Source organism: Halictus rubicundus, chromosome 6 (assembly GCF_050948215.1).
Source record: "Halictus rubicundus isolate RS-2024b chromosome 6, iyHalRubi1_principal, whole genome shotgun sequence".
NCBI classification, from domain to species: domain Eukaryota; kingdom Metazoa; phylum Arthropoda; class Insecta; order Hymenoptera; family Halictidae; genus Halictus; species Halictus rubicundus.
The window spans coordinates 3,139,664-3,211,752 of NC_135154.1; the positions used below are offsets into that span (position 1 = coordinate 3,139,664).

At 45.3% G+C, this 72,089-nt stretch overlaps 4 protein-coding genes and 1 pseudogene across 5 annotated transcripts; 2 read left to right on the top strand and 3 right to left on the bottom strand.

Annotated features, from left to right (window-relative positions):
* Window positions 1-2,062: 2,062 nt before the first annotated feature.
* Window positions 2,063-7,249, bottom strand: LOC143355018 (uncharacterized). Its single transcript, XM_076789456.1, has 2 exons — window positions 2,521-7,249; window positions 2,063-2,421 (listed from the first exon to the last, which is right to left on the bottom strand). The coding sequence occupies exons 1-2, from the start codon at window positions 7,247-7,249 to the stop codon at window positions 2,063-2,065; spliced, it is 5,088 nt and encodes a 1,695-aa protein (XP_076645571.1).
* Window positions 7,250-9,809: 2,560 nt separating this feature from the next.
* Window positions 9,810-10,544, top strand: LOC143354885 (UPAR/Ly6 domain-containing protein crim-like; annotated as a pseudogene). The gene is made up of 2 exons (XR_013082401.1): window positions 9,810-9,861; window positions 9,947-10,544. The product of XR_013082401.1 is annotated as a UPAR/Ly6 domain-containing protein crim-like (transcript).
* Window positions 10,545-20,241: 9,697 nt separating this feature from the next.
* On the bottom strand, window positions 20,242-27,783 carry LOC143355020 (uncharacterized). Its single transcript, XM_076789458.1, has 5 exons — window positions 27,767-27,783; window positions 27,476-27,546; window positions 23,800-24,820; window positions 20,558-23,673; window positions 20,242-20,486 (listed from the first exon to the last, which is right to left on the bottom strand). The coding sequence occupies exons 1-5, from the start codon at window positions 27,781-27,783 to the stop codon at window positions 20,242-20,244; spliced, it is 4,470 nt and encodes a 1,489-aa protein (XP_076645573.1).
* Window positions 27,784-35,682: 7,899 nt separating this feature from the next.
* LOC143355021 (uncharacterized) lies at window positions 35,683-37,047 on the top strand. The gene has a single exon (XM_076789459.1). The coding sequence runs from the start codon at window positions 35,683-35,685 to the stop codon at window positions 37,045-37,047; it is 1,365 nt and encodes a 454-aa protein (XP_076645574.1).
* A 20,425-nt stretch (window positions 37,048-57,472) lies between these two features.
* LOC143355022 (uncharacterized) lies at window positions 57,473-59,641 on the bottom strand. Its single transcript, XM_076789460.1, has one exon. It carries the CDS (start codon window positions 59,639-59,641, stop codon window positions 57,473-57,475), a length of 2,169 nt encoding a protein of 722 aa, XP_076645575.1.
* Window positions 59,642-72,089: the final 12,448 nt, after the last annotated feature.

Below are 72,089 nucleotides of genomic sequence, written 5' to 3' on the forward strand. Positions count from 1 at the left end.
TGTACAGAACCAATGAAATAAACTTTCAAAATAAATAATTAAATTAAATTTATCATTCATTATTGTGGGATGTATGGGTTCCTTGTGCGTGCGGACGACTGGATCATGTTGCGACGGTCCGGCGCCGGTATGTTTGGAAAACTCGAGTGACTGAAGAGGTGTGAATGAAAAGTGTTTAGGACTATGTAGGCGATAGGAGAGTTTGTTTGTTTCTAAGAATGAAAGCGATGGATGCAAGAAACAGAGTGCAAGGGGGTGAAAGAGTATAAAGTGTGGATGCAAATGGTCACGATTTCCTATACCCTATACTTCCATGCTAATTCGTTTCAATACGGTACGCCGCGTATATGAAACTCGCAGTGGGGAGTGGGAGTTGAGAGGTTCGCAGCGCCTTCCGCGACCAGTCGAGCTGCGCGAAACGGTACCATTCTCTCGTGGGGCAGAGTGTACCAAAGAGCATACAATGTAAACGGATGGAGAATCGCGCACGAATGAATGCTTAAACTTTTAGATTGTTCAATATATCCTCATAAAATTGTGACGAGCTAATGGAGGGGATTTTCCTGATGAAAATGAGGTCAAATTCGGGTGTAATCGACCAAGTTTCACTGATACGTAATGTTACGATAAAAATGACTATCTCATTAAAGACAGTCCAAATGATGTCGTGTTTGGACTCATTTTTATCGGGATGAGCTCTACAACTCATTCGTACTAACAATATTGTTCTGATTAAAAACATAAAAGCATAAATTGCCAATAATGTTGGATTCTCCATCTGCTTACATTGTAGGCTGTTGGTCGGTCTTTATAAAAAAATCTTTATTCGTCGAATAAATTCATTACGTGTGGAATAGAGATAACATAATTATTTTTATTTGACGCGTAACAAATCATTTTTTTATCTTTTATTCGCTGTTTGAAATGTCTATTTCAATAAAAATTTGCCCATCTTTGCTCCAACAATTATATGATTTAATATTATATTAATTCATCCACGTGATTCTCTCTCAAACTCTATACTATTCGGAATAGTACGTTAAATAAACGATACTCTGGTTTTCAACATATTTCTGTTCCCACAGATCGATTCTTGGAACAATTATCTGTAAAAAAAGTGTAAGGAAATAATGCTTGTTCATGAAATATTTTTAAATTACAAATTAAGGTATCTCATATGAAATTTGAAGTAGAAATTGATTTTCCTAAAATTATGCTTTAATCATTTCTTACGTAAAATATTTTTACGAATTTTTCGTCTTTGATATTAGTTGTAGTGACTATGGGAAGAGTGGGTCCTCGGTCACTGAAGCATGCGGAGAGCAGAGAGGGCGAAAAGAGGAGAGGTTTTTTAGTGGGTATGGCTTCCTGCCGAGTCCCACACTACCAGACCATCTGGTGTGCGTAACGCATTTTTCCTCTCCTACCAAAAAAAAAAAAAAAAAAAAAAAAAAAGTATTTACATAAACGTAGAAAGTACAACTATTTTTCCAAATACCCGACACAGTTGTATATAGTGTAAATAAGCACCGAACGTAACACAATTGTTTTGGATCTTCGTTGGGTTCCGTAACGTTGGAACCTTTAACTTACGATCGCGAAATGTTTGAGAAATAAAGTCGGAATTTGTGGGAGAGCTAATCGATTTATTCGTGTTATCACTGCGGTTCTCGGAAAAGAGAGCGAGGGCTCGACGGATTGCCGTGTATATTGACGGGGCTCTCTCCCCTCGCCGCGCACCCCGAACTACTCGGTCCGCCCGAAGTGTGCGGGGAGAGAGAGAGACGAACCGCGACGACGGCCGAGTCCTCAATACAAACAAAGTTCGGCAGTCGCTAATTTGCCGTGTGTGCGTGCGGACGCACAGCGGCACCGACCAGCTGATTGCTCGAACATACCGCCCGCCTCGTTGTCGGGTCGGCAACGAAATAGTACAATGGTTTTCGGATGTTATACAGAGAAGTGAACAGAGTGAACAGAGTGAACGAAGTGAGCTACAGATATTTACAATCATTTACAATATGTACAATGTGCGTCTAAACACCGCCCGCCGTGAAGGGAGTCACGTTTCCTCGCCGGTGGAATGCTCGGAGGAAATGAGCGGTACAAGGCGCTGGATGGCTCTGGTGGTAGTACGGGTAGCGGTCTTCACGACAGCCACACGCACTCGTCCGTCGGATCCCCGATGCACCTCGACGACTCGTCCGAGAGGCCATTTCGTAGGCGGCGCGAGATCGTCCTTCAGGAGCACGACCGCACCGACGGCAAGATTCTCCCGTGCCCTTTGCCATTTCGGAAGAGTCTGCAGCTGGCTCAGGTATTCGGTACGCCACCGCTGCCAGAAACCTTCCAGAAGTCTGGATACAAGGTTCCATCTCCGTCGGCCTGCGTCGTACGTGATTTCGTCACCCGGTTCTGGAACTGCGCACAAAGAGCAAGCGTTAACCAGATGGTTTGGCGTGAGGAAGGGAGGATCATTTGGATCGTCGGACAAGGCGGAGAGGGGTCGAGAGTTCATACAAGCTTCCACTTGACACAGCAAGGTGGAAAGCTCCTCGAAGGTGAGCTGTTGTTCCCCTATTGTGCGTCGTAGATGCCTCTTCGCGGATTTCACGGCCGCTTCCCACAGACCGCCGAAATGAGGAGAATACGGCGGTATGAACCTCCATTCCGTTCCGTCGGCGGCCAGCAATTCCGCCGTTTCCTTGTAAAAGGTCGATGCAGCGTTGAACATGCGCTTCAGAAGCTGATCGGCACCTCTGAACGTCGTAGCGTTGTCACTCAGCATCTGGTGACATCTTCCGCGTCTAGCTACGAAGCGTTTGAAAGCTGCGATGAAGGAGGCAGAGGACAAATCGGACACGACATCTAAGTGGACCGCCTTCGTGCACAGGCACACGAAAACGACGACGTATCCCTTGGTGGTCCGCTGTCCCCTTGCTCTCGTCATGAGCATCGGAATCGGACCAGCATAATCGACTCCGCTGACCGAGAATGCCCTTGCTGGTTGCACTCGCTGGGCAGGCAGCATTCCCATTTGCTGGTTGCTGGTGCGCCCTTGGAGCCGAGTGCAGGTAACGCAGCCTTTTACGACCCGTTTCACCAGCGTCTTGTCTCGCGGAATCCAGTGGCGGAGCCTGAGCGTCGCCCGCGTCAAGTTCACTCCCCCATGGAGCGTCCGAAGGTGAGCTGACCGGATCAGCAATGGTGCCAACGGAGACTGTCGGTCGACTATCACAGGATGTCTCTGGTCGAATGAAACTGCTGCGTGGTCCAGTCGTCCTCCCACTCGTAAGACACCTTGACGATCTATAATCGGCCGAAGAGAAACAAGGGTCGAGGTCGATTTGATTATCTTACCCTTCTCCATTTCCGCGAGTTCGTCGCCAAAGTCGTCAGCTTGGCTCATTCGGTGGACGCTCACCCACGCCTCGTCGATCTCAGTGGCTGTCAGGAACCCGTGCTGCGGTGTACCGATGGATCGAGCGTTGTTTGCGAATCGTCGCATATACGCGGTCACTCGGACCAGCCTCAACGCTGACGAGAATCGGAGAGGGTCCCAGGGCGATTCGAAGACGGCTCGCAGACTGGGATGGTCGCCGGACTTCGTCTTCCTTGCCATCGTCGTCGTCACCGTCACTCTGCGCTCCGGAGCCTCGCTCTCGTCGACGTCACATGCGCCAGGCCAATCCTCCTGAGGCCCTGACAACCACGGGGGACCGCTCCACCAGAGGTCATCGTCGACCAGTACCTGCGCTGAAATCCCACGCGTGGCAAGGTCCGCAGGATTTTCGTCTGTCCTCGCGTGTCGCCACTCAACGTCCGGTAGCAGGCGCTGTATCTCGGCCACCCTATGCGCCACGAACGGTTTCCACCTGGAAGCATGAGACCTCACCCAGGCTAGGACGACCGATGCATCGGTCCACGCATGCATAGTCACGCTGTGAGGCCGCATCGAATCTCCTACTGCTCTCAGCAATCGGGCCAGCAGTAGAGCACCGCACAGCTCCAGCCTAGGAATGCTCTGTGGTTTGGTTGGAGCGACCTTGGTCTTCGCCATCAGTAAGTGCGTCTCGGCCCTTGCACCGGTAACTGGCACCCTTATGAAGACGGCTGCGGAGTATGCCCTTTCTGACGCGTCGCTGAATCCGTGCAGCTCTATATTGTCGCTGGTCGCCGCACGATAGCCAATCCATCTCGGAACTGTGATTCGATCGGTCCTCTCCATCTCGAATCGAATTTGCTTCCATCGCTCGGAAAACAGCTCGGACAGCGGCTCGTCCCACAACAATCCGGACAACCAGAGGTCCTGCAGCAGGATCTTCGCAGCAATGCTGATCGGAGACAGCCACCCCAGTGGATCGAAAAGCCTGGCCGTCTCAGACAAAACCGATCGTTTGGTCCATGGTTGACCTGATGTGGCAGTCCTGAGCTTCGGAGCCGCAAGAGACAGAGTGTCGTTCACCGTGCTCCATTTGAGTCCCAGCGCTCCTGCCTCTTGGTGACCCTGCAACAATTGAATGAGACCGGAGCTCGACGACAAATAATTGGTCGCCCACTTATCCAGCGGGAATCCGCCCGCCGTCAGGATGTCCGTGAGTTGACGTCGAGCCTCCTCGGTGTCGTCGATGTCATCTCCTCCGGCCAGAATGTCATCGACATACGAATTCGCTCGGAGAATCGCTGCACCCCGCGGAAATCGAGCCTTCTCGTCGTCGGCAAGTTGATGCAGTACTCTCGAGGCGAGGTACGGAGCCGACGTCGTGCCGTAGGTCACCGTCGTCAAACGGAAGTCCCGTACTTCCTCGCTTGGATCGTTCCTCCAGACGATCCTCTGCCAGTCTCTGTCCTCTGGGTGCACCTTGATCTGGCGAAACATTTTTACAATGTCCGTCGAAAAGGCATGCCGATGGAATCGCCACCTCGTTATTACGGCCCAGAGGTCAGTTTGGAGCTTCGGTCCGGCGGCCAGGTAATCGTTAATGGCACTGCCTCTGCCTGAAACGTAGGAACCATTAAAAACTACTCTTATTTTGTTTCCGGAAGGTTTTTCCCGCCACACGGCGTGATGCGGAAGGTAATTCTCCCCCCCGCCAGTCGAGTGCCGCGAGACGAACTCCATGTGCCCGAGCCGTTCGTACTCCTCCAGAAATTCGGAGTATTTCTGTCGGAGCGTCTCGTCCCTTTCTCGTCTCCTTTCGGACGATAAGAGCAAGCGCACTGCAGCCGATCGCGGAACTCCGACATCGGTGCCTGGGGTGGCAACGAACGGTAAGCGCACAACGTAGCGTCCATCCTGATCTCTGCGGTGCGTATCCTTGAAGTACTTTTCGCATGCTTCGTCCTGAGGCGTGCTTATTGCACTAGTTGGTACTTCTTCCAGCTCCCAGAACCTCTGCCAATCGTCTCGGAGGTCTCGTGCAGGCTGAACCAGCAAGGATCGCACCCGAGGTCCAGCGCTGTGGTCCGTTGTGGATGAGGTTGTGCCCATCGGCGCCCAGCCGAAGGGCGTTCGAACAATTGGAGGAGTGCCCATTGGTCCGATTCGATTCTCGAGGAGGAGGTGACCACACGCATCTGCCCCGAGAAGTAATTCCACCCTGTTCGGAGAGCGGAAGTCCTCGTCGGCTAACGGAAGTCCGTGGAGGTGAGTCCACTTCTCGTCGTTAATTTCTACCGCTGGAGTCGGAGCGGTAATTTTTCGCGTCACCAGCGCGTTTAACGCGAGTCGGAACTTGGAGTCGCGACTAGACGCGAGTAACACGGACACTTCGTGACGTACCGTGCCCACGTTTATCTCCTGGTATCCGGTCAAATGAACCTCCACGTTCCGGCGCGGAAGACGTAACGCTTGCACGACATCGTCCGTCACGAATGACATTTCGGACCCGGGGTCGAGTAACGCGCGAGCGGAGACACTGCGACCGTTCGGGGACTTCAACTGGACGCGCGCGGTGGCCAGTAAAACAACGCGATTCGACCTGAACGTGTTCACCGAACTTGTGCTTGGCTGCGCGGGAGCTTCGCTCTTCCGGAACGCCTCGTGAAGCGAGGTGTGGTGATGACCGCCGCACACCATACACCGGTAGGAAGACGTGCACGCCGCGAGCAAGTGGGTTCCCGAGAAACACGAAACGCACAGTTTATTTCGGTACACAAATTCCTTGCGTTCCGACGCGCTAAAGGTTTTGAACTGACCGCAGTGCCCTAGCTGGTGATTGTCCGAACACAGCGGGCACTTCCGAACGTTGCTGGCCTTCGCGGATGGCCCTTTGGTCATTTGCACGGTCATGGCCGTCCTTTGCTCGGGTTTTCGCGTCTCCTCTCGCTTGGTCGGTGTTGACGAACACATCGGCTCTTGGGTCGAGGCCAAGGCATGGATGCGTGATTCGAGGAAATCTCGAATCTCCACGAAGGACGGCATGATCGTCGGGTCCGGGAACATCTTCTCCCAGTCCAGGCGCGTCGTCGAGTCCAGCTTCCTGACGAGGAGTGTCACGAACCAGTCGTCCCATGTGTCGACTGGTTTTTTAAGCGCGGCCAGAGCATCTCGAGCTTGGCAGAACTCGTCGAGGACTCTGGTCAATTCCTCCGTCGAAGCTCGTTTCACTGCCGGGCAGTCCAAAAGTCTTCCGAGGTGAGCGGTGGTCAGAACACGGATGCCTCCATAACGACGTTCGAGTGCCGCCCACGCCGTCGAATAGTTCGCATCCGTCAGGGATGTACGCGCGATAACCTTCGCAGCCGCACCGGTGAGGCTCGCCTTCAAATATTGTAGGCGTTGGACGTCCTGCAATCGTTTCGAATTGTGGATCGTAGCGCGAAACGAATCGCGAAACTCCTCCCACCGTAGGAGATCGCCCGAAAATTTCTCGATGGTCAGAGTCGGCAATCTGGGTCCGGCGTTGCACTCGTGAGACTCGGCTTCAGCCGGAATTGCTGAGGCGACGGGCTTCAGATTTTCTAGCCTCTCCACCAATTCAGAGGAGTTCTGGATGTAGGCTTCCTCGACTTCGTCGTATAGGCCTCTCTTCCTGTAGTTACTGGCGGCGTAATCTGGCATCGGTCTCATAGCGTTATGATTTGCGGTGAAGTTGCGCCAGTAACTCTCCAGCAACTCGATTCTTTTCTGCAATACGACCGCGGAGAGTTTCGCTGCCCCCAATTTGTCGGTATTGATGATGCAGTTCTTGATGCGGCCAGCGATCTCCTCCTGAGCGACCACTACATCGCTGAACGTTTGCGGCATTGTTTCGGCAGTTAAAATTCAAAACGAAACGTGAAAACAAACTGATCGAGACGCGAAAGACAAAGGACTTTACGCGTATCGCGGTAAACACCTTGCCTCGGTCGGTTCGAGAGCGGTTGGTGTCCCGGTGGAAGGTCACGGAATTTTCGAATCCGTAACGGTTCGCCACGCGGTCTAAGTACCGTTTTTCGAGAACGGTCTCACGAATTCTGTTCGAAGAATTCACTTGCTCCTTTCCTTTCAGGTGCTTCCTGATTGTCTGCGACGGAGCCTCGGAAGATGCTCGATGTACTCGCGGATCACTCGAGGAGACAACGGAAGCGCACAACAGAACTCGCGGTGATGCACAGAATTCTTCGTAATTCTGCGGTGGATCGAGTGGAATAGAGAAATCGGCACACTCTATTCCCGGGTTTCGGCACCAAATGTTTTGGATCTTCGTTGGGTTCCGTAACGTTGGAACCTTTAACTTACGATCGCGAAATGTTTGAGAAATAAAGTCGGAATTTGTGGGAGAGCTAATCGATTTATTCGTGTTATCACTGCGGTTCTCGGAAAAGAGAGCGAGGGCTCGACGGATTGCCGTGTATATTGACGGGGCTCTCTCCCCTCGCCGCGCACCCCGAACTACTCGGTCCGCCCGAAGTGTGCGGGGAGAGAGAGAGACGAACCGCGACGACGGCCGAGTCCTCAATACAAACAAAGTTCGGCAGTCGCTAATTTGCCGTGTGTGCGTGCGGACGCACAGCGGCACCGACCAGCTGATTGCTCGAACAACAATTTTACTGCACAAAACCAGAAGCTAATCAACGATATTACTGCGCGTAAAAACCATTTTATTTGTTACTCAATAGTCTGACATTCGTATAGTACATGTTGGTTGCCAGCAGAATAAGAATAAGCTGATATTTGTAGTTTGAATTTAGCGGTAATTCCGTCCAAAAATATCTGTTGTGACAACATTACAAAAAATAATACTATTTTTATACGAATACTTTTAGTCTCTAAATGTAAATAAGTATAACTAGGGTGGCTCTTATTTACTCTCGAAGAAAAGTTTCTTGCGGCAACCCCTAGGGTACACTTCACTTTTCAAATTTCAGAAAGAATTTTTTGTTTTTATTCTGATGTTTATCTCCATTTCTTTCGAAAACCGATTGTTTTACGAGAAAAAGTAACAGGACATAAAAAACGCAGCCTGTCCAGATCTTCAGGTTTTGTCTAACCAATTTTTCGATACAGTCAATAATTTAGAAGATATTTGAGAATAACGATTTTATTGTACAGATCTTTTTTTGATTAATTGGAACAATCCTAGGGGTTTGTATTATGTAAACTGTATTATGCATAAAAATGATTATTATATGATTATTATTAACAATTTCCATCCTAATACGTATGTTTTGCAAAAGAAATGTATTTCAATCGTGATATACACGAATATTGAACTTTTCCAGTAAATTCCCCACTGTAACTGTGGCGAACAAATGGCAAAATTTTTTACAACCAAATTTGTTTACAAATGTATACTTATTGTTAATTATTCACAGAAAATGAAATTTAACAATATAACTAATACATTTAAAAAAAAAATAACAAATTTTCCACAATAGATCCTAAAGGAAAGGTATGGACACTTCTTAAAAAGTTTATAAAATTGAGAGTCGCAAAAAGTAGCTGACAAAACTATGAAATTCTTAAACTATAATAAAAGTAATGTATCCGAATATGCATGAATCTCAGGATATATTTTGCCATTTTTGTTTTATGTTAATTTTAAATTTTATATGCAATTAACAAATAAAACCACCGTTGAAAATTTGTACAAAAAATAAATCTACTTTATTAAATGTATAAAGAATGCATATTCCTTGGTAAGCACTTTCCATTACACAGAATTATTATTGCACACTCATTTACAGTTAATATAATATTTTTCGATTTTTGGCACTTTAGAGAGTGCCTCCATGGCCAAATTTTTCTAAAAAAATCTAAATTTGGTTACTAATGCATATGTAATGGTAATTAGTCACAAAAAATTAAATGTAACAATAAAATTAATAAGTTGAAAAAAAAATTATTTTTATGCATAAAAAAAATTGTTAAATGATTTTTAAATGAATAATAATATGAATTTCCTGCTAATATGCAGTTCTGCCAAAGGAAATTTTCGTGCATCGTCAAATAAAAATGTAGTGAGATGTGCCGACTTCTCCGCACTGTGCGTCGGTAAGGCAGTCGACTAATTGTCCGATCCTCTCGTATCCTCTCTAGTATGTACAAGGGTATATAGTATACATTGTGGTATATACGAATATTACAATATATCGAAATGCTGTAACAGTGGGAAATATTAATTAAAATATGCCCATAGGATAACTACGTCTATATAGGAGTGAATTTCCACTCTCCTCGAAATGTAATTGCTCGACTCGCAATTTGTCCAGAGTAGAGCGAATCAGAATCGTGACAATAAGGTGACATCGATACTAGCGTTCACCTCGCATCATCCCGTCATTTATGTGATTTGATGTGAAGTTACCGTTACTTTTAAGGAAAAATGTACAAAACAATTTGTGTTATCGTCTTCTTAAGTTTACTTATTAACGAAGGTATAACAACGAATTAAATGTCCGTTGTCTGCAGGGCGTGGTTAATTCCCTGCAGCTTTCGTTACAATTTAAATAATACTTACAGGGGACAGTTTATACTGCTACAGATGCAACAGTAATCATCCTGGGTGTGGCACACCTTTCAATTGGTGGTGATATTGGGGTGAAACTTGTCCAGAATATGATGACAAATGTGTAAAGATAATCGAAAAAAAGGAGGTATGTAATTTCGCTCATATTTGTATATATACATATATATTCCGCATTATTGCATACATTTCAGCTGAGACAATTATAACAAGGGAATGTTTGAGCTCCGTACGTAGCTTCAGAAAAGATATACCAGCCGATCGCTACGAAGGTTGTCGACCCGCTGCTAAAGATGTTCATTTGGGACATTACGTAAACAATTCCATTCATCAATTGGACATTCATAGAGACTATTACGACCAAGTAACATGGTGTTTCTGTTACTTCGATCACCGATGCAACGACGCCACTACCATTGCTTTACCAACATTTTTACTGTTATTGATTATCGCCATGCAACAGTTTGCCACATGAAATGGTTACGTGTCGCGCGATGCCTAAGGTAATCTTGTAAGTTTGTGCAGATTTAGCTTTTACAATCTTAATTGTGAATAATCAAATTTGACTCGTCTCGATTGAATTAGTGTTTACATAAACGTGAAAGGCAAGAACAGGAGTGGAAACAGACGCAAGCGGGTGACCCTGAGAAATGCGAAGAGCGGGTCCTCGGTCACTGAAAACATGGTGCCGCACCTAATGGAAAACGGAATATATTACAAGATTCAAGATATCTTCCGTCCGCTGATAGCTCACGCTGAAAGTTTGTTATATAATAGCAATAACAACTCAGTGGAGAGCTTCAATTCGATTATTGCGAAATATACTGGCGGCAAAAGGATAAATTGGAGTCAGAGGAGATCGTATACCGCGAGATGTGCCGCTGCTGTTATACAGTATAACACAAAAGAGGTATTGTCCCGCATAATGCGATCCAAGCGAAAGGAGCCGCCGAAATTTTTGGAAGCCATGGAGAAACGAAGAAAAGAAGAGAATAAAAACAGAAACAAAAAGCGGAAGTGCTTACCGAAGAAAGCGCGAAAGCCGTTTTCACAGACGACGAGAGACAATGATTACGGACCCAGCGCAGAAAAACCGGACATGGAGGAACATGTGTTCAACCTAGAGAAGAAAAGACACATGGAAATTCTGCAGGGTTGGCAGAATAATAGAAAAAACATTGAAAAGGAAACTAGAGAGTAAGTCAAGAGCCAAAAATGGCAAATGTATAGATCCAAATTACTCACGGCATCGAACTTCGGGCAAGTGTGCCGACGTTTGAAAAAAACGCCGTGTGGTAATTTGGTAAGGACGCTGCTATATCCAAAAGTTTTGGACCTGCCTTTCATTGAGCATGGGCGACAGTGCGAACATATTGCCCGGGAAAAACTCTCGCGGAAAGAAGGCATCACAATAAGAAAATGTGGCCTCTTCATCGATGCCTCAATCCCATTTTTGGGAGCTCCTCCGGACGGCGTGATCGATGATGACGACGGTATCGTCGAAATAAAATGCCCGAAAACGGCAGAAAATATATCGCCAGAAGAAGCAATAAAAACAGTACATGCAGTACGCAAAATATTTGTGGATGATGCGGGTACTGTTATGAACAAAAACCATTACTACTTTTATCAAGTACAAGGGCAGCTGCACATAACGCAAAAAATGTATTGCCTGTTTTGTGTTTGGACACGCAAAGGCTTGATATCGCTAAAGATACATAGAGACGACAAATTTTGGCAGCAATAAATGCAGTCGAAATTGTCCCGATTTTACATACATTGCATGCTGCCGGAAATAGTGGACAGTCGACACAATAGGAGTATGGCCATTCGAGAGCCCTCCGATACAGAGCGAAGAAAGACTATCATCATCAGCTCGCGAATCATTAGAATCGCTGGAGCTTCCTGACGCGATGTCGTCGGGCCGCACACTTTGAAACAGTCTGCGGAACCGCTGATTATTTCAGCGGTTAGAATTTATTTATTTTTGCAGATTCGTCTTCCCTGATAGATTCCAGAGTGCTGCCAATGGATCCCAAACCATCCGACTGCGCATCTCAGACCCGGTAAGTATACACAATTATACGAATTTATCTATTATATGTTTCAATACTTTATTCGTTTTTACTTATGTCATTGAGGCGTCCGGAATGTCGTCAGTCCGCCTGCCGGACTTCGCGGGTTCGTAACTCCCGTTTCGCGTGCTCGCGAACGATGTTCGGGGTCATGGCGCAGTTACGGGGTAACCACGTCTATTTAGAAGGGACTCGACGTTGCAATGAGACACGTACGTCTCGTTGCCGAGTTTCCGACCAGGCCCGCGCCAATCAGCGACGAGGACCAGCCGCGCGCCAATCCGCGAATTCGGCCCGGGCACGGACCAATCGACGACCACCGAAGATTCGCGAACGAGCACACGAGGTCCGCGCTCGGGCTATAAAGATCGCGACGAAAGCCGACGAGAGCGGTCATCATTCGGACATCATTCGGACATTCATTCAGGTTCGAGACACGGTCGAGGACAGACCTGCCTTTCTCAGTCCGCCCTCTTTGAACACGGTCATTTTCGCACGTGCCTAACGCGCTCGACGCGCCGCATGTACAGTTGACGCCTCGGTTGTTCTCTCAAGTTTCGGAAAAAACAAGTGTCAACATCAGCAGACACCACGACCCAACGCAACAGAGGATCTAACACCAAGGAACCTCCCACATACACGACCTGGAAAAAAGGAACAACAGGGACCCCCTGGATCCTCCACCAAATCCAGGGCAATGGACCCTCCCAGCAGGGAAAAACAACAGGAAATCAAGAAAAGACGCTGATCCCTACACAATCAAGGTGAAACAAAGATCTTTATCATTAACCAATTCAAACCCACCAACAATAATTTCCAACAACTGTAAGGATCTGCCGAAATGAGCTTAAACAAGGTTTTGCACAAAGTATGTTTATTTCACAAGTATCTTAAGTCGTTCGCGCTATTCGTACAACAACCGCATCCTTCCTTCTTCTGCTCGTTATATCGTTTTTCGACGTGGGCGGTCGCTTTTTCGGAGACCAATCGCGAGAGGCTTTGAGCCTCATATACGCCCTCGAAAAGGCGGCGAGGTAAGGGTAAGTGGCTACTTCTATTGCACCCTCTTCGTCGTCTACGTAGGACCCTTAACGGTCCGCGTTTGGTTCGCAGATGTTTTATGGTACGTCACGGCTATTGAGACCTTTAGCATAAACATAAACTGCGTCCCTGACTGGTCTACGGTACTCAGCTGCGGTCCTCATGGGCCGCAGTCCCTCGAATCCCTTACAACTCGGCCAGCCTGACAATTTAGCCGCCCCGGCTAAACATGTACATTCTTGTGGTAGTCGTCTTCCTCCGGGATTTCCATTTCCGTGTAGGTGACCTGTCTCTTGGGTACCCGCGTGACGTTTTTCTTGGGACAGTTTGGTAGCAGGTGGCCCATTTCTCCGCAGCCGAAACAGCTACCCTTTTCCCTCGCAGGTAGTCGGCAGTCCGCTGCACGATGCCCTACTCGGTTGCAGTTATAACAACGGCTACCTGACGGCGATCCCCTGGTTGTATTTGGGCCTTGCTGATTCTTCTCGGCCGTTGACCTGGTATAGTTCCTCGATCCATTGGGAAGCGAAATTCTTCTGAGAGCTTTCAGCATGTGCGAGGATGTTTCGAATTCGCACATCCTCGCCTGATTTTGTATACCGTTGTCAGGTATACCATCTATTAAATACTCCACTAGTTCGTCCTCTGGTACGGGCACTTTGTTAGCTAGCACTATTTTCTCATGATAGTAGTGCTCGAATGGCTCAGTGTTTCTCCACTTTCTACTCTCGAATTTCTTTTTTAGCTCCACTTTGGTTTCCCGGTTCCCAAACATACTCTCCATTCTACATAGGAGCATGTCTGTGGGGAGTTCTAAATGCTCACTCCTTGAGTGGAACCAATTCAGGGCTCTCCCTTTCAATTTTTGTCCCAATAATAGCCTGGTCGCATTTTCGTCCAATTCGTAGGTGGTGGAGAGTATTTCAAGCTGTTTCGACCAGTTCTTGAAATTCTGTTCTTCCCCGCTGAAGTCGCTGATCAGCTCCCCGATTGACCTGATGTTCGTATTTGTTGTTGAACTGGCCGTCGAGCTGGGCGAGTTCCTGAGGAGCTCGTTTTCCCTTCGCAATAGCTCGATCTCCCTTGCCATCAGCTCCCTTTCTCGCTCCAACAGCTCCGTCACCTTTCTTGACATCTCGTCTAGGTGCCACGACGGTGCATCTACACGCAGAATGCTGTTGTTAAGTGGTGTGTTGTCTTCTTCGACATTGCCTTCTTGCTCTGTCTCTCCAGCCGACGTTTCATTTTCCCAAGCCCTGTTCGGGAAATTTTCGTCCAGCCTCTGGATCAGCTCTGCCTTGTTTCCCGATGTAGGGAGACCATGACGACGTAATATTTCCTTTAACTGAGGAACGAGGATCTCACGCTGCACCTTTCCTGATAGTTGAGACATTTTCCCCCTTTTTTTTTTTTTTTTTTTTTTCACAAGAGGGTCACTTTGAAAGTTACCAAATAACCTACACACGCAGGATTGTCACACAAAATTGTCACACAGAATTGTCACAGAGAATTTCACATAGGTTTCACTCAGAATGTCTTGGTTGTCGTTAGCCGAACGTAAATTTGAATCACTAAGAATATTTCTGTTCACAATCCCACTTCTGAATTTGTAAGGATCTGCCGAAATGAGCTTAAACAAGGTTTTGCACAAAGTATGTTTATTTCACAAGTATCTTAAGTCGTTCGCGCTATTCGTACAACAACCGCATCCTTCCTTCTTCTGCTCGTTATATCGTTTTTCGACGTGGGCGGTCGCTTTTTCGGAGACCAATCGCGAGAGGCTTTGAGCCTCATATACGCCCTCGAAAAGGCGGCGAGGTAAGGGTAAGTGGCTACTTCTATTGCACCCTCTTCGTCGTCTACGTAGGACCCTTAACGGTCCGCGTTTGGTTCGCAGATGTTTTATGGTACGTCACGGCTATTGAGACCTTTAGCATAAACATAAACTGCGTCCCTGACTGGTCTACGGTACTCAGCTGCGGTCCTCATGGGCCGCAGTCCCTCGAATCCCTTACACAACCAAAACAACATGTCAAACCATAAAAACCTCCTTCCAATCCCACTCCAAAACAGATTCGGAATTTTCTCCGACTGCATGGAAGACTCCCCCTCCCCTAAAACCCAAACCCACACCATCCAAAACGCAGGGTCATCAAAAGATCCTGACCATCAATCCCCAAACTCCAACCAGTCGACCTCCCACCAAAAACCCCCACCCATATACATTCATGGCAACATCAACTTCGTAAAGTTCAATGAAAAACTGCAAGCTAACTTTGGGCAAAATTTCCAAGTCAAAAATTGCAACAACAAGCTCAAAATCAACTTCGAAGCCACGCAAGACTACAATAGATTCCAAAACACCTGCCTTCAGGAAAACATCCAGTTTCATACTTATTCCCTCCACACCGATAAGGTCCTGGCCGTCGTAGCTAAAGGTCTCTTAAAGCTCCAAACAAATAAAATAATTACCTACATTAAAACCCTAAGAGAAAGGGGAGTAAGGGAAGGGCTGGTTGTGAGATGTGAGGAGATGTTGAGGGAGACGAGGAGTAAAGTTAGGGTGGGAGGAGAGGAGACGCACACTACACCTTGGTCACTCCACGGAACGCACGAGTTTACCCTTTGGCATGATACATGGCCTCGGAGTATTCTCGGGTATTGGTCACGGCAGAGTGTCCACGATCGTGCAAGGCCCGATCGTCTCGATTCGGTAGAGACGTACACTAAACCTCGATTATTCCACAGGACCTATAAGTTCACCCTTTGGCACGATACGTGGCCTCGGAGTGATCTCGGACAAAGGTCACGACAGAATACTCGGGATCGTGCGATGCTCTTTCGTACCGATTCGGGGGAGACTCGCACTAAACCTCGGTCGCTCGACGGGACCCAGGAGTCTACCCTTCGGCACGATACGTGGCCTCGGAGCAATCTCTGATAAGGTCACGACATAGTAGCCGCGATCGTACGAAGTACAATCGCCTCGATTCTGGTCGAGACCCACACCAAGACCTCGGTAATTCCACGGGACCCAGAAGTCTACCCTCTGGCACGGTGCGTGGCCTCGGAGTACACTCGATTAAGGTCACGGCAGAAAAACCATGATTGTGTGAAATGAAATAGTCCCGATCCAGACGAGACTCACAGAAAACCTCGGCAGTTCCTCGGAACCCAGGAGTTTACCCTTTGGTACGTTTCGTGGCCTCGGAGTACGCTCTGTCGAGGTTTCGGAAGAACCACCGCGATCATGCGATGATTGACTGTCTCGCTTCGACCCGTATAGTACGTACAGTATCTTTGAAACGATACTTCTACGTACCCTATAATAATATTTAGACTTTGAAAGACGAAGCGAACCTACTGTGTCTGTTCGACGCGATTATCGCACGCTTCGCCACGCGTTTCTATCTCTGCGCGACGCAGTTCTCTAAATTTTACAAAATTGTGTCATGCGGACACACGGCGCTTTCCACTCGCCGTCGCTCCTCGTATTAGCTACTTGCTCGCTGCAAGTGATCTACACTGACAATTGTAACACTTTACTTCGTAATTTATGATTAAAACATTTCCCGATCTTTAAACGAGTGAAAATTCTATGATTTCGTTTGACTACTATGCGGTCACGTCCGAGAGTCACGGAGCTTTATACAAAATGTTGCGACAGTGCTACGGCGCGGTTTGTGCTCGTGACTCCTCGGTTTGAGGCGCGTACGTGTTGAGAGCAGGAAGGACGGTTTGCCTTGCTCTGCCGAGTCGGTTTGACTCCTCTAACGCGTACCGTGTTTCGTCGAACAGACACTATTCCTAAACGCGTGTTTCCCGGACCGCTTCCAGACGTTGAGTGCTGGATCGCTGGCTCGCATCGACCTCCTTCGATCGTTATCGAGTGGGGATCGATGCGTGCGCAACTTGACAAGGATCGCGATATCTCGCGATCCTTCGCTATCTCCGGACTCGCGAACAACGTAGTGGGATATGGTGGTGGGGTCAGTATTGCCGATCGATACGTGCGATATATCGATGTGTAACCGACACGGTTACAGGGTAATCAGGCCCAAGGAAGATACCTGAATGAACAGCGATTGTCATCGACGCTGTCCAATTTGCCTTTTTCATTTGCTCTTAGAATTCTTAGCAACTGTGTTTACTCCAAATTTTTTTTTTGCGCGTCATTCGGTAAACCAATTTTTGTAATTGCTCAAGAAAAGTCATGTCGTTTGGTCCAATTAAAAAAAAAAGGTATGCTGTTTTAAAGGGCGTTCGATTACTTTCGCAAGCCTGTGTACATCATAAATCAGGCCTGTCCAACCCAAAAATGAAATAGTAAATAATCTTATTTGTTTTAAAGCATGCGTGCAACTTTGAAAATATTTTATTCAATGCAATAGATTTTTAAAATAGTTTTTCAAAATAGTAATTCATATGAAGAATATTAAAAATATTTGGATTTCATCGCAGGATAATGGATAGTGTCACCATTTTTGGGGGTCTATCGTTAGGTCCGCCTATGCCCATCTCAGCCGTGCCTGTAGTCCCAGTGTTTTGGCTCCGACGTCACACGCTACATAGTATGTGTGACTGCTGTAGCCAATATTTCGACTGTAGCCGAAAGTACGTGTGAAACGAGGCCTGTCCCTTGCACTCTGATCCAATCGGGCGCGCATTCGTACCTATGCTCTGTCCAACGAGACCGAGGCAGTGAAGCACCCAGCGTGCGTCCTTTGCTAATTATCTTGTAAGGGTAACTTCAACTCTGTCGCACTCGAGCGCCTATGTTTATGTCTACTGTCTCGTCTCATTGGACAAGATATAGATGCGTCATCGCATTCCTGCCAGGGAACCTTGCATCTAATCATTCTAAGGTCATTATGGACAAGAATTTAGAAGTTTCCATATACATTTTTTCGTGTCGTAAGACAAAACGATGCAATTTATGTGGAATTAATTCTTCTTGTTTTCCCTTCCTAATAGATGTGGATATTTCCTTAAAAAAAAACTTTCATCTGAAATAACTGTGGTGCTTTTCCAGGATGGAAGGCAAAGCGATCTCCGCGGATGCTGTCCGGCCGCCGATTGTCTTGATAGCATCCGATCAGAATCCATTTTTGAACTGTAGAAAAGAATATTGTTCATCTGAGTTGTAATGTGAAGAAGTAATGGTTCAAACTATAAGGAACAATAACACTCAGCTTCATAAATTAGTTTTAGCATTGTTAAATTGTATCTTATATCATATAAACGTTTGTAAGTCAAGACTCCGGAGAACAAGTTTAAAATGATTAGAATTCATTGGTTGCAAGGTGTGTTCGAAAGATGGTGGGAATAGTGGAAAATCGGAAAAGTGGGAGTGCACGTGCAACATTTGGTTTGGAGGCATCTACAGTTATAAATCTTAATGCGCTAACGGTGTACGAGGTTCAACATGTGCTGCTTTTAGCAAGCTTGAAAATTACGAAATTAGCACGTACATTCGGAAGGATTTTTGATTTATGACGTCCATGGTCGGTACGTCATCGATAGGGATTTCTATACCTGGCCTTGGTCGCTCGCTTGTCATTTCGTACGTAAGTCAATTTTACTGTTTTTTTTTGCTGTCATGGACCTTGACCGTGGGTGGCGCGCGGAAAATGCTTTAGCTGTAAAGCGCACGGCGTCCTTCGTGGGCAAAACGGCAAATCTGGCGGCCAAATGTTTTATTGCTGTCCGCATGCCGACAGCAATCTACAGTCGGTCAGAAAAGTCTCCGTACACCCTTAACAATTTTCTTGCTGAGAAAATTCCACCCCCATCCATGTCGTTGTAGGGAAGGGGTCACCGAAAATGTATATAACGGGCTGTAGGACAAGATTTCAGCACCACTTTTTTGGCCCATCACCTTACATCCTGATCCGAGTTACCGCGTTATTTCAAGAAGATGGAGCATTCCGACGAGACATCGGTGGTAATAACCATCGCAGCAATTATATTGAGAATTGCACGGTGCTAGCAGGAAGAGCAGGAGCACCAGCGGCAACAAGCAGTTGCACCCAGAAGGAGGCGCCGTTACAGCGTTCACCCACTGTGGCGTAATCGGAGCACCGAGGGAGAGTTCGTTTTAATAACTCAAATGTTCACGGACAACGAGCAGCAATTCTATGGGTACTTTCGAATGAGTCGAAATTGTTTTGAGGCGTTGCTCGAAAAAATAGAGCACCAGCTGGTCCGTCAAGAAACGCGGTTGAAAAAACCAATCACACCGAGGGAACGATTGGCCGTTTGCCTACGGTAAGTGGTGTGGTGTCGCGTCGATCCCGGAATTGGGGAGAATCGGCTCGCGACTGGGTAAGGGTTAACGGCGAATGAGTGTAATTTCAAACTCCGGAGAACTAGTCTTTATTTCTAAATGCAAGACTCGGCTTGCTTCGGTAACTTCTAAACAGCTCGGTGTTTGAAGGAATTCGGTTCTCGATAGTTCTAGACAGCTCGGTGTACTAGACAGTTCGGTGTATCAGACAGTTCTGTTGTTGTTACAATATTTTGGAATAAGGTAGGCTCGGATGTGGGTGTGGTCTTAGGAAGTTATCTATGATTGGTTGAAGGATGTGTTTGGAAGGTGTTGGAAGTGGTGGAAAATTAGGAAGAGTGGGAGTGGAAGGTACATTTGGTTACAGGCGGCTACGGCTATAAAACTATTTTCGGTACGCTAAAAGTTCGCAGGTCAACATGTGGTCGTCAGCTGAGGTTATTCGGATTTTTGACTACGCCAAACTACGGTAGGTTTTTTATCTTTTTTTATTTTTTTTCACGGTTGTACCGACGTCCCTTTGCAGAGGGTTTTTACGACGGAACATGCCGCCCCCCTTGAACGGTCGCGTTCAATGATTCTCACTAAAACTGGTCGGAGGGTGATAACCTAAAGTCGGTTCGGATTATCTAAATCTAAAGTCTAAAACAATATGTACACTCTAGACTTAGTGGCTAAATGACTATTTGTACAAGTCTAACTTACGTTAACAATACGGTTAGAATACGTTACTATGATTACGTGACTATTTATTATATATACAAGATAGTTGACTTGGATAATATCTATATACAGTTGATATGGGTGTTGTTTGTTTGTGACATAGTAATTTAAAGGTCCCTTAATGCATTGTTGTAATGGCAATGGAAAGATATATCGGACGCCTCGCTTATAACAACCACTCGCGGTTTTCACTGTAACTACGCGAGTGACATTGTCTTCGCCAGGGTGAATTTGGATTATGCGTCCTAGCTTCCACTGTAGAGGCGGTAGGTTGTCCTCCTTCAACAGCATCAACGTCCCAGTGCGAAGATGGGCGGTAGGGTTGTTGCGTCATTTGCTCCGAATGTTTAATTCGTTTAGGTACTCCTTGTACCATCGTGTCCAAAAATGTTGCTTCATTTTTTGGATATGCTCCCATACCGATAATCGATTGGTAGCGATATCAGACACATCTCGTTCCGGAATATTAGTTAACGACTCACCTATTAGGAAGTGGGCCGAAGTGAGGGCTGAGAGGTCATTGGGATCCGAGGATAATGGTGTTAGGGGTCGAGAGTTTAAAATTGCTTCAATTTCGAGTATGTACGTATTGAATACCTCGAATGAAAACAGCGTGTCTCCGATCGTGCGATACATATGATGTTTGAAGGTTTTTACAGCTGCCTCCCATAGGCCTCCAAAATGAGGAGTTCTTGGCGGTGAGAAGTGCCATGAAATGCCATTACTATTTAGATAACTATTTATTGGTTTTTTGTGCTGCTCTGACCTTAGAAATGCTTGTATTTCGTCTAGTTTATTCTTTGCTCCGACGAAATTTGTTCCATTATCCGAATAAATTGTACTAGCATACCCGCGTCTCGAGAAGAATCTTCTCAGTGTGGCAATAAAGGCCTCAGTGGATAATTCGCTGACTAGTTCTAGATGAATTGCCTTGGTTACGAAACAAACAAATACGGCTACATAGACCTTAATCTTTTTTGTGTTACGATGCTTCTTTTCCTTAATAAAGAATGGCCCGCACAAATCTACTCCCGTTGTTTGGAATGGTCTTGTGGCCATAACCCTATCTCGAGGTAAATTTCCCATTGGGTAATCTGGTGCGGTCAATGGATTAACCTTGAAGCAACGCATACATTTCCGAACTATATGACGCGTTAAGTTCTTTCCGTCAATAGGCCAATACCTTTGTCTCACTGCGTTTAGAGTGCCTAAAATACCGGTATGCAATTGTCTTTGATGCTCGTATTCAATTATTAATCGCGTAATGTGGTCTGATCGCGGCAGGAGTATGGGGTGTCTTTGGCTATAACGAAGATCGGAATTCTGTAAACGACCTCCTACGCGTATGATTCCCTCATTATCAATAAAAGGCGTTAGGGCCAAGATTTTACTGTCTTTATGGATTGCCGTTCTTTGTGTTAGGTTGGTATATTCCTTTGCAAAATGTCGACCTTGCACGTTTTTAATAACACAATTGTGTGCTCTTTTTAATTCGAAAATCGAAAGTGGCCCTGTATTCCTTTCACAACGTGAAGCGTTTTTGCAAAAACGGACACAGTAGGCTATTGCTCGTTGTAAAACTATCCACGACGAGAATCGGTTTAAAAAATCTGAATTGCTTATCCTTGTTGCTAGACTCACAATAGACCGTTGTTCAGGCACGTCAATATTGGGAATTGTAGTCTTAGGCCAATTCGTCGGTAGTTCAGAAAGCCAGGTAGGACCCTTCTGCCATAAACGGTTCGCTAAGAACTCGCTGGGTAGTTGGCCACGCGAGAGACAATCCGCAGAGTTATCACTGGAGATTATATGCCGCCAATTGTGTTCATTAGTGACTTCTTGAATTTTCGATACCCTGTTTGCCACAAAGGTTTTCAAGGTGTGTGGGGCTGTTCTAATCCAGTGCAACGTTATTGTTGAATCAGACCAGAAATGCACCGAATTGAATTGAAATTTTAGTGATTTAGAAATCGTATTGTATAACTCCGCAAGCACTAAGGCAGCACATAATTCCAGTCTAGGTATGGATATAGTTTTTAGCGGAGCGACTCTTGACTTCGCCGCAATTAAATTGATTTTGACGCGGTTTTTGGCGTCGCTTGATCTTATATAAATACATGCGCCGTAGGCTATCTCACTGGCATCGCAGAACCCGTGTAATTGTACATCTGTATACTCCTTTATTAGTGTTTCCCGCGGGACTGAAAATTCATTTAGAAGAGCTAGTTGTTCTTTGTCGGTTTTCCACAGGTCACGTATATCTGACGGTACTAGATCGTCCCATCCTAATTTAGCCTTCCACAATGCTTGCATTATTATTTTTGCCTTTACTATGACCGGACCTAGTAATCCTAATGGGTCAAAGAGTTGGGCAATCTTGGAAAAAATTAATCTTTTGGTGTTTTGCGTGGAATTATCTATTGTAACCTTATACCCAATTGTATCTTCGCGATGATGCCAGTAGATGCCTAACGTCTTTTTGACTGCCTGCGGATCTAAACACAGGCAGTCGTCGGTAGTTCGCTCTTGTAGTCCCTTTAGCAGTTGTGGTTTGTTAGATGACCATTGTCTTAGATTCATCCCTCCTCTTTGAAAAATGTCAGTCAATTGTTCTATTAACTTCGCGGCTTCATCTGACGAATTCGTGCCAGTTAACAAATCGTCCATGTAAAAATCATTTTTAATTACTTCAACTGCTAAAGGATACGACCGTGCTTCGTCCTCGGCAAGCTGTTGTAAGCAGCGTGCCGCAAGAAACGGAGCGCAAGCCGTACCGTAGGTTACGGTGTTTAAGCGGTATGATTTAACCGCCTCGTTTGGACCTTTGCGCCATAGGATTTTTTGATAGTTCGCGTCCTCTGGGTGAACTAATATTTGCCTGAACATCTTCTCAATATCGGCAGTAATCACGTATTGGTATTTACGGAAGCGAGCAATCAATGAAAAGACGTCGTCCTGAATTGTCGGACCTACCATTAGCGCGTGATTTAGGGACATACCGGTGTCGGTCTTCGCGGACGCGTCGAAAACGACCCTAACCTTGGTTGTAAGGCTGCTAGCCTTTATTAGGGGATGATGCAGTAAATAACAACCCGCATCTTTACAATCCTTGTCTTCTACTTCGGTCATGTGATCTAAGGTTTCATATTCCGTTAGGAATTTGGTATATTGATCGCGTAATTCGGTGTTGGACTGTAGCCTTCTTTCTAGACTATAAAATCTTTTTAGCGCGATATCGTAAGAATTGCCGAGTTGTTGCTTGTTGTCATTGAATGGAAGTCTGACTATGTAGCGACCCCCTTTATCGCGACAAGTGCTTTGTTTAAACAATTCCTTACACAATTGCTCTTGCGGTGAGCATGAATTTGTGACTGAACACTGCGCTACTTGCCAGAATCTTTCTAACTGCGCGTCTAGATCTTGGGTATTTAAATGGGAGTTTATATTTGTCGATACAGAATCATTTATTTCTCCTGACAGCACCCAGCCCAACTCGGTATCTTGAAGAACGACCGTTTCGTTTTGTAATCTAATTCTGTCCTTTCCTAAAAGCTTGTAATATAAATAGTCCCCAAGCAAAAGATCGACCTTTGAAGACCTGTTAAAGGAAGGATAAAGCTACGTTAAAGCTACGTTATTCGGGATTTGTAATATCGTTCGTTCAAATGTGCGCGATGGTAAAGGCCCAGTAATTTCTGGCAGTGTTAAAAATAGTGCACTACACTTAAAATCGGAATGATTTGAGCCGATTTGAGCCTCTACGGCAAATTTTACATGGCTCTCCTGACGCCCTATACCCGACGTCGTTACGTTGTGACGTTTCTTCGGTAAACGCAGGTAAGTCGCTAATCTCTCGGTCATAAAATTGCGCTGCGAACCCGGGTCTAAAAGAACGCGGCATTCATGCTCTCGATTCCTTTGGTCAAGAATTTTAACTCGCGCCGTGGATAGCAATACTTCTTGATCTAATTTACTGTAGGCCGTTAACGCTATGGTAGGCGATGCAGCTTCGTTTAAGGTATTAACTTTCGCAACGTTCGATATGTTTGACTGGTCAATGTGCAATAATGTGTGGTGTTTTCCGCCACATTTTCTACATGTAGATGAGCGACATTGTGAAATGAAATGCGTGGAATTTAGGCAATTGAGACAGCTTTTAAGAGTTTTTACTGTGGTTATTCTGTCGCGAGGAGATTGTTTTAAGAATTCTGTGCATTGGTTAATATAATGAGATTGCTTGCATACCGGGCACGAAATCGCGGGCTTGGTACCGACAAAGGTATTGGTTCTATGTACCGGTTTAAAACTCCTGTCAGACCAGCGTTTTGGGTAATTATTGTCCCGTGTATGCGCTACTAATTTTACGGGTTCCTCGTCCCGTGAATATTTGTTCAAAAAGGCTAATAATTCGTGATAGGTCGGCAGGACCCCATCCTCGATTGTGCGCTCCCAAGAAGTACGTGTCGATTTGTCGAGCTTTGATGAAATGATATAAATAATCATTTCATCCCATTCCACCGGTTGGCCTAATGATTTTAACGCATTTATATGCATTTCTGCGTCTTCTGCTAAAGCGCGCAATGAGGATGGTTTGTCTCGAGATACCTCGGGTAGTTCTAATACAGCACGGATGTGGCGTTGAATGATCTTACGCGGTTGATCGAATCTTTTCCGTAGTAGGTTCCATGCAACAAAATAATTTTCTTCGGAAGCAGATAGAGCGCTAGTAACGTTGGCCGCGTTACCTATTAGATATGATTTTAACAAGTGAAAGGCTATAGCCGGCTTTGGGGGCCAAATCGGCCCAGGAAGGGATTTTATTCCAATTTGCACCATTCGATAGCCTACCAAAAAAGATACCTCTCAGCCAAGTTTTAGCCCTATAGCTCATCTGTAAGGGTAGTTATAGAGGAAAAACGAAAATCCAGTTTTTGGCCCATTTTCCCCATTTAATGACAATTTAAAATTCTGAAAAAAATCTGACACATGTCGGACACCAAACCACATACTTGGAGTCGTTTTCAGATTTTTCCGTTGCAAACTCTGGCTGTAAAAATCGAAAAACACGAAAAAAATCGAAAAAATGCAGATTTCATATGGAAATCTAAGAGCGACTAAAATAAAATCAATTTAGCAATAAGATATTGTCCTAAGTATTATGATCAATTTTTTTCAAATTCCTGCGGTTGGTGCGTCATAGTAGGAAAAAATAAAAACCACTTTTTTCGGCGTTTTTTCCGTGAAAAACTAAGTTATAATTATCGTAAAAATATATTATGTAATATTAAACATCCCTAAGTTCGGAGAAACATCGTGTAGACTTTAAAACTTGCGTAGTACAAAAAACGACATTTATACTATGCAGGGTATATCCCAATATTTTGAAGATACTTTCAACGGCGCCGGTTGGTGCAGTAGCTATGGTCTCCGACTGCGGAACCGCCGAAGACTTTTTGGATCAGGTTCGCATCCCGCCCCGGGCCAAAATTTTTTTTCTCTTTAATCAGATGTTTTTTTCGATTTCTAACCGTATGATTGTTGTTACGCTATTGTAAAAACATTTTTTAACTATGTTTAAACTATTTTTTAATAATTTTCCAGAAAAATATTTTTGGAGTACTTTCAGCCTTTAGTCACCTATGTGGGCTGTATTACTTATCTAATTAACATTTTTTTACATGGAAATAGGGATTGATTATTTTTGTGACAGAAAATATATACATGAAGTATTATGTCGGGGGGCCGGATTTGAAACTACGCCGCCTCTATACGGAGGTGGTGCGGTCTATAGCCCTGTATGGGGCCCCCGTGTGGCACCGCTCGCTCGAGGCCGGCACGCCCAGCCGCAAGCTCTTAGGAAGAGTACGGCGGCGGCTGGCATTGCGGGTCATACGGGGGTACCGCACCATCTCCACCGAGGCGGCGGGACTCCTCGCCGTGATTCCACCCTTCACTGTGGTGGCGACGGAGCGGGCGAAAAAACGGAGGTCCGAGCCCTCCTGCCCATATTTTATATATGGTGCAGGAGGCGGGGAAGGTTGACCTTCCGCCTCACGCAGGTGCTCTCCGGCGTGAGTGTTGCTTCGGAGAGTACCTGCACAGAATGGGGCGGGAGCCGACTGCGCAGTGCCACCACTGCGGCGAAGATGTGGACACGGCGCGGCACACTCTGGAGGAGTGCCCAGCTTGGGCTGAGCCGCGCCGTGTCCTTAGAGCCGCGGTGGAAGGGTGGGACCTCTCGCTGTCGACCGTGGTCGACCACATGGTCGACAGCGTGAGGTCGTGGAAGGCGGTGGCCTCCTTCTGCGATGATGTTATTAAGCAGAAGGAGGCCGCCGAGCGAGCCCGGGAGAGAGACCCGGGCTCGGCGAGGAGTATTTGGGCGCGGGGGTCTCTCCCGCGTCAACGGGTGCCCCCAGTGGTGGGGGCGGAGTGGGGTTGGCGCGGGGTGTTTCCCCGCGCCCTGTTATGCCCCACCATTGGGGGCGGCGAACTTGGGGGCCCGGGGCGTGAGCTGACCCAGGCCCCCGGGGGGAGCATAGCTCCCCCCGTGATAGGCCGACACCCCCCGGGTTAGTTTCCCGGTGTGGGGGGGTGTCGGTCCGTCCCTCCCCGATTGGGGAGGGGGATCCGTGGGGGGTTTGGGGAAAGGAAGGGTCGGGGCGTGCCGGATCGCGCCTCCGACGGCCCTTCCTTCCGGTGGCGGCGTCTTCTTGCCTCGGCCGGGGCTGGTTCCTTCGGGATACCGGCTCCGAGCGGGGCACGAAGACTCCGGGAGCTGTGGGTGGACCGAGCTGGGGTTCGGGAAGCCCAATCCGAAGGCTCCAGGGATGGGGACACCGGGCGGGTCCCTCTGCCCGGGGTCTTATAGCGTAGGCAGTGGGGGAGGTTAACCCCTCAACCGAGGTATGATGATAGCTGGGAGGTGTCCTGTTGAGTACTCGCGTGATCCAGGCACCTCCCCTTTAGCTTAGGTGGCCGTGAGGTTTTAGTGGGTACTCTCCGGGGGTTCGCCCTCCGGGGAGAGTCCCACATAACCCTGGCTTCCCCCAGGGAGTCGGGGTATGTATAAAACATTTCCTCACGATAAAAAAAAAGGCTGATCCAATCAAATGTAGGTGCTCCCTCGGGCTGCTGATGTCCTTTGGAACACTCAGCTACTTCTTCTTCGTTGTTTCGGTAACTCACGATAAAAATCGCGTCAATGCTCAAGGCACAAGCGATATCGTAACTCGCGATAAAGATCGCGATCCGGATCGAAGGACCAAAAAATGTGGTGTCGCGTCGATCCCGGAATTGGGGAGAATCGGCTCGCGACTGGGTAAGGGTTAACGGCGAATGGGTGTAATTTCAAACTCCGGAGAACTAGCCTTTATTTCTAAATGCAAGACTCGGCTTGCCTTCGGTAACTTCTAAACAGCTCGGTGTTTGAAGGAATTCGGTTCTCGACAGTTCTAGACAGTTCGGTGTACTAGACAGTTCGGTGTATCAGACAGTTCTGTTGTTGTTACAATATTTTGGAATAAGGTAGGCTCGGATGTGGGTGTGGTTTTAGGAAGTTATCTATGATTGGTTGAAGGATGTGTTTGGAAGGTGTTGGAAGTGGTGGAAAATTAGGAAGAGTGGGAGTGGAAGGTACATTTGGTTACAGGCGGCTACGGCTATAAAACTATAAATTTCGGTACGCTAACGGTTCGTAGGTCAACATGTGGTCGTCAGCTGAGGTTATTCGGATTTTTGACTACGCCAAACTACGGTAGGTTTTTTATGGCGGTCATGGTCATTATGCCGCGGGTGGTTAGTCTAACTGACCTTCACGGTTGTACCGACGTCCCTTTACAGAGGGGTTTTACGACGGAACAAGTGGTTTTGCAATTAATTGCATTTTATAAACACTTTTTTATTGTGTTTGCTAATATGATATTTATACAGGCAATAAATAGATAAACTTTTATCACTGTTTCAGGTACTTGACTACGGGAGATTCGTACAAAACTATCGCGTACAGTTTCCGTATGGGCCACTCCACAGTCCATGGCATTGTCAGGGAGACGTGCCGAATTATAACAGACACACTGCTGTCGGAGACGATTTTCACGTCCAGCGTGGAGAGGTGGGAAAACATCCGGCAGCAGTTTTGGGAAAAATGCAAATTTCCCAATTGCGTGGGGGCCATCGACGGCAAACACGTCAATATTCAGGCCCCAGCGAACTCTGGATCACTTTACTTTAATTATAAGAGAACATTCTCTGTTGTGTTAATGGCTGTGGCTGATGCCGACTCAAATTTTATTGCGGTCGACGTTGGTGGTTTTGGGAAAAACAGTGATGGTGGTATTTTTGCCCAGAGTAAACTGGGACAAAGGATGAGCAATGGGGCTTACCCGATGTTGCCCGATAGTAATTTGCCGGGCACATCGGTCAGCGCACCTAATGTGATAGTGGGCGATGAGGCGTTTCCTCTCAAGAGGAATCTTTTGAGGCCGTACCCGGGCAGCCGAGCGGAGGGAAATGCCGAAATGACGAACTTCAATACGAGATTATCAATTGCTCGGCGGGTCGTAGAAAATGCGTTCGGGATACTGGCCCAGAAGTTTCGAATATACAACCGGCGAATCCACGCAAAACCTGAAAACGTTGACTATATGATAACGACAACGTGCATATTGCACAACTTCATTCGAGGATATGAGTCACCGGTTGGAGCGACGAGACGAGACGACAACAATATGCAGAGCGGTGACAATTGGCGGAGCCTGAGCCACTACGGCTGCAATTCCACCAGCGAGGCTTTCGGCGTGCGGGAGGCGTTCAAAAATTTCTTGTTCAGCGGGAGGGACGCCACTGAGTGGGAGTTTATATTAAACGAATAAGAAAGTATAGTATAGTATATAGTTATGTATATCTGGAATAAGTAGGTATAAGCGTTAGGTATAAGTAGGTGTAAGTAGGTATAAGTAGGTATAAGCGTTAGGTGTAAGCGTTATTTATAAGAGATAGAAAATAAGGTGGCTGTAAGGTATAAATAAGAGTAGGATAAGTTTATATTAAAATACTAATTTTTGTTACACATACGAATTATAAATATGAAAAATAAAATATTGTTAATCAAACCCACTCTTGCTTAATCTATCCTAGTCTAATTTAATCTAACTTAATCTATCTTAGTCTACTTTAATCTAACTTAATCTAATTAGGAATCGCCTCCCTCTGCCTCGTCCAATTCTTTTTGCTCGTATTCCGCGAGCATCGCCGCAAGTCGCATCTTGAGGAGCGACTGATGCCTTTTCGACAATGCAGCCGCTGCTTCTGCCATCGCCATGAAATTCATATGCAGGGCTGTCTGTTTTGCTGGCGGTGCCTCCGTCCTCCTCTCCGTCCTCTTCTCCGAGATTCCTCGCAATAGTTCTGAGGTGGCAGGTACGACAATAAAATCAACACGGAAACCTAACCACACTCTGTTGTTTCGCGCGAAGTTTATTTCGCAAAGATATTGTTTACAACGGAATATTTACACGGCTATTTATACGTAAGTGTAGAAAAACGTATAACGGTGATCGCGGATCGTAGACAAAAATGACGGAGACCGAACGACTACTCTCGTCAGCGCTAAGCGAAGTAATGAATGCCTCCGACGCCTTCGGAGGTCTATTTATCTGGTCCTTGAAAAGGACAGAGTGTCCCGCGGAAAAGGGATGGACAAAGGCTAGCGGGAAAAACCCGCCAGCCACGAAAATGTGCAACGAGAAAGTCCCTTGGTCGTGCGAGGACAGCCATCAGGTATGTACAAGTACCTGAAGTAGCTGGGCTCGTCACGGACCAAGGACATTTGCTGGCGGGTCGATATCGGCCCGGAAAAGTCTGGCTGCCAGATGAGTCGGGGGACTCATTATGAGGAGGCACGTACCGGGCCCAGGTAAAAATTCCAACAATTACTTTTATAGCCAAGGGATGCCAAATTCCCCGGGACGTGGTAGCGACGACGTCGCTACAGTTCATTGCATTCTGCCAGTGTTTCGTCCAAAAGCAAACTTTGTTGCTGTTTTCGGCTTGGCGAACTCACATCGACCTGCGGCTGCATGTCCCGTTCGCCAGGTCTATCACATTCAATGGGCGTTTCGCCCGTTTCATTACCTTTCGTTTCGGCACTATGTCCACTGCCGTCCTCGAGGTGATTTTCAAAGCTGTAAAATAAAATTTTAAATGTAAAATACAATTTGTAATATTTGTCAAATATTTATGAAATATTTCCCACCTCTGAGAACCCTCAGTGCTGGACAACAGTTGCCTTTCGTTGAAATGCGGAAATAGGAAGTGTAGGGCATCCCAGTGCCTATACTTCCGATGGCCGGTGTCCGCCGCCTGCCCACTTCGCACCGCATTCTCTTTCGCCCGGTACTTCCGGAATAAATCTCGCATGTTCTGCCAGCGTTTCTTACACGCCGCCGCTACAACAAAAATATTTTGCAGTTAACCTTTTGTCAGTGTGCGCCAAGGGGGTCGTACGTACACCACATGTACAGTCAAACGTATTCTTGTAGATAGGGACCTCATAAAAGAAACCGCAGGAAAAATAATTCAGAAACGTCATAAATAGCTATAACAAGGGTGTTATAATGCCAATACCGTTGGCATTCATAGACCGCATAAAAAATGGCATAGAAAAGGACTGCACAAAAATAGGTTTGACTGTTAACTAAGGAGTTATTAAAATACAGTGATTACTAACCTGTCTGATTTAGCTCGTCGCCTATCTCCCTCCATGCCACAGCCTTGTATTTGGCATCCGCGTACTTGGGGTGGCTAAGGTTGTATAGAAACTCCCGATTCCTCACGCATTCGATCAGGCGTTCGTCTTGCATTCTGCTCGACACTCGGTATCTGAATGGTAGGTGGTCGGAACTATAACTGATTTTTCCGACGAATTTCTCGTCACAGGTAACCTCATAACTAACCTTTGAGGGGGGGGGGGGAATACGAAACGAAATTCTATTGGGCTAAAGAACAGTGGACCTACCTGCATCGGGGTGCTCAGCGAGTCTCCAGCGGCCCATCGTGAAATTTTTGCACACGGTCAATCATATAAATTGTTGAAAACGCGTAATCTTAACGAAATTTTTTATCGCTCTTTACGTTTGTTTGTGGAACTAAATTGAGAACTAATATGAGTATACTAGCGAAATAATCCTATTATTCGAGGTCATTCATTTAGTTATTCATTACAGCGAGGGGCAAAACTGATTACACTCTATGTGAAACAGTATAACTTTTTTAAAATTAGACCAAACGACTTTAGCGTTTCTTCAGGCGTGGTGTAAAAAATTTGTGGACAAAATTATGAATTGTTCGGAATCGCGAAAGGAATAGCCGTAGCGACCATCAGCACGTGCAATAAAACAGTTGCCATACAAATGGTCGGGTCGGTTCGTACGACGCGAGCAACAGCGAAACTTCCTGAGAAGGCCGTTTCCAGCGCGTACAGTTAGAATGTTTTAGACATTGCATGTCTCGTCCTTTAGAATCTTCCGTTCCCAGCCTTAATAGCAAATGATGGCATCATAAACCCCCGAGTTTCTGTAAGGTCGTGCCGACCCTTAATCATAAAACCTGCACGGTCACACCTAGCAGTCCCGCAAAGGTGCGCCTCGAGCGCAAGGGATGGTAGGGGTAATCAGGTCCAAGGAAGATACCTGAATGAACAGCGAGTGTCATCGACGCTGTCCAATTTGCCTTTTTCATTTGCTCTTAGAATTCCTAGCAACTGTGTTTACTCCAAATTTTTTTTTGCGCGTCATTCGGTAAACCAATTTTTGTAATTGCTCAAGAAAAGTCATGTCGTTTGGTCCAATTAAAAAAAAAAGGTATGCTGTTTTAAAGGGCGTTCGATTACTTTCGCAAGCCTGTGTACATCATAAATCAGGCCTGTCCACCACAAGAATGAAATAGTAAATAATCTTATTTGTTTTAAAGCATGCGTGCAACTTTGAAACTATTTTATTCAATGCAATAGATTTTTAAAATAGTTTTCAAAATAGTAATTCATATGAAGAATATTAAAAATATTTGGATTTCATCGCAGGATAATGGATAGTGTCACCATTTTTGGGGGGTCTATCGTTAGGTCCGCCTATGCCCATCTCAGCCGTGCCTGTAGTCCCAGTGTTTTGGCTCCGACGTCACACGCTACATAGTATGTGTGGCCGCTGTAGCTAATATTTCGACTGTAGCCGAAAATACGCGTGAAACGAGGCCTGCCCCTTGCACTCTGTTCCAATCGGCCGCGCATTCGTACCTATGCTCTGTCCAACGAGACCGAGGCAGTGAAGCACCCAGCGTGCGTCCTTTGCTAATTGTCTTGTAAGGGTAACTTCAACTCTGTCGCACTCGAGCGCCTATGTTTACGTCTACTGTCTCGTCTCATTGGACAAGATATAGATACGCCATCGCATTCCTGCCAGGGAACCTTCCATCTAACCATGTTTAGGCCATCATGGACAAGAATTTAGGAGTTTTCCATATACATACATTTTTTCGCTAGCGACCCTTACTTCAGAATGTCTAAAGAATATCCAGCAATTTTATGAACCTAAAATAATGAATAGTACAATAAATAGTTTTGCGGCTCCGCGAATTACAAAACGAAATTTCAAAGAGAAAGATGAAGAAACGTAAAATACAGCCATATTTATTCAAATTTTTTCACACTTGAACCAGTGGTAAAATTTGCAAAACAAAGATATTTCTAATATTTTTTAATTAAGAAATGACATTCACCAAGGAAAAAATAAATTATTTGAGAACAGCAGTCTTTTGTGATAACCCGGCTCAACCCCCGCCTCCCATTTTCTCTTGGAACACAATATACTTCAATGTCATCAAAATTCGAGACATAGTCCCCAAAAAATGATCGAATTCACATGGAATCCCTTCCTAATGTGGATATTTCCTTAAAAAAAAAATAACAACTATTCTCGTTTTTACAATATATGTATGTATAATTTACATACAATACAAGGATGTATGATGTTTCACCAAGAGGCAGGAAGGTTTCCTATTTCCATGGTATTGTAAAGGGGATATACCGATAGTTTACCTAAGGAACCGTGAAGGCCCTAAAAACATTTTTTTTGTGCCATGCACAGCAGGGAACTGTCAACGCGCTCCCGAAAGGCCTTCTGGAAATGGTCAAACGCTCGAGATAATGACCCAACCGGGGCGAGCAGAAATATAGTTTGGAACACTGAAGCCCCGTCGACTCAAACCCTACACCCTGGTTTCGAATCTAGCGGCTAAACGTCCCCGGACCCGTCCCGGTCTTGTGTGGGTCGACCTTAAGGCGTCGAACATAACCACAATCTACGCTTGCAGTTTCCTCCAATCCCACTTCGACAGTCCTTCTACTTAGGCGCCACCTGATGAGCTCCAGCTCAACTAAACCTGTCACATTTTTGCTCTATATTATCGATATCATGAATTCTGAGGCTAGAAAGCCATGCATAAAAATGCTTGAATTCCACGGCACGCGCATCGTAAATTTTTGGCCTACTTCTAACGCTTATATTTCTAAATATCTGCATAATCTCGTCAGCTCGTGACCAGCCCGCACTAGATTGAACCTTCCTCTTTCGAATGAGCCCTTTATCAGCGACAATATATTCTTATTTAAGGACGAAAACTTGAGGCACGTAAAACCGTATTTTGTCGGTAAAGTAGTCACTCTACTTTTGGCAGTCCGGGCCCTTAAGGGGGCCGGCAGGGTTTGAAATCCATATGCTTATGCATGGGTCAAAACCTTTTCAAACTATCGCTTCAATATTGCAATGAGCAGTTTAAAAGTGGTCACTTGTGTTTGCTAAAAGTCCAATTTATGTCTGTATAGAGCCCAAATTTCGAATTTCTACCTCATCGCGGAGTAATTAAGAATATTCGGCAGAAAATTCGAATTCTGAAGCAAGTATGACGTCACAAGATGGCTGTCGCTGAGAGATTCTCTTAATTTCGCGAGATTTAGAGTTCGTATCGAAAAAAGGGCTCTATACAGACATAGCGAAGACATGTACAAACACGGTGGTATGCATTTTTAATTGATTACTTACTTATTTAAGACGTAAAATGACTAGAAAAAAAGGCACAATTTTGCGGTTCAGGTTACTAGCGCCACGGTCTCTCCGCGGCAAACACTGTACGTTGCGATAGAATACGGTCGATAATGCAGATCGATAGTACAGTTTTACGTATGTACGATATGTATGCTGCCGAATATTGTAAACTACACCCCGATGAGGTGGAAATTCGAAATTTGGGCTCTGTACAGACATGTATTGAACCTTTGGGAATCACAATTGACCATTTATAAACTGCTCATTGCAATATTGAAGCGATAGTTTGAAAAGGTTTCTGACCCTTGCACTTGCCGCTACGCGGCTCGTAACGTCAGGCTTGTTTCGAAATATCCGTTATATTCCAGTAACTAACTAGAATGAAATATGTTGTTGTCCATGTGGCAGTAGAAGAGGTTTAGCAATAATTTCTTTTTTGCAGCTTGAGGACTATTTTTAGAAATTACAGGCGAAGTTTGCAATTTCTGCCTACATTGTCGATGAACGGGCTTCGCTTGCGAATTATTATCACCGGAACTGTTTCTCCACTTCAGCTACACTTCTTTTTGTTTAATTTGGAAAGGATACGGCTGTTGTAAAATAATGTTTTCGACCATGACAAGTAACTTTATAGTGTAGGAAAGTGTAAACAAATTCTTTTTTTGCGTTTTTTTTCGATGATGAGCCAGTGATTCACATGTTGGAAAAAATGTGGTCACATTCCCTGAAATTTCCCCTTCAAAATGAACCCTTCAGAAGAATGGAGAATTCTGATTGATTATGTATAGATGTGAGTTTGTATGTGAATTGAATATGTTCTACAAGAAAGGTGTCATTTCTCAATGAAAACCACGAGAATGTAACGCCCTAAAAATCCCCGAGCTATACCAGATCATATTCCATTCGACACCACAGCATTTCCCGAGTCATTTGCACAAGTCAGCATTCCCCGAGCATTCACCTCGACACCACAGCATTTCTCGATACACGCGTACGCAACAGCATTAGTCAAATCACATCCGCCTGATTTCGAAAGCCCCCAAAAAAATGCATTACTAATCAATAAGGTCAAGCTATAAGTATGGGAACATTCCCAGGGCAGTCAATCTTGGCTGAACCTCCGTTTTGTAACTTTGTCTTAAATAAACTTATACTTTTTGTCAGTAAAGAACGGGATAAAGAGCTGGGTAACTCCCACTCTCCTTCTTTCAAGTATTTTCACCCAGTTTACGTCACATTTTGGCGATCCTGCCAGGATAGTGCAAATCGATCTTCAAGTAAACCAACGACAACTCTACTACGGAAGAGCCACTCCTTGGGACTACGGTCAACTCTGAAGACAACTGCACTATAACGAATCCAGTGAACCAGTCGATTTGGAGCTTTCTACGGAACCGCCCCGTGCTACGGCAATCACTAAGGTAAAACTCTGGCTTCATTTATTTATTACCGCGTAAGAGGTAGTAGCATCAGCAGTCAAGATTCAAGACGACGAAAAGGTTACAATAATGACAAAGAACAGAGAACAAGCTTCAACCTCTACAGGTGTAGACCCCAATCTAAGAGCAATCCTAGATGCTATGCAAAAGCAAAACGAACGACATGAAAAAGAAATGTCGGAAGTTCAAAGGCAATTCGTGCTACTAACGAAACAAGCTGACGAAGAAAATAAAAAACGTATTAGGGAAATAGAGATCCTCGGCAAGAACCTCGCTGATCTACGGATGAGCGTAAGTATTAGAACAGTGACAACTGACGAGTTCGGATCCCTAATAACGGGCGACGATGGTGCAAGTACAGCCATACAACAAGAACGAGCTGAACAAACCACCACAACTCGAACAGCACCACCGATAGTCACAATCAATAATGATGTGAACGATGAAGCTTCTGAACGAACAACAGACTGTACTCCAACGCTACGAGCCAAGGATGCTATACGGTATATTCCAACGCTAAACGGAGATGACGATATTGGGGTAGAAGATTTTATTAAAGAAGTACGTTCCATGCGCAACATGTGCACCGAAAAAGAATTGCTATTAAAAGCCATTAAAGTAGAGAAAATCATTGGGAAAGCGGCCCAAGGGATACGAAATTTACAAATAGAATCTTTTGGTGAACTATACGAAGCGTTACGATCAAACGTGGCAACTCAGGTAACCACAGACGAATACAGCGAGCAACTGCGGGAAATCAAGCAAGGAAAAGAAGAAAGTGTACAGAACTTTAACATCCGATTCAGACGCGTATTGAACAAGCTAACATATGCCATTACCAACGAATATCCGCAACCAATAACCAGGCGCATAATGATGGAAGCAACAATGAAGAAAGTGAATAGAATCTATCTGAAAGGACTCAGAAGAGAAATAGGACGAACGCTTTTGGCAAACGAACCTCAATCTTTAGCCGAAACCGAGAAGAAAGCAGCGGAAATCGAACGCTATCTACGAGAAGAGCAAAACGAATGGAAGCGACCAGCAGCATCACGATCGGAACGAGCAGTGAACACCAACCGCTTCGCTAATCAACAACAACCAAGACGCTACGACGAGCGACGACCTACGGTACGAACAATCGCGCAGTCAGCAGCAGCAAACAGCTTCAGGCGCCTCGAACGAACACCATTAGCTGAACACGCAGCAATAAAATGCTTCAAGTGCAATCGCTCGGGACACATAGCCAACCAGTGTCCGAATGGAAATTTTCCACCAGCCAGCCAGCGAAACCTACCACCACGGGTAAACAGAGTAGAGATCGAGAACGGCCAAGAATTCGAGTCAATACAACAACAGGAAGACTTCTTACCACCACATTCAATACATCAGGAGGAAGACGGATACACCTCATCGACACAGGAGCAGGAATAAATTTAATTAAAGAATCAAAAATTAATAGCGTTATGAACAAAACAGAACCGCGAACATTTTTTATGGGACAAGACCGTTACACTACAGACAGATACGTTAAAATTCGAATCTTTGACCAATCACATAAATTCTTTGTTATACCAGACGACTTTCCTTTAATAGAAGACGGAATCATAGGGCTACCTTGCTTAGAAAAGTACCAATATGAAATCTCTAATGATAAAATCAAGCTTAACGACAATGTGCTATATTTTCAGAAACCAGCTACAGTACAACCAGGAGAAGTCAAAGTTCAGACAATCTATCTCGAAGGCAGACCAACGCGAGTATGCTTCTTCAACTTTGGTGAGACAAACAAAGATATCTCTAACCAAATTTATAACATAAACGACATAGACCAAATTGGGAAATTCAAAGCCATAGTGAGAACAAGTCATATAGAGAAAAACCTTCGCGAACCTATTGAGAAAATTTTAATCCATTACTTAGACGTGTTCAACTTAGAAACCGATACCCTACCCTGTACTAACCTTGCTAAACACACTATAACTTTGAAAGAAAATAAAATCATTAACGCTAAATCGTATAGACCTCCGGAATGTCACAAGCTCGAAATCGAGAAGCAAATGAATGACATGCTCAATAAGAAAATTATCGAAGAATCGGATTCGCCATACAACTCTCCTGTATGGGTGGTACCTAAAAAGGCAGATGCTTCAGGAAAACAGAAATGGAGAATAGTTATCGATTTTAGGAAATTAAACGAATTGACAGACCAAGACGCTTACCCTTTACCAGACATCGACGACATACTTAGTCAATTAGGAAACGCTAAATTCTTTTCGGCCTTAGACCTATCCTCTGGTTTCCACCAAATTCCTATGGATCCTGACTCAAAAAAATACACAGCCTTTAGTACACCTCAGGGACACTTTCACTATAACAGAATGCCTTTTGGACTTAAGAATGCACCAGCTACCTTTCAACGAATGATGGACACAGCACTTAGAGGACTAGTTAATAAACACTGCTTCGTTTACTTAGATGACATAATAATTTTCGGAGACACAATAGGGAAACACAACGAAAACTTAGCTATGGTACTTCAGAGACTCAGGGAACTTGGACTAAAGATACAGCCAGACAAATGCGAATTTTTAAAACCTGAACTAGAATACCTTGGACACCTAGTAACCGCGGAAGGAGTCAAACCAAACCCTAAAAAGATACTAGCTGTAGAACGTTTTAAAGTACCTACAACACCGACAGAAATCAAATCATTTTTAGGATTATCCGGATACTATCGAAAATTCATACGGAACTTTTCAAAGATCGCTAAACCATTGACAGACTTGACCCAAAAAGACGTACCATTCCACTGGACAGACAAACAACAAAACAGTTTCGAAACCTTAAAGCAAAAGCTATGTGAAGCACCCGTATTGACATACCCAGACTTTAACAGACAATTTACACTAACGACAGACGCCAGTAACGAAGGTATAGGAGCAGTACTATCACAAGACGGACACCCATGTTGTTATATATCGCGAACACTTAACGCACCTGAACGAAACTACACGACAACAGAAAAAGAACTATTGGCCATCGTATGGGCAGTAAAGAGACTGAGACAATACCTATTAGGGCGGAAGTTCGTCATACGCACCGACCACCAAGCACTCAAATGGTTAAACAACTGTAAAGATCCTTCTTCAAGATTAATGAGATGGAGACTGAAATTGGAAGAGTACGAATACGAGATCGAATATACAAAAGGAAAGGATAACACAGCCGCGGACGCGTTGTCAAGAGTACATGCAATCACCAGGCAACAAGACGAAGAAGATCCTGAAATTCAAAACCACTTAAAGATTTTCGACGAATGGGAAAAGGATGAAACAATACCAGCGCGTTTAAAGATCGTACCAAATGACCATTCGTTCTATCAGTTAACCAAAACGGAACTAGGCAATTACGACAGAATAAACTGGCTGAAGAAAATATACCAAATACTGCAGAAAAGTACGAAGATTGGAATCGGAGACAAGGCACTAACCGAAATGGAGAAAAATAGGATCAAGATCATACTAATGTACTTCAACGACCGGTATAAAACGATCTACTTCGCATGGGAACCGATACAAGAACTGACGGAAGAAGAAATAGAGACGATACTGAAAGAAAACCACAATGACGCCACCGGACACTTCGGAATACTGAAGACCTATCAGAGAATAAAGGACAAATTCAAAATACCACACCTGATGGAGAAGATAGAAGATTATGTGAAGAGGTGCGACGCCTGCCAAAAGGAAAAATTAACAAGAATTAGACCTAAAGAAATGCCAATAATATCAGACACGCCAATGCAACCGAACGATAAAATAGCTATGGACATCATAGGCCCAATGACAAAGACCAAAAAAGGAAATCAATTTATACTCTCTATACACGATGACCTAACGAAATACCTCATACTAGTACCCCTAAAAACACAACAGACAGAGTCGATACTTAATGCATTACTGGACCACTACATATACATATTTTCAGCACCTAAAACAATACTCACCGACCAGGGACAAAACTTTGTTAGCGAACTAATGACAAAATTCGAGGAAGCATTTAAAATCAAACACGTAAAGACTACATCCTTCCATCCCCAATCCAACGGATCCTTAGAAAGAACTCATGCTACAGTAAAAGATTTAATACGAACTAGCTTACATGACAGTGACAAGGAATGGGACGATGTTCTGAACTTTATTTGTCTAGGATACAATACTTCTATTCATGAAGCAACTGGCTTTACACCTTTCGAACTCACCTTCGGTAGAAAAGCTAACCTACCCTCATCCATCGCGAGAACCACAGGTTTCACCTACGATGAAATGTTTTCACTTTGGCAAAAACAATTGAATAGATATTTGACACTGGCTAGAGAAACTCTGTTGAAGAGTAAAAAGAGGTATCAAAGGGACCAAAGAAGAAAGATTGTCAGGACTCAGGCAATATTTAAAGAAGGAGATTTTGTGTTAGTACACAACGATCATAAAAAAGACAAGTTAGATGTTGAATGGTTAGGACCATATAGGATACAAAGAGTCAACACACCGTACTATGAAATTTTTGTCGACAACCAAGTTAAAAAGATACACGGTAACCGATTAAAACCTTACTTTGCAGGACGGTCACCATCACCTTTACCGGGAACCTCGTATACGGATTAGATATAGTACCCTTAGAGGACAGCTCGATATTCCACGAGGAAATCAATAAAGCATACTTGTATAACTCAGAAGTAGATATTTACATAGGATTGAACATAGACGATGTATTTATAAGGTTTAATCAAGTTAAGATGTATACTAAAGGTATTCAGATACAATGTAAAGAAGCTTGCAGACTAAAGAACGAGATTGATTCACTAAACGAACGAATAGAAAAATTGGATAGCTTAGCGCTACACCTAAAATTAATCACACATAGTAGATATAAGAGAGGGCTATTAAATATTATAGGATCAGTATCCAAGAGCTTATTCGGTACATTAGACAATAACGATTTAGAATTAATAAACGCGAATATCGACAAACTGTTCAACGAAGGAAACGAACTGAAAACCATTGTAAGCAATCAGACCGCTTTAATTAGAAAAATCATAAGCTCGGACGGAATCAAACGCATTGAGAATTTGAGTTTAGCATTTAAGGATTTAGAACAAGCAACCAATCGAGATGAATTGATCACAGAACTGTTTATCAGAACAGAAAGCGCTATATATGACTTACAATTTCAACTTGACGAGACGCTTAACGTGATATTAATGGCTAAACAAGGGATAATTAGTCCACAGATCATAGACCACGAAATTTTCATAAACAATTTTGGCAAAGCTTTGGCACATAAGGCACTTAATTCCGCTATAGAACCTAAGAAAGAAAATTTTCAATTTATTCTAGACATAGCTGCACTCAAAGTATTTACACTAAATAACAAAATATTCTTCAAAATCTCAGTACCATTAATAATTAACGCAGAATGGGATATAGTCCGCATATATCCTATACCGAGTGAACGTAACAATGCGTTTTTGGCACCGCTCGTAGAACATCCTATTTATTTCACATCAGGGCTTACCTATATCAACGTAGACGCAGAATACTTAGAAAAATATTGTAGAACTAAAGCAGGTATAACTCTTTGCAAACAAAATCAACCTATACATGATAGGACAGCGAGACCCGATTGCGCCTCGGAGCTCATAAATTTTGGAAACAGTATAAACACCTGCAAGTATGTAGTATTCAAGATAGAAGAGATCACCTTTGTACCTCTAAAGGCAGAAAATCAATACATAGCCATTCCAGAGAAACCATTCGAAATTATTGTAATTTGTGGAAAGACAACAACGACTGTCAAACTCAAAAACCCATCATTGTTACGATCTGCTGAAACATGCGACTTAATATACGGTGACAACCATATGAAAATAGGAGCTACAAAAATTAACATAACATACGAGACCAGGATTAAAACCATACCATTAGGAAACGACACGGACTTACATTTGATACTAGACACTTTAGAAAGCACACCAAAAATCTTCAGTAACATTAACAGCTACCAGAATACCCTAGACCAGATAACTGACAGGACAAACCAATTGACTTATTCACATAGAATCGAAAGCATTAAACATTGGGGACTCACAACATTACAAATAGCAGGCTATGTTTCCCTTGGACTATTAGGCGTATATGTATTAAATAAGATAGGAATCTTTAATTGTTTACCTAAGAAACTTTGCATCCATTTATTATGTTATAAAACTAAGAACAATGCGCAAACCATTAACAATGTAACACCGGCACCTGTACCTTCAGCATCGCGAAACATTTGTACAGAGGTACCAACAATAGAGTTCTCTTCCGATACAGGAGACGGGCGTGTTACCTTTGAATCCGGAAGAGCAAGATTCCACAAGTCCATCCTCAAGAGGAAGTAAAATTTTGGAGGACCAAAATCAATCTAAGAAGGGGGGTATGTAACGTCCTAAAAATCCCCGAGCTATACCAGATCATATTCCATTCGACACCACAGCATTTCCCGAGTCATTTGCACAAGTCAGCATTCCCCGAGCATTCACCTCGACACCACAGCATTTCTCGATACACGCGTACGCAACAGCATTAGTCAAATCACATCCGCCTGATTTCGAAAGCACCCAAAAAAATGCATTACTAATCAATAAGGTCAAGCTATAAGTATGGGAACATTCCCAGGGCAGTCAATCTTGGCTGAACCTCCGTTTTGTAACTTTGTCTTAAATAAACTTATACTTTTTGTCAGTAAAGAACGGGATAAAGAGCTGGGTAACTCCCACTCTCCTTCTTTCAAGTATTTTCACCCAGTTTACGTCACACCCTCAACCCCGCCCTGCCCCTCATTAACTCTCTTTGCAATTCTTCCCTAACCATGTACCCTGGCGTACACTTTTCTACTTCTAACACCCACTTTAGGTATCTCTCCTGCATCCTTTCCATACCCTCCCTTTCCTTCCACCCCCATATTTCTACTCCGTAACTCATCACCGGCCACACTAATTTATCAAAAAGCCAAATCCTCCTACCGCAGTCCTTTCCAAACCTCCTCTTCCCTATTCCCCACACTTGTCCCATCACTGCCGCCCCCTTCCTTATCCTTTCCGCCACTTGCTCTTCCTGACCCCCATCCCTCTTTATTACATATCCTAGATACCTATACCTACTGACCTCCTCTAGTGCCTTACCTTTCCACATCCACGTCACCTTCTTCCACCTTCCCCCTCCCCTCCTACACCTCATTATCTTTGACTTTTCCGCGTTTAGCTGCAGCCTTTTCCTATCCATATAGCGCTCTAGCACCCCTATCATCCCTTTCATCCCTTCCTCCTCTTCCGCCAGCATCGCTATATCGTCCGCATACGCTAAAGTGTATGCTTTTCTTCCTCCCACTTTCACCCCTCCCCATCCACCCCTTTCGAGTTCCTCGTCTATGTCCGCCAATAACAGCGTGAACAGCAGAGGACTTAGCGGACACCCCTGCCTCACCCCTCTTGCTGTCCAAAACATTTCCCCTTCCTCGTCCCCTACTCTTACCTTGCCTCTCGTTTCCTTTAGAATCTCCTCACATCTCCCTATTAACCCTTCCCTCACCCCCTTTCTCCTCAACTCCCCCACCAATACATCCCTATCTACCGAGTCAAACGCCGCTTTCAGGTCTACAAACAACACTACCAACTTTCTTTCCTTCCTCCTCACCTGCCTATTCACTATATGGTTAAGCACGTAAATATTATCCATACATCCCAACCCTTTCCTGAAACCCGTCTGACTGTCTGGCAGTATCCTCTTCCCCTCCACTTCTTTCCTTAGTCTTTCTGCCAAAATCGCTGCATACACCTTATATGCCGTTTGCGTTAGCGTTACTCCCCTGTAGTCCCCCACCTTTCTACTTTCCCTTTTCTTTGCTATTGGTACCACTACCCCCTCCGTCCAGTCATCCGGCCATCCTTCCCCTTTCCATACCCTATTGCACACCCTCCATAGCCACTCCTCCACTTCTTCCCCTCCATACTTCCACACCTCGTTCGGTATCCCATCCCCACCTGCCGCTTTTCCCTCTTTCAAACCCTTCACCACCCTGCTGATCTCTTCCCTTTCTATTTCCTCTTCTCCATCCTCACCTCTCCTTTTTGCCTCTCCCCCGCAATGTTTTTATATCAAAGGCCTTTTTAAAAATTTGAAAATGACGAGGAAGAAATATATATGTCGGGGCGTGATGGCAGCGATGCACCCCGTCGGCAACAACGCGTAACGCCTATAGGACTTAGTTTAATTGTAAAATAACGATTTACCGTACCCTGATAATTGCCCTGCGAAGGGGCAATAAAACAGTCCCTGCGTACCTGCGCTACCCCTCTTCGCGCGCGGGGCAAAGGGAGATGCGAGACAGGGTACCTGGAATGATGGGCTGGGACCCTGTTGAACGTGACCACGGGCGACAGAATAGTTTCCGGGACGGTAGAGAGAAGACTAGCTTTGAGGAAAGCGACTTCTCGACAGTAAAAGAACAAAAAGACGTACGCGAACATTCTGTGCGGCCCGTGTGCTCGTTGACGTGTCTCTCGTTGCGCTACGCGATCCGGCATCGCGTGTACGTGTAGAGTCCATACGACGTTCGCGTAAGCGCGAAAGGAGCGAAACGATGGAGAACGACGACGGACAATCTCCGACGGGTCCGAGGACGGAAGAGTCCGCCCAGCCTCCGACATATATATATCTATGCATATAGATATTGGGATGAAACTTGCACTAAACTTACTTAAAAAATTATTACGCAAAATATATATTCATAATGATACTTATCAGTAAATAGGAATAATTTTTCAATGATTTCAGCACGTTCGCACATTTGCCGGCTTTTTTGTGTTTCGAACATACCTGCAAACAAATTTGCGTGCACTCCCTTTGATGTATGTCGAAAAACCGACAACTGATGGATCGACCGCGCGCGCGAACGCAAACGGGTAAGACTTGTAAATCTGTTTGCAGGACAGATCGCATAATTGACAAGTGCGCGCACTTGTGCGAACTGTCGGTTTTGTCAATTATGCGATTTGTCCTGCAAACAGATTTACAAGCCCTACCCGTTTGCGTTCGTGCGCGCTGTGGATCCATCACTTGTCGGTTTTTAAACGTACATCAAAGGCCTCGTACAAATCTGAACATTTCGACGAACATTGCGCCGTTCGGTTCGCCGAAATGAATGTCGATTTTGCGTTTCGTTCGCTGTTCGGCGCAATGTTCGTCGAAATGTTCAGGTCTGTACGCGCCTTAACGTAACCCATTCGCGTATAATTGCATTTTTCAATTCTTCTACGTGTTGATACTGCTTTCCATTCGCGTATACGCCGCGAACGAGTTCTGCCCAGCAATTTTAAACATGTAATCAGGTCCCGAGATGCGTTCTGCATGATTATTTATTTGTTCTTCGATTAAATTTATGTGTTGGACACTATTCATTCTTCCGTGGATGAACTTGATGATTGTCTTGCCGAAATAACAGATGCCGGCACAAATCATTACGCTGCCCCCTCCCATTTGTCGTCGAATTGCTGACATTGCCTCTTTTTTATGTCATGAAAATAATATTGGAATCCATCAGAATGTTTTAGACATTGCATGTCTCGTCCTTCAGAATCTTTCGTTCCCAGCCTTAATAGCAAATGATGTCATCATAAACCCCCCAATTTCTGAAGGGTCATGCCGACCCTTAATCATAAAACCTGCACGGTCACACCTAGCAGTCCCGTAAAGGTGCGCCTCGAGCGCAAGGGATGGCAGGGATAATCAGGCCCAAGGAAGATACCTGAATGAACAGCGATTGTCACCCACGCTGTCCAATTTGACTTTTTCCTTTGCTTTTAGAATTCCTAGCAGCAGTGTTTACTCCAAATTTTTTTTGCGCGTCATTCGGTAAACCAACTTTTCTAATTGCTCAAGAAAAAGTCATGTCGTTTGGTCCTATTAAAAAAAAGTTATGCTGTTTTAAAGGGCGTTCGATTACTTTCGCAAGCCTGTGTACATCATAAATCAGGCCTGTCCAACCCAAAAATGAAATAGTAAATAATCTTATTTGTTTTAAAGCATGCGTGCAACTTCGAAAATATTTTATTCAATGCAATAGATAATTAAAATAGTTTTTGAAAATAGTAATTCATATGAAGAATATTGAAAATATTTGGATTTCATCGCAGGATAGTGGATAGTGTCACCATTTTTGGAGAGTTTATCGTTAGGTCCGCCTATGCCCATCTCAGCCGCGCCCGCAGTCCCAGTGTTTTGGCTTCGACGTAACACGCTACATAGTATGTGTGACCGCTGTAGTCGAAAGTACGTGTGAAACGAGGCCTGTCCCTTGCACTCTGATCCAATCGGCCGCGCATTCGTACCTATGCTGCTCTGTCCAACGAGACCGAGGCAGTGAAGCACCCAGCGTGCGTCCTTTGCTAATTGTCTTGTAAGGGTAACTTCAACTCTGTCGCACTCGAGCGCTTATGTTTACGTCTACTGTCTCGTCTCATTGGACCAAGATATAGATACGCCATCGCATTCCTGCCTGAGAACCTTGCATCTAATCATCTTTAAGTCATTATGGACAAGAATTCAGAAGTTTTCCATGTACATTTTTTCGTGTCGTAAGACAAAACGATGCAATTTATGTGGAATTAATTCTTCTTATTCTACAAATTATCATGTGATTGAGTCCTGAGGATTTCTTCCACTTTCACTTGGACCACAACATATTTCAATGTCATCAAAATTCAAGACATAGTCCCCCAAAAATGATCGAATTCACAAGGCATGATCCCCTTCCTAACGTGGATACTTCCTTAAAAAAAAAACTATTCTCGTTTTTACAATATATGTACAATTTAGGTTAATATATAAGCATGTGTGATGCTGTTTCACGAAGAGGCAGGAACGGTTCCTATTTCCATAATGTTGTAGAGGAGGGATACCGATAGTTTACCTAAGGAGCTGTAGAGCCCCGAGAAACCTTTTTTTTTTTGTGCCACGCACAGCAGGGAACTGTCAACGCGGTCTCGAAAGGCCATCTGGTAATGATCAGCCGCTTGCTCAGCCGACGGGCAACGGCGGCCGGTGGGATTGCTCCAACGCCGGGACGACGGCGCCCGTTTTTCGACAGATAATCGGCAACACGGCATTTGGACCTATAGTCCTTACGTAAAACCCTCCGGTCCCGGCAAGTATAAAGAGACCCTAATGCGAAATCGCGAGAGTCTTAGAGCGCGAGAGATGAGAATCTCTACTTATCGAGACGAGAGCGGACAGACGAGCAAACGTGCTAGAGCGATACCTTGCGATTGATGAGCGTTCAGAACGTTAAGAGAGCGTGAAGGCATACGCAGGTGCCTTAAATAACAAAGACCGTCGAATGTAGAGCACCGTGATTGGAGCTCGCACATCGGACGATCCTTGTTTGTCTCAATTTGAAGGATTCAAGCTGTGAAATTCTGCCAATGAGAATTGAAACGGTTGCTACGCGGTGTCGAGCAACGGCGACACGCGCTCTTGCCGCGTGTTGACATACGCGACAAAAACCGTATGAAATAGCGGTCGCCAGTTAGACAATAGGCACCGAATTCCACAGTTTGAATCCTGAACACTGACTCTAAAAATTTAGGAAGGCTTTATGGAAAAAAGTGAAGTGTTAGCTGCCTTTCTGGATGTTCAAGGCGCATTCGATAATGTTGATTGTAATATCTTATTGGCGAGACTGGCGGACTTAGGTTGTCCTAGAAATCTGCTTTTGTTCATTAAGTTCTTGACACACGAAAGACTAATTTATTCGGCTACCTCTCCATCTAAGCCCAGGCTAGTTTTCAGGGGTGTTCCACAGGGAGGAGTGCTCAGTCCCTTGCTGTATATTCTGTATGTTTCAGACATAACAAGAAATGTACCTCGCAATGTCTACGTATCACAATTTGCAGATGATATCGCAATATATGTGAAATTTAAAATAGACAAAAGAGCCCAGAGTACATTAACTAATGCCATTAACATAATCAGCAAAAACCTCCACCAAATTGGGCTTAGTCTCACTCCGCATAAAACCAAACTAATTCGTTTTAACAATAAAAAAATATTGCCAGGCACTACACAAATTAAACTCTGTAATTGCAGTATAGTCTCTAGTGAATCTGTTCGCTTTTTAGGTATTGTCTTTGACTATAGACTTCTGTTTAAAATGCATATTGATTTAGTCATAAAGAGATGTTCCAGAGCTCTCAATATAATCAAATATCTTCGTGGTACATGGTGGGGGTCCGAACCTGAAACGCTCATCACGCTATACAAAAGCTTCATTCGTTCCACTATAGATTATGGCTCCTTTATCTATTTTCCCTCTCAAAAATACCTAACTGCAAAATTAGAAAGCATTCAAAATACCGCGATTAGACTTGCCTTAGGCTACCGAAAAACTACTCCACTTAATATCTTGATAGGAGAGTCAAAACTGTCTCTGATTAAAGAGCGCGCTTCCCAGCTATGCTACTGTTTCATGGCCAAGATCTTAACAAATCGAAACTCTCTCACCCTCAGGGCCATCAGAACTTATTATAATTTGTACAAAAGCAAAAGGACCTCAAGACAACGCAGATTGCTCTGTAGATGTCTCACGTCTGCTCTAGAGCACAATGCATCCAACATTCGTGAAACTAATATCTATTGTCATGATTATAAAACTTTCATAACTTCAATCCCAATTGGTACCGAACTGGGTACTGATATAAAAACTACAAATAGTGCTCAGAATATTCTTCAGGATGCGTTTGGGATCAGTGACTGCTCCACTATTTACACGGATGGTAGTAAAATTTCTGGGGCCAATTGTCTTGGTTCGGCTTGTATCTGTCCTGAACTTAGCCTCGAAATAACTCGCTCCATTAACCCATCTGCATCTGTGTACACCGTAGAATCTATTGCCCTAAATGATACTTTTGATATTGCTCTGGAAGATCAACATCTCAGTTTTCTCATATTCTCGGACTCTCTCAGCGCGCTCCAGGCTTTGGAAAGCACCAAAGTAGATATTAACCCTAACCCATACATCCTTGAAATCAAAAGGAAATACCAATGCTACCAATAATAATCATAACAGCTTCGTTAAATTGTTCTGGATTCCGTCGCATATCGGAATTCAAGGCAATGAACATGCGGACAGGGCAGCTAAGTCGACAACGTCAATGAACACTGTAAATATTCCTGCGGTTCCCTACACTGATCTATTTGAGAAGTTTAAAAAAACAAGCCAAAGATCGTACTTTCGAAGTTATAAAAAACCAAGGTTTCTTTAAGGGTAAAAAATTCTTTCAAACATTTTTTAATGAAAGCCCTGTTCCCTGGTTCGCCCATTTAAAACTAGGGAGAAGTTTTATTGTTACAGTTAACAGAATGCGTTCCGATCACTATAACCTGGCTGCTTCACTAGCGCGAGTAGGTATTGTCAATGATAGCCAGTGCAAATGCAATCGGAACTGCGAAACCCTTGACCATATAATATGGCAATGCGAATTGTATAATCCACAAAGACGCAAGCTAACAAAGGCCCTACTTAGTATGGGCCTTCAACTACCTCTTAATGTAGACACACTTATAGCGAAGCCAAATATTGAAGCTTGTCTTTGTATTCATTCCTTTTTCAAAAATTGCAATCTACATATTTAGTATTAACGGACATTGTTATCGTATTCAATTGTATTATTATTGTACTCTTCTTGTGCTATCTCTGTATTCTATATTATTGTACCCACTTATATTATTATTCCTGTAAAGCAGAATAAACCCAGAAGGGTTTCAAATGCTAAATAAAAAAAAAGCTAGTGAAATAAAATTGGTCGATGAACTTCGAAGGAAACGTTTCAATACTGGCACCGTCTAACTTATCGGATTTGTGGCGTGTTTAGACTTGTTTTCATCAGCAAACTATTTGCAAGCGATTAATAATGTTCCCCTGGCAGAATTATGAATTGTAACAAACATTTTATTGTTATTAACCCTTTCGTTACGGCACACAGTGCGGACAAGTCGGCACATTTCACTACATTTTTATTTGACGATGCACGAAAATTTCCTTTGGCAGAACTCTTTATTAGCAGGAAATGCATATTATTATTCATTTAAAAATCATTTAACAATTTTTTTATGGATACAAATAATTTTTTTTCAACTTATTAATTTTATTGTGTAGCATGTATAGAAAATTCGAGACGGAAAAGTAAAACAAAACGCGGAACGACAAGCTTCTAGAAGTTTCGCGAAGGGAGTTTGTAGGCAATCACGCGGGGAAGCGACGCGAGGGGAGCGCTCGAAAAGTCGAATCACGCTTAACGACCGGGTGTTGATTTCACGTTCGCGGATAGCAACGAATTTATATAAATAGAGGGATCACGGAGGGACTCGGCCTATTTGCTATTCCGAGAGAGAGGACGAGGTAAGGACCACGGCCGCTCTTGGATAGCATTAGCACCCCGACAGGAGAGTACGGCGATAATACCTGGACGCCTGTCGGGAGAACGGGAGAGGACGGGAGTCTGTTCCTGGTCGCTCGTTCGACATGGAGAGTACGGCGATAATACCTGGACGCCTGTCGAACGAGAGAGAACGGGTCAACTCCTGGCCGCCCAGGCCCCGGCAGGAGAGTACGGCGATAATACCTGGACGCCTGTCGGGAGAACGGGAGAGGACGGGAGTCTGTTCCTGGTCGCTCGTTCGACATGGAGAGTACGGCGATAATACCTGGACGCCTGTCGAACGAGAGAGAACGGGTCAACTCCTGGCCGCCCAGGGCTCGGCAGGAGAGTACGGCGACAATACCTGGACGCCTGCCGAGAGGGAACGGAAGAGTGTTCCTGGCCGCTCGTCTCGACAAGGAGAGTACGGCGATAATACCTGGACGCCTTGTCGAGCGAGAGAGGACAGAGCATCTTCGGATCGATTGCGAAAATACCACGGAACCTAGCTAGAGTATACGTGTGATGAGAGAAAGTTTGCATGATTGTGATTTATAATGCGAGCAATTGAATGAATTTATACATATACCTCACTTTCCTGTACCCCTGTTCCTAACCCAAAAATAAATTCTTTTATCCAGCATATCCTGATTAAATCCTTACCATGGCTACAAATATGGCGCCCAACGAGCAGGTCTCGGACCACGACCTATCCCAACCTGACGACCTGTCATCATCCACGTTCCAGCTATCCGGTTCCCAGTTCTGCCAGGTCCTGGAAACCATCCAGCGAACGAAGTCTATAAAGGAAGGAAGCTTCGCAAAATGCACAGCGCGTTTCGACGGGTGTCACAATTATGCAAAAGTCGTTGACTTTGTATCAACGGCTTCCATCTTTAAAGACATCGAACACATCACAGATGAAAATGCGATTCGAGGACTACCCCTTCTCCTCGAAGGACATGCAGCCACATGGTGGAGAGGTGTCAAAACCACCGTGACTACCTGGGAGGAATACAACCGGACCCCGACAAAACGAAAGCCATACTGGATATGAAGGCGCCGGCGAATCTAAAACAACTAATATCCTTTTTGCAGACCTGTTCCTGGTATCGTCGGTTTGTACCGAATTTCGCCAGTATCGCAGAGCCACTTACACGATTAACACGGAAAAAGGTTACCTGGGAATGGGCTTCACCACAGCAGCAGGCGTTCGAAGGTTTGAAGAGGGCCCTGACGAACGCACCAATTCTGCAGACGGCCAATGAGACTAAACCATACGTACTTCGAACTGATGCCAGCAGCTACGCTATCGGAGCAGTTCTCCTCCAGGGGGAGAAGGACACCGAGCATCCAGTAGAGTATGCCAGTCGCTTGCTGTCGCCAGCAGAAAAGAACTATTCGACCACGGAACGAGAAGCACTCGCCGTAGTTTGGGCAGTAGACAAGTTCCGTGGCTACATCGAGGGAACCAACGTCACGATCGCCTCCGATCATCAGCCCTTGAAATGGTTGATGACACTGAAGTCGCCAACCGGACGATTGGCGCGGTGGGCACTACTACTGCAACCCTACTGTCCGAAAATCGAGTACATTCCCGGGCGCTGCAATGTGGTGGCAGATATGCTCTCGAGACTTCCAACAGAACCATGGGATGATCAGGAAAGGACGGATCTCGCCGGCCTCGTCGTCGACATGCCAATGCGTAGTCCTACCGAAACCAGGAATCAGCAGCTCAAGGATGACAACCTGAAGGGAATCATCGAGGCCCTGGAATCTACAGACAACGACGACGAAATGAGGAAATGGTCCACTCGAGGCTATCTCCTACACGATGGTGTGTTATATCGACATGCCCCGAACGTGGATTCAGAAGAAGCACAACTGGTCATACCAGCACACGAAAGACAAGACATCCTACGATCCTACCATGATGATCCCACTGCTGGACATTATGGAATCCAACACACTCTACACCGAATTATAAATCGATACTTCTGGCCAAGGATGTCCAAGGAAATTGCAGAGTACGTCCGGTCCTGCATCGAATGTCAACGGTATAAGGCCAGTAACGTTAAACCAGCCGGCTTGATTCAAACACCTGTGATGCAACGTCGATTTGAGGTACTGGCCTTGGACCTTTTCGGACCTCTACCAACTACGAAGAAGGGCAACCACTGGATACTGATCATCGAAGACACCGCTTCCCGATGGGTGGAGATATTTCCGTTGCAGCAAGCAACAGCGGAGACATGTGCAGACGCCCTAATTAACGAGGTGTTCTTACGATTTGGTCTACCCCGCCGAATTATTAGCGATAATGGCACGCAGTTTATAAGCGGCGTCATGCAGCAAGTTTCCCATTGTTTGGGGATTCAACAATCATTCATCCCTGTTTATCATCCGGAGGCAAATCCAGTGGAGAGGAAAAACCGAGACCTCAAAGCTCAGCTCGGAATCTATGTGCGGAACGACCACACAACCTGGGACGACAGACTTCCCGCAATACGTTTCGCCATGAATTCGGTGAAATGCGAGACAACGGGATACACGGCAGCCTATCTCACCTTTGGACGAGAGTTGCGGACTCCAGATGACACGGGTCGTGACCTGAGGGCGATCGTTCACGAAGAAAACTTCTTGCCAGAAGTCACTCCGAAACTGCTCGCCTTGGCGGACACCTTACGAGTAGCGCAGCTGACGCAGGAGGATCGACAGGATCGTCGAAAACAGTATGCGGATCAACGGCGACGCGAAGGTCCAGACTACCAGCCCGGTGACCTTGTCTGGGTAACCACCCACACGCTGAGCAACCGACACCGTCATTACTCGCCTAAGTTGGCGCCGAGACGAGACGGACCATATGCTGTGAAGCGGCGTATCGGAGCAAGCAGTTACGAGATGCAGACCAGAGACGTCACACCGGTGATAATTGGAGTTTATCACACCTCAGCACTCCACCCTTACACTGGAGAACGAGACCAGTTACCTGCACCCGTAGTACCCATCCGCAGACGCGGACGACCACGAAAGCGGAGAAGGTTGGAGGAAGCCGGTCCCAGTTCCAACGACGGCACCTGTTAAGATCCTGGACTACTCATCGGGGCGATTTCGTGTCCAGAGGGGGAGATTGTAGCATGTATAGAAAATTCGAGACGGAAAAGTAAAACAAAACGCGGAACGACAAGCTTCTAGAAGTTTCGCGAAGGGAGTTTGTAGGCAATCACGCGGGGAAGCGACGCGAGGGGAGCGCTCGAAAAGTCGAATCACGCTTAACGACCGGGTGTTGATTTCACGTTCGCGGATAGCAACGAATTTATATAAATAGAGGGATCACGGAGGGACTCGGCCTATTTGCTATTCCGAGAGAGAGGACGAGGTAAGGACCACGGCCGCTCTTGGATAGCATTAGCACCCCGACAGGAGAGTACGGCGATAATACCTGGACGCCTGTCGAGAGAACGGGAGAGGACGGGAGTCTGTTCCTGGTCGCTCGTTCGACATGGAGAGTACGGCGATAATACCTGGACGCCTGTCGAACGAGAGAGAACGGGTCAACTCCTGGCCGCCCAGGCCCCGGCAGGAGAGTACGGCGATAATACCTGGACGCCTGTCGGGAGAACGGGAGAGGACGGGAGTCTGTTCCTGGTCGCTCGTTCGACATGGAGAGTACGGCGATAATACCTGGACGCCTGTCGAACGAGAGAGAACGGGTCAACTCCTGGCCGCCCAGGCCCCGGCAGGAGAGTACGGCGATAATACCTGGACGCCTGTCGGGAGAACGGGAGAGGACGGGAGTCTGTTCCTGGTCGCTCGTTCGACATGGAGAGTACGGCGATAATACCTGGACGCCTGTCGAACGAGAGAGAACGGGTCAACTCCTGGCCGCCCAGGGCTCGGCAGGAGAGTACGGCGACAATACCTGGACGCCTGCCGAGAGGGAACGGAAGAGTGTTCCTGGCCGCTCGTCTCGACAAGGAGAGTACGGCGATAATACCTGGACGCCTTGTCGAGCGAGAGAGGACAGAGCATCTTCGGATCGATTGCGAAAATACCACGGAACCTAGCTAGAGTATACGTGTGATGAGAGAAAGTTTGCATGATTGTGATTTATAATGCGAGCAATTGAATGAATTTATACATATACCTCACTTTCCTGTACCCCTGTTCCTAACCCAAAAATAAATTCTTTTATCCAGCATATCCTGATTAAATCCTTACCATGGCTACAATTGTTAAATTTAATTTTTTGTGACTAATTACCATTGCATATGCATTAGTAACCAAATTTAGATTTTTGTAGACAAATTTGGCCATGGAGGCACTCTCTAAAGTGCCAAACATCGAAAAATGTTATATTAACTGTAAATGAGTGTGCAATAATAATTCTGTGTAATGGAAAGATTTTACCAAGGAATATGCATTCTTTATACATTTGTAACGATCGGCGGTGCGGGAGAGCATGCCGGCTCAGTCGGCCCTCCGGGGTCCCTGAGCCGCGAATGAGGAGACGGGTTTCGGCTGCGTATAACGTATATTTCCTTATCGACTAATTATGTACAATGTAACTTAGGACGACGGAGGTGGCTTACTGGCTACGGTGTAACGGCTACGGCGTAACGGCGACGGCTTGATGGTTACGGTGTAACGGCGACGGCTTAATGTCTACGGCGGACGCGCCTGGTCGGTCGGTTGCGACCGGCGGGGGAGCCGGTACATCGGGAGGGCACTTGCCCAAGGACGGGAGTGGGGGAAGACGGCGTCGCGACAACCCGGGGCCTCAACGGCCTGCACTAGGGTTCGTGCCTAGAGGCTCTATTGCCCGGTGCTCCTGTTATTCACTCCGCGCACCGGACAGAGTAGGATGGTCGCCGTTCTCGCTCTCCGTAAACCGGAGGGTTGGCGGGGAGCGGGTTATGCTCGACGGGAGCGGCGCTCGCCGCGGTCACCGTCGGACCCGTTGGAGGAGAGAGGGAGGTGGAGGTGAGAAGCTGCCTCGAGGTTGGAGTACGGTGGTCGTTCATATACTCTGTGGGGCGGCGGCACGGTGGCGCGTAGGTTGCACGTTGTGCGCCTGCGCCAAGTCGCATGGGATGGAACGAGTCGCTTTCATCGTCGACTCTTCCTTCTTCTCCGAGTCTTCTTCGAGAGAACCTCGCTGCGCACAGAGCGTCTTGTCTCCGAAAGGTTTATCCTGCGGCGTAGTGCCGCACGACCGTGCCGGTTCCGCACATAGCTGTCGCGACTCGTTCTCGAGTGTCGCGAGCTCTCCTTCGGAGTGTGTTCAAATAAACCTCGTTATTTTTGGTTGCTACCCGACGTGTTTATTACTCGTGAGGAGTGGGCCTCACGTGCATAACCTAGTTCCTCCTTGCCGCGACCACGTGGCGCGTCCATCTTGGGCGCAGTTCGTCGGGACATTCATTTCGAGCGTTCTCGCGAGAGGACGTGTGGCCTCCGGCCACTGGTGACCCCAATCTCTCGTTCGTTACGAGATCTACGTTCCTAGTCCCCACATCCGTGGAGGACCGTCGGAACACACCAATACGTACATCAGTACGCCACCACCATTTTCCCCACAACTCTACTAATAGACCGTTGTATCTCGTCACCCGGACTGCCTTTCTCCGTGCCCGGTGGCGGTACTTATCCCCGTGGCCGATCATCTTTACTCGCGAGCGCGGCTCATCGCGGCGTTGGCCCTCTCGCGGTCGCGGTTCGTACTGGCGCGGCGCGCCTACGGCAGAGTTGGGCAGTATCCGATGAAAAATTTATTTGAACGGCTTTCGGATACAAATTCTCTGTTCTGTTGTTTCTATTCGAAGTCGGATGAATCGCGAGAAGTTATTTGTATCTTTATTCGTCGAGCGTCTGGTTTCGAGATTTGTATTCGACGTGCCTCCGGATGATTTTCTGGCTATCTTCAGGATTTATTCGGATGGTCGGATACAACGCCCCCATTTATTCGACGGATTTATTTGTAGATACTCGGCGTCGCCGACCATCCGAACGATTTTAGGCGTCGAATAAAAATTAATTTCAGAATGTATTCGAAGGCAGATGTCGCGGCGAAATTTATTCGTAACTTTTATTCGATATCCGAAGCTCGATTTGGCCAGACGATTTATTTGAGGATTTATTCGGGACGAGTATTTGACAGAGATGAAAATGAAATGTATCTTTTATTCGAAATTGTATTCGAAGTTCGGATGGCCGACTTTTTTATCCGACGTTGCCAAGCCATAATACGTAAATACGTACCACGGTACAGTGACTACCATTGTTACGTCCCGCGGTTGGTTACGCGATGGTAAAGACGCTTCGCGATTTTACCGCGGAGAGAAGCTTCAAAATTACAACCATTTGGCTCACTCGACTCGTACGTTCGAAGTCTAGCCGGGTCCACGGTTCCACATAAATATGTATATATGCTACTCACCAACAGTCCTGGGCAGATTGCAAGAAACAGAGACAGATGGGGCAGCCGTGCTCCCTCGGATTGGCTACGGAGAATGGGTCGGTGTCCTTGTCCCTCTTAGGTCGATCTCTCTCTCTCTCTCTCTCTCTCTCTCTCTCTCTCTCTCTCTGGAGATGCTGGTCCTGATGCTGCGCGGCCGCGAGATGGTGCGGACGTTCGCCGAATGGATTGGATTGTTAGACACGAGAGGGCGAGATAACTGGCGTAATTAGTGTTTACAACCGGCGCGACGCGGCACTCTCTTGCGCGGGATTGGCGGATAATAAATGACAGGATTTGAATGGTTAACACTAAGTATATATATATTCAAAAATAGTTGGGATTCAAAGGCGCTTAATACTAAGATTGGAACAGCTAGATATAGTAACGCTTGAAGATAGAAACGCGAGATGTTGACGCGACCAGGTCGCGGATGAGAACCGACTTCCTCGGGAATTGTCCAGACCTCCTTCGCTCGGAGATCGCGTGGAGGGGCGCGTGACGTATTACGCGTCGTAGTGGGGCTCGCTAGAGCGTGGTGACGTAATGTTTTTTTTTTTTTTTTTTTTTTTTTTTTTTATTTAAATAAGCTTTAGGCCAGATCTGGCCCATAAGCAGTCATACATATTTTAACAAAGGACTTCGCCTTGATATAACATATTTATCGATTGCTATTATAACTATATCTAATAACATTTCGTTTTGGTATTACATTGTTTCCTAAATCTATTAAGGCTATATCTTATTGCTTACGTATTGCTAAGACTATTGCACCGACTTAAGGTAACTAATTGTTATCACAGACGGATTGTTATTTGGTTCAGAAACCGATTGGCAGAGGTGCTGACATCAGTCTTGTGATCACATGTGCTTATCACTAATATTTACACATGAATCTTGTTATTGTTACAAAAATGATTAATAATATTAAGGGCTTTAATATTTAGTTTTTTCAAGATAGTATCAATTTCTCCTGGAGGGATATTGCAAGTTCTTCCTTCAGATCGCAGAGGACACTCCCATAAAAGGTGGTCTATATTTTGTGTCGGGTTAGAGCACTCACATATGGAGTCCGGAACTATATTAAACCTTGCAAGTGATTCCCGCGTGTTGACATGGTTGGTTCTCATCCTGCCAAATCTAACTATTAATTCTCTGGAAAGGTCGAGTCCGCTGTACCAGGGTTTTTTCTGCGATTTGAAAAATTTCTGCCAGTATAGCGTTCCTTTACTGTAAAATATAGATATTAATTTGTCCGTGAAATCTTTCCACATTTCTTCCTTGTACCTCTCTCTAAAGTCAGTATAGGGAATCTTGTGGAGAGGAGAGTGGGTGATTTGGGTGGCTTCTTTAGCAAGTCGGTCGGCTATTTCATTACCACGAATCCCACAATGAGAAGGAATCCAGATAAAGACTACAAATTTGTCATTTTGATGTAAGGAGGCCAATTCTATACTCTTCTGTTTAATATCTACTATGTGGAAGTTTGTTTTGGTGTTAATACAAGGATTGTCGAGGCTCATTATTGCACTGAGGGAATCAGAGCAAATTATTAGAGGCTTATCGCTATCATGAAAGATGTTAATGGCCTGTGATATAGCTGCGCATTCTGCAGTGAAGACTGAGGCTGAGAGATTTATACTGAAGGGAATATACATCTGTTTCTCAGGACAGACAACCGCTGCACCTGTAGATAGTCCATCCTCCACTTTGGACCCATCCGTAAAGATGCAGAGGTGGTTACTATAGTGGTTTCTTATAAAATCTGTGAATTCTAGGTTGGGAGCTGGGGAACTTTGTAACCTGTGACCTATGTCAAGGTCACATGCTGCTTGAAAAGTTGTAGTGTTATAGGGTGTGGATATACATGGGAAGTTGTCAGATATATAGCAAATATCCTTGACTTTTAGCGTTTCTATGAGGCAGTTTATGAGGAGCTTGGCCTTCCCCTTGGCTATGGTAGAAGGGAGCAAGGCGATAGTATCAGAGAGTTCTTTGATGTATCTATTGGAGATATGATTGGCATTAGATATGATTTTTGTTAAGTGAGATTTTCCAAGGTATAAAGCTCTATTCTCAAGATATGTAAATCCAGATTCTGCAAGAACGACACTTGTTGGAGAGGACATTCTGAGACCAAGGGATAGTTTGATGGCACGAGCCTGAATAGATTCCAGTTTGGCAATCAGCGTTCGGTTGCTTGGGAAGTAGATGTGAGCTGCATAATCAAGTCTAGATCTGATAAGGGCCTTATATAAGAGGATGAGAGTATCAGGATGGGCTCCCCACCAGACACCTCTTAGAAATTTAATTATGTTGAGTGCGGACAAGCATTTTTTGTGAAGTGATGTAATGTGAGATTCGAAGGATAACCTGTGATCTAGGTGTACCCCCAAAAACCTGGTGCTATGAGAATCTGGAATCAAAAACTGGCCTACTCGAAAGAGGGTACGACCACTTGGCAAGTTACTATTGTTGAATACTATGAGGTTGGTTTTCTGTAAGGAGAGTTCAAGGCCTATTTCTGTTAGATTACGATTCACCTCTTTTAGAGCCTTTTCAATGGAGCATTTGGCGACAGACAGAGCAGAGTTAGTTGAGAATAGGGCGATGTCATCGGCATACTGCGAAATGTGGACTTCCTTTGGAACCCTTTTAAATATGTTGGCCACATACAGATTGTATAACAAGGGGCTTAGTACTCCGCCTTGGGGAAGTCCTTTGTAAATAGCCCTCATTCCTTCGAAACTTGGGGAGCTGGCGAATCGACAATAGGACCAATTTGCTATGAAGCTCAGAGTATTGATTGGAACACCTAATTTCGCTAGTTTATCCATTAAAATGTTCCATAGCACGTTATCATAAGCTGCACTAACATCTAGGAATGCAGCAGTGGTAATTTGGTGGCGAGCGAATCCTGTTCTTATGTGAGCAGTGAGGTTGAGGATGTTATCGGTGGCAGATCGTCCTTTCCTAAATCCTGATTGAGTGATGGGAATTTGACCGGTAGTTTCGCACCACCATAGAAGCCTGTTATTAATCATCCTCTCCATGATTTTGCACATGCAGGAAGTAAGCGAAATAGGTCTGAAGCTATTGCTGTCTGCCTTTTTTATGAGCAAGATCTGAGTTCTGTTCTATTCTTCAGGTAAGCGTTTATTTTGGAAGATATCGTTGAAGATATCCAACAGGTACAGTCTGGATTTGGTGGAAAGATGTTTAAGCATTTGGTAGTCTAACCCGTCAGGACCAGGAGATGATTTTGGATTGGCACGTTCTATTGCAGCGTTGAATTCAACAAAGTTGAAAGGAGAGTCCAAGAAAGGATTCGAGGAGACTGTCAGATTTATTGTCGGATTGACTGGTACCCACGGAGGAGATATTTTGTCAACTGCCAACTGTTTGTGCAAATTGATGGTATCTGATCCGATATCTTCTGTACTTCTTGTAAGTGTCCATTTGTTTTTAAGTATTTTGATGTGCTTCCATAGGTGTGAGATTGAGGTTCTGTGTGATAAGGTGGCAGCAAAGTTTCTAAAATTGTCTCTCTTTTTCTTTTGGAGGAGCTTCTTCGTAGCAGCGACTTGTCTTTTGTAATTTTGCCAGTTCACCGAGGAGGACTGGTGTTTCCATTTTTTGAACAGAGCCTTCCTGAGTCTAACTTCTCTGTCACAATCTGGATCCCACCACGGGACTGGGTTCCTTTGACGGTAACTGTTGACAAGCTTTCTCCGAGGCGTGCTTTCGTAGATAGATTCCCTCATGCAATCTGTGAATCTGGTGTAGTTCACAAGACCTGTGGTTTCTCCTAGGCATGGTAGAGACTCTGTGTATTGATCCATGAGGTTACTATATTTGTTCCAGTCGGTTCTTATGGAGGACAGTTTGTTCGTTTCCTTTGTGTAATAGTGTCTGGCTGTTGAGAATGTGATGAATAAGGGATAATGGTCTGATCCTAACGGATCTTCTTCTTGTGTTATGTAGAGGGAATCTGAGAGGCTTCTTGGAGCCAGTATCAAGTCAAGGTTGTTTGACGAGTTGTTTCGAGGGTCATAGTGAGAGGATAGGTTGTGGTTCAGAATATCTATATTGTGATCGTCTATGACTTGAAGGAGGTTTCTGCCAGGGCCATCTTCCTTGGAGCAGTTCCATTCTGTGTGGTGAGCGTTGAGATCTCCCATAATTAAATAGGGGCCAATGTCTTCAATATCCTGGACAAAGGTATCCCAGTGAGAGGTGGAAAGTCTACCATGGGGAGGTCTATAGCAAGCAGCTATGACAATCTTTACTTGTGTGTTCAGTAGCTGTACACAACAGAATTCAGTTTTCGCATCTTTGTGTTCTATGGAATTTAAAACTTTATATTTGAGGCCTTTGGCAATGAAGATGGCAATGCCTCCACCCTTGCCGAGAAGACGATCTTTTCTGATGGCGTTATATCCTGCAATATTGAAGTTTTGTTGAGGGCGGAGCCAGGTTTCAATGCATACTATTATGTCGGATCTAGTGGTTAAGCCAGCGATTTCAACTTTTTTGTTTATAATACTCCTGCAATTCCAGAGAGTGATACGGAGAGGACTGTCCATGATGTGTGAAATAGTATATATATTACTCTAAGTATTTTTTGAGGCTACGGCTGGCTTGTACTGTTTAATGGGAGCCTGGTTGGTTTTTCTGGTGAGCAGAGTCTGTGAATTATGGGGTGAGTTAATGGTGTTAGATGAAGATGAAATAGCATTATGGGAAGACGGGGAGGATGTGGATGGAACTAATTTATTGATATGAGCAGAGGAAGCGGAGGGATTTGTTTTGATAGTGGTTTGGGTTTCTTTCAGCGAAGTGACAGATTTGGATATATTGAGAAGTCTGGAGGAGAGGTTTGAGGGTTTGTTTGATATTTTGGATGTTGGATAGGTAGGGTGCTGTGACCAGACATTAGGGGAGGAGGTTGGACGTTGTTGCCCACCGATTGACTTTAAGGTTATAATATCCTCATGACTTTTACTCTTCAGAGGAGGGAAGTTCTCTTTAGTTCCAAGTGTGTGTGCTCCATTTATCGAACTGGGGTTTCCCATGACTACTTGCCGGGCTTCGTAGTAACTAATATTTAGTAATGACATCTGTCTATTAATTTCTTTCGTATTTTTTAGATGGGTGCAGCTTGGATGCAAGGTGGGATGGTCTTCCTTACAGTGAGCGCATTTAGGCGAGTCCTTATTTGGGCATTCTAATTGAGTGTGTCCTGATGAAGCGCAGTTTCTACAAATTTTTTGACTTCGGCACCACTTGGTGGTGTGGCCAAATTTGAAGCACCCATAGCAAATTTTTATTGGTTCAATGTATAACTCAACTGAGGTGTGTATCAAGTTGTATAATTTAATGTAATCTGGAAGTATTGTCCCCTCGAAGGTAAGAACAATGGATTCACTTGGAACCCATGTCCATTTCTCATTCTGAGAGTCCCTCACTCTTCTATTTAATCTACGGGCGTCTATTATGGGTACTGGAGAGTCAGTAAATTTAAGGATATCATCAATTTCGCAGTCAGTGGAGAAACCTTTGATAATTCCTCTTCTCGTAGTTCTATATTTCGGAATGAAGGTGTTAACACCCTTGAGCTCGGGCTTTTCTGCTTTAACAAATTGATTTGCTTCCATAGCTGATTTGAATTTAATAGAGAACTTTCCAAACCCCTCTGGTTTGATTTCCTCCACACCTTGATTTATCTTATTTAGGGCTTTAGCCAACAAAAGTGCATTTTGAGAATTCCTTTGTTTTACTTCGTTTTTATCAAAGGAGGCTGATACAAAGGCCGGCCCTTTATGTGTCGATGGGTATGTATTAATAGCAGGAGGATCGCGTCTTTTCTTTGCAGAGGCGATGTCAGTCTTAATCTCGTGGTTCTTACCTACTTTGCCTACAGGTATGGGAGGAAGCAATTCTTCAGATTTTCTTTTCAGATTTGAGTCTGCCGATCCTAATTTTGTGTATTTGACGGTGGTCCATTCCATGGATGATTCGTCTGAAGGCGGTTGTTTGGACGCCATGATGGCGACGCTAAGGCCCTGGGCCTCACGGGCCCAGGTATCTAATGAACTCTCCTCTTGAAACACTGTTGCCCAGAACACAACTATTTGAGGATATACTCAAACAAGATAATAAGATGCAAAATACAAGGTTTACTAGCGTATCTCAACTAATATTGACTAAATATCTCAACACAGTTCAAAAACGTCGCGTCCCCCCGGAGCTCCCCGGTCTCCGATCGGTGACGTAATGTCGCGCATCTTGGCGCGCCTCGGAGATGGGGAATACGGGACTTAGAATTCTATGTGATATAACGTAGTGGCTATCTATATATTATACAACTTATGACCTAACGCGACATCTAGTTATAACCAAACACAACATCCCGACGGGCGCGACATCTATTCAGAAGCTAACGCAACATGTCGATAGGCGTGACATCTAGTTATAACCTAGTGCAGCAACACGTCGGCAGACGTGACAATATAGTGGGTATAACGAGATATGTCAGGATAAGTAAAGTAATGAATTACAGTAAGATTATTCAGTTATATAAGATAACGCGAGAGTTTGAGATTGTACACACAGCAAAAACTATATGTCCCACCGACACGCCACGAGGTTAAGTTCCCGTACGTGCCAGAGAGAATTTCCGTTAAGCACTCCAGTGTTTCAGTTGTACAAAATGCAAATTAAATGAGTTTTGATCTCAGTAGTATAAGAACAGGGATTTATAATGTGTAATTATTAAGATTCAATATGAGTATGAATATATATGATAAAGGAAGATAACAAAGTAAATTTATGTAAATCAGAAAATAGAAGATAAATGGTGGTAACAATTTAATATAATTAATTTAAGAAAATGAAATAATTAGCATGAGTTATATGAGAGAACATGATATGGTGAAGACAGAAACTCATGTAATGGTGATCAAAAGAAATAGTTCAATGTAAAGTGAAATGAAATAATCCATTTAAATGAGTTTGTTTAATTTTGTGAGATAACTAAAAGATTGGCAATTTCTGCACAAGGGAAAAAATAAATGTCCCGCAGGCACGCACGGGGTTATGTTCGCGTCCGTGCCAGAGTAATATAGTCATGTAGTTCAATATAATTAATTTATGAAGATAATTAAGAATTAAGAAGTATAAAGAAGGTAGAATATAACCAGTCAGTTACGGCTGGTTGGAAATAACGTGTTCGCTGGCCACGTGTTCAAAGATAATCTTAATAATAAGAGTGTAATAGTATGTAATAGAATTTAATGGTATGAATATATGTAATGAGAAAGAAGGATATAATTTTTAGAATTATATAAACAGTAAATAAAGAGTAAATAAAGGTATATAATACAAGGATAATAACGAGCTAGAAGCTCGGCACAAAAATGTACGCACGTGTAACATAAAGTAACGGATTATGATAAATGAACGATTATATGAATATATAAAATATAACATGAAAAGTAAAAATAAAAAAAAATAAAAAATATATGTTATATTATTATTTATTTAATGTGAATTAATAAGGAAAATGTGAGGTTGAGTTCACTGTAGAGATATCAGTAATAGGTTAAGTTTCCCACGTGTTAACGTGGGGTACTGAGGTACGTGAATTATAGTATAAATGGAATATTATTTGTTTAATAATGTGAGATTTATGCTAAAGAAAAATTGTACTTCACCAATTTCGTAGAGACTGGGAACTGATGTAGGTTGTTGAGACCGATTAAGAGCGAGAGTAGCACTCGGAATTTTGCGATCCCGCACCGAGCACGCGGTCGCACGGTGTAATGTGTTTAAACGAATTACTATTAAATGATTATTAATTAGAAACAGGATTGAGAAAATATTTACACTAGAAAATGATTAATTAAATCCAAAGTATTTTTAAACGTGTATTGAAACAGATATACGATCGAGGCGAAACGTGTTCGCAACGTTGTAGAAACTTCCGAAACCAATATGGCGCGGGCACGAAGTAGGAGGCTCACAGAGAGACGACTGTGTAAAGCGTCCGCACTCGAGCACGGTTCGCGACGGAATGAAAGCCAACTCCGATTTGATCGCGTTTCGCCCCGGTATTTATGGCAGAAGCGCGGACTACGAAGAGCGCGCCGCCTCGCGAAAAGTTCGCAAAGCGTTGGCGCTCGCGGATTGGTTCGCGCTTAGGTCTTTTCGCGGATTGGTTCGCATAAGGGGCCGGTCGCGGATTGGCTCGCACTCGGGTTAGTTTTGCGAGTTCGCGACGGAACGCGAGTTTCGTCGTTTCGTCGCAAGGTTACGACTATCGAAAGCAATGCGACTAGCTACAACGACGATGTACTTGCGAAAGAGGAAGAGTCGTCGACGAGACGCTTCTCGCCGCGGAAAACGCGGGAAACGCATGCGCACTGACAAAAAACTGTCAATACCGAAATGCTCGGGCGTGTTACAAGGACTCGGTCACGCTCCGACCTCGGAACGTGCGCACGACCCTGAGCTGCCGAAAAAAAGAAACAATTCGCTAAACGCGAACACGAACACGCACATGCAAAATTCAAAGTCAACACGCCAGATGCAAAATGCTCTCCAAGAAGATGCGACGCAAAATTCAAGGTTAACACGCCGGACGCGAAACGCGCAATGAAGGCTCAGCAAGAGCAGCGATCAAACGCGACTGACACGCTATAATATACGGCGGTTGTCGTGATGACACGCGCCGAAACAACGTATAAAAATCATGCCGCTCGAGGAAGAAACCCGAAGACACACGTGCGTATGGGACACGAGAACGCCCCGAGTACTAATGTAAAGGTCGCACACGGCGATCAATAACGCGCTAAATGCAGCAATACATACAGAGAAAGGAAACGCGCATGAACAAAATAACACTGACGCGAGGATAACGCTCGCAATGCTACAGCACACGCACGCGCTCGACACGAGTACACTTCACGCACACCAACACCTGTTACACACAGAGCACCGCAGCTCACCACGTTGAGGAGGTCTCCCCGGAGCCGCAAGCCCCACGCCGCCGTCGCTGCAACACCTCCAGCTGATACCGGAACACCCTCGTCGACGACGAGGAAGGCTGCGACGTAGAGAGGCAACGGTGTCGGCGGCTTCCCGCAGATTCCAAGGAATCCATAAAGCGACGCACTCGATTGCCAATATGGCGGACACGCCGCACCTCAGCACGTGCTGTCGTTTTTCCTTCGGCAAATTACGTCCTTCCTTCAGCAATCACGTCTTTCCTTCAACAATTACGTCCTTCCTTCAGCAATCATGTCCTTCCTTCAGCAATCACGTGGGTCCTTCGGTGATCAGGTCGGGGTCACCAGTGTGGGCCGAATTCCCCAGTGGAGTCGTCGGGAATCCGTTTATCGGTTGCTCACGCGCCGCCACGATGCACCTCGTGGTTGGATAATCGTAGGATCGCCAATGAAGGAAGAAGAGAAGAAATGCCAGTCTGCGAACTCGGCGTTCGCACCGGCTTCCGCGGATGCCCACTCTCTCACCGTGGGAGTGGGGGAACCAAGCTCCTACAACCTGTATGTACGAGCGTCGCCTATAGACGACGTCAGCGTGATACCACTTGACCATGAGCCCCGCGATGTTTATATTTTTACGCGTACTGCACATCGATCACACTTGTCTCATTCTTTGGTTTGTTCGATTTTTTTTCAAACAAGTGAAATATAAACATGCATTCTTTTGGAGCAATCGGGGCAAGAATCACGCTCCAGTCTCCTTCAAGGTGTCATTGGCTAGGCTAATATTCAACCGTCTTGAATTAATCCGAGTAAAGGTATATTTTGAACGCGAAATATATATATTCTGTACGTCGAAACAAGTTTCTTCTGTATTCTATTCGAGAGTCAAGTGTTTGTATTGTACAAAAGTACAACGAACAAGAAATCTTCCTTAAATCATTAGAAGAAATTAAATAGCAGCTGTTAAGTTTTCAAAGTTTGCAACATTTATTTGAAAATTTTACTTGGGGCTTTGTTTAGTTTGTTTTATAAAATCTTTTTGTACCTCCCTTATTAGAATGTCACAGAGAAGCTCGAAAAGAATTCGATCCTCTAATGGCTTAACTGATTCAGACAGTGATTCAGATAATGAAAATGAAATTAATGTAATACGACACAGAAATAGAAGAGTATTAAAAGTACGAACTCGGGAGGATAACTCTCCGTATATTTAGCAGTGTTAGTTGAAAGGTTATCTAAGACTATTGTTCGGTTTCGAGACGTGACCGTAGCCTTATAGTCTCATTCGTTACGCCCGGCCCTCACGCCCTTGTCATCTTCAAGGCCCGTGAGGGTCTAAGACACGCGTTCGCAGCCCCTTGGGCCATCTGGTTCAGACCAAACACGGGTCTCACTGTTTCAGAAATACGCAATTTCTAAAGGGTTCCGGACGTAGAGTACTTAGGAGTCTCGTGTTCATGGTCTGAACCCAATGGTCGTCCATCCACTCGGGACAAGGGGCCATAAATTTACACCACCATGTGCAGGCCACTCGGGTCTCTTCGTCACGCTGCATCGGGGTCCCGTCGTTCGAGAATTTTCCGAAGTTTCGGTGATTGACTAGGGGGTAAGGACTTCCACCTCCACCGTGGAGGACTGTCCGGAAGATCCGCCTCCCTCAGGTCAATCAACGAATGGGGATGAGTCTTTCGGGATTTTCGGGCCCATCCCTTGGAAGAGTTGGACACCAACAAGGTGGTCAGCAAACGGACCCCGGGGCAGTCTGTCAGTCTTCCATTCGTAACAAACGCTCGCACAGCAACGTACCAGTCATCGCGTTATCATCAGACACCTGCAATTCGTACATAACCACAGAACAGTCATTCGGATCCCGTTACCCAATATTAAATTGGCGGGTAACTTTTCGGCGACACGGGTACGCGACGCGTTCACAACGGTGAATCCGAGCTTTACACCCTCGGGTGGATATACGGTCGAGATCCGCGCGGCAGTACTCGAAGTCGCATCGGAAAACAACTATGTACAATGTTGCGGGCATGTTGCTGTGCCGCCCGAACGTGGCAAAACTAAACTTTATCTATTACTTGAGCGTATACCGACAACTGAACGAAAAGAACCTCATGGCGAACCGCACGTTTTACACCAAAGAAGGCAAATCGCACAAGAACGATCGAAAAGAACCGGAACAACTATATAGAACGCTAGATCGGCACGCGAAAACGCAAAACCGGACCGTACATGTAGGAAGTTAGTACGGAATACTCGTAGAGAATATTTCAAGCCTCGCGGAGGGCAAACGAGGCACGTAGCCTACTGCGCGGTTAAGGAGCCACGTGGTCGGGTATGAGAAACGTCGCTCGCGTTTGCGGTTCTACGTGAACCAAGCAACACAATTTTATTAACGTCCGAGATGGCCTCGGAGAATACAGGGAGACTAGAACGACTGTGTAAATTAGCGCGTCCGATCACGACGAAAGATAACGGCGGAAAGAGAACGAGTTTCGCCTCACTCGCGCGAAGTCCGCATGGCGGACATAGCGAGTAAACTCTGGCGATCGGAGCGGCCTAGGGGAATTGTGGGGCCGGCGGCACTCCTGCACATGTGCCACGTAGCAAGCGCTACTGCGCTTGCGTTGCCGCGCGATCACGGCCACGAGCGTGTGACCGACGAGAGACTCTTCTCGCGACGCCTTGCTTAGTAAACGGACGTGTTATATTATTGTCTCCGTTCTGCGCCGCGTCTCTCGATGAGAATTCGTTTTGGCATTTAGTAATTCTTAGCGTGCAGACGTGTTGTATATAACGAGTTAGTCTGCCGCGTAGTATCTCGTCGCCGTGTACAAAAGATTGTACGTCCTGTCGCGACTTACTTTCGAGTGTCGCGTGCAGCACCGTTCTCCTTTCGTTGTTGTTAATAAAGTTTGTTGTTCTATCGTTAATATACGAGGTGTGTAAATAAAGTAATGAGACTGATTTTTTTCAAGTTTTTATTCAAATATAATTACAATGCAATATTGTCTCCTTCAAAATAGGTCCCTTGGGAAGCCACACAGCGCTGGAGACGGTCCTTCCAATCATCATAGCATTGCTTGAACTCGGATAGTGGAATAGCCTTCAGCTGGTCGGTTACAGCTGTTTTGATGTTTTCAAGTGTCCCAAAATGAGTTCCCTCGAGGTGATTTTTCAATCTCGGGAAGAGGAAAAAGTCACAAGGGCTCAAGTCTGGTGAATAAGGAGGCTGAGGAGCCACAGGAATGTTTTTACTGGCCAAAAACTCGTTTATTGAGATTGCAGTGTGACATGGCGCATTGTCGTGATCCAACACCCAGTTGTTTTTGATGTTTGGTCGCACACGAAAGACTCTTTTTCGAAGTCTTTCAAGGACTTCTCGGTAAAAGTGTTGATTAACCGTTTGGCCTTGAGGCACAAACTCTTTGTGGACGATTCCGTGACTATCCAAAAAACAAATCAGCATGCATTTGATCTTTGACTTGCTCATTCGTGCTTTTTTGGGCCTTGGAGAGGTTGCAGTGTGCCACTCCATGCTCTGGCGTTTGGTTTCTGGGTCGTACTCAAACACCCAAGACTCGTCACCAGTAATGACACGTTCCAGAAAACGGGGATCATTTTCAATCGATCCCAGAAAGTCAAGACTCCTTTCCTTTCTGAGATCCTTTTGGTCTTGGGAAAGGTTTTTCGGAACCTTTTTTGCACAAATTTTCCTCATCTCCAATTCATTGGTCAAAATCTGATGAACGGAGGTGTGATTCAAATTCAACTGTTCTGCGATCATTCTGACTGTCAACCGTCGATCTGAATGCACAAGATCCCGGACTCTGTTGACATTTTCATCGGTGTTTGCACTTGAAGGCCTTCCGCTTCGTGGTTCATCTTCAATCGAATCTCTTCCTTCTGAAAATGCCTTAAACCACCGAAAAACCTGGGCCCTTGACAAAACACTTTCTCCATAGGCCTGCCGAAGTTTTTCAAATGTTTCTGTTGCATTGTGTCCAAGTTTTGAAGCAAAACTTTATAGCACACCGTTGCTCAAAATTGACGCCACTCATTTTTAGAACGGACAAGAAAAAACTGTTTTACGGAAACTAACGCTACGGAGAAACAAATGACTGTAGCGAGTTCAAACTCATACTGGAGTCGTATCACATGTGCACCTGACGCTGCTCAAAGCCTCTCGTCTCCAGCGTTGCCGGATCGAAAGCGACGTTGCCAGTCTCATTACTTTATTTACACACCTCGTAATTGTTTACTGCACGTGAGGTGTGGGCCTCACGCGCGTAATCCTAAATATCTTTGCCGAGACCACATGGCGCGTCCATCTTGGACTCGGCTCACGTAGACGGTTCGCTCGTGCGTTCTCTCCGGAGGACGTGTGGCCTCTGGCCACTGGTGACCCCGAATACTCGTTGGTTACGAGTTCTACGTTCCACTCCACCACGTCTGTGGTAGACGGATGATCATCCAAATTCCCACAGAATGGCGACGGTGGCGCCATCCACCCTACAAACACGTAGGGAGTTTGTCCCGCGCATGCGCCGCTCTCCTAGGCCGTCCCTAGGGGAATCGCCAACACGCCGTTGGCAGCACTACCTCCTCACCGTTGAGGAAGAAGGCGGCAAGTGGGGGAACACTCTTTCCACTTAGAAGCACTTCGTTCCCAGCCTTCGAATAGTCTAGACGTGCGGCAGCCATTTTGAATAAAGACCAGTTCTAGTTTTGTTACTTCGTGTGACCGTTTATTTCCACCACGTGTCTCCTATTCGGATCAATGATGCTCTGGCATCCGAGTTTGGTAACGGTCTCGCAGTACAACCGCTACACACAGTGTAGGTTTTAATGCCGCGGAATAACGCGGTACTAACAGCAGCCTACTGTGCTTCACGTTTCCGGAAGGTCAGGAAATAAATGGTACACGTGGGTGTAACCGTAACACTGTATATTTAACAAAATGCAAAGATGGCCGATCGAGCATTCAAAACGGATGCGTCTTACTCGATCGGTGGTTGGCAGTCGAGAGAGCTAGATTGTGTTCCCTCTCGGCTTCCATCGCTCGAGGTCGGAGGTGCCAACCTCGTTGAGACTAACACTAGACGCGAGTCTAGGGAATTTGCGCTAGTGGCGCCAATATCCCTACACACTCCCACCCGAGTGTGTACGGCGGCGAGGTGCTTGTCGCAAACACGATTTTTTATTTGATTAACTTAATGCTACTTTACATTGGGTACGCAACTACACTACGATACATAAATCCTAAATCTAACTTACATATCTATGTGCGTATACAAGTGGTAAAGTTAATCCTATGTCGGCGGGTTAATGCGCACGGTTTTTGTGCGTGCATACGTTCGCGGAACGATACACGAGGTTGTTCCGGCAGTGCCGCTGGATACCGTACCCATGTCTTCGCGGATGTGATACACCGGTTCCACATTCTCGATCCAGACGGAGCGAGGTTTTCCATTCACGTAGATCTGAAGTACGCGGTCAGACGGACGGTTCAACACTTTATGCGGCCCCGAGTACGGCCTCTCGAGCGCCTTCTTGTTCGCAGCGGCGCGTAGGAATACATGTGTACACGTTTCCACGTTTTTGAACGTGAAAACGCGTTTCTTGTAGTGTTGACCGATCGGAACGGGTTTTACGGCGCGCATGTGTTGACGAAATTCTTCAATGAATATGTTCGGATCCGCGGGACCGTCGTCGGGAAGTACAAATTCTCCCGGGATGCGCAGCGACGTTCCGTACAAGTACTCCGCAGGTGACGAACCCGTGTCCATCACATTATTCCGGAGCCCAAGTAATACGGTGGGCAATGCACGCGACCACGAAGGGTTCGCGTGGCACATGATTGAGCCTTCAGGCATCGATGCCATCGCTCAATCATGTCATTGGAGGCTGGATGGAACGCAGTGGTCCGAATGCGGCGGCATCCGGACAATTGCAGAAGCGCGGTAAAAAGTTTTGACTCGAATTGGCTACCCTGATCGGACGTAAGAGTCTCCGGGATGCCGTACCGCAAGATCCATTGATCCACAAACGCTCTACATATGGTAGTGGCTTCAATGTTTGCGAGGGGAATCGCCTCCGGCCATCTCGAAAATCGGTCGATGATAGTTAGGCAGTAACGGTACCCATCTGACGCCGGTAACGGACCGATGATGTCCATGTGAACGTGCTTAAAACGCTCGTCAGGGCCGACGAACTCAGCCGGCTTCACGTGGTTATGACGTGTCACTTTCGATAATTGACACTCTACGCATTCATTTGACCAATTCGTGATATCGCGATGCATTCGCGGCCAAACATACCGTTTGCGGATCACGCGATCCGTAATTTTTCCACTCGGGTGCGCGGGCGCGTGAAATTTATCGAATACGGCTTTGCGCGCTGGGGCTGGAATATACGGACGCAAAGTTTCGCCCATTTGGTCGCATACAATTGGTATGTTAGTGGGTCCCCACCGAATTCGCCGTAA

What these genes read in the sequence shown, in the direction of transcription:
- LOC143355018 (XM_076789456.1), bottom strand. Translation starts at nt 7,249, where the DNA reads ATGCCGCAAACGTTCAGCGATGTAGTGGTCGCTCAGGAGGAGATCGCT. An exon ending in GCTGTGTCAAGTGGAAGCTT is followed by an intron (nt 2,422 to 2,520) that starts GTATGAACTCTC and finishes CTTTGTGCGCAG; the next exon opens with TTCCAGAACCGGGTGACGAA.
- LOC143355020 (XM_076789458.1), bottom strand. An exon ending in CTGTTTAGAAGTTACCGAAG is followed by an intron (nt 24,821 to 27,475) that starts GCAAGCCGAGTC and finishes CATATCTAATAG; the next exon opens with GTAACGCGGCCAACGTTACT. An exon ending in TCAAATCATTCCGATTTTAA is followed by an intron (nt 23,674 to 23,799) that starts GTGTAGTGCACT and finishes TTCCTTTAACAG; the next exon opens with GTCTTCAAAGGTCGATCTTT.
- LOC143355021 (XM_076789459.1), top strand. Translation starts at nt 35,683, where the DNA reads ATGACAAAGAACAGAGAACAAGCTTCAACCTCTACAGGTGTAGACCCC.
- LOC143355022 (XM_076789460.1), bottom strand. Translation starts at nt 59,641, where the DNA reads ATGGAGAGGATGATTAATAACAGGCTTCTATGGTGGTGCGAAACTACC.